This window comes from Physcomitrium patens, chromosome 14, assembly GCF_059467195.1.
Source record: "Physcomitrium patens ecotype Gransden chromosome 14, ASM5946719v1, whole genome shotgun sequence".
In the NCBI taxonomy this organism is placed as follows: domain Eukaryota; kingdom Viridiplantae; phylum Streptophyta; class Bryopsida; order Funariales; family Funariaceae; genus Physcomitrium; species Physcomitrium patens.
This window is the reverse complement of record NC_143423.1, coordinates 7,831,745-7,903,833: the sequence shown is the minus strand read 5'-3', so window position 1 is coordinate 7,903,833 and position 72,089 is coordinate 7,831,745. Positions and strand designations below refer to the sequence as shown.

The 72,089-nt window shown below is 33.5% G+C and overlaps 4 protein-coding genes across 5 annotated transcripts; 2 read left to right on the top strand and 2 right to left on the bottom strand.

Annotated features, from left to right (window-relative positions):
- Nucleotides 1–31,284: 31,284 nt before the first annotated feature.
- On the top strand, nt 31,285–33,671 carry LOC112291761 (transcription termination factor MTERF4, chloroplastic). Its single transcript, XM_024539625.3, has one exon. The coding sequence runs from the start codon at nt 31,805–31,807 to the stop codon at nt 33,566–33,568; it is 1,764 nt and encodes a 587-aa protein (XP_024395393.1). The 5' UTR covers nt 31,285–31,804; the 3' UTR covers nt 33,569–33,671.
- Nucleotides 33,672–35,691: 2,020 nt separating this feature from the next.
- Nucleotides 35,692–38,733, top strand: LOC112291943 (uncharacterized). The gene is made up of 2 exons (XM_024539971.3): nt 35,692–36,400; nt 37,026–38,733. The coding sequence occupies exon 2, from the start codon at nt 37,156–37,158 to the stop codon at nt 38,524–38,526; it is 1,371 nt and encodes a 456-aa protein (XP_024395739.1). The 5' UTR covers nt 35,692–36,400; nt 37,026–37,155; the 3' UTR covers nt 38,527–38,733.
- A 9,173-nt stretch (nt 38,734–47,906) lies between these two features.
- Nucleotides 47,907–50,392, bottom strand: LOC112291957 (D-amino-acid oxidase). The gene is made up of 4 exons (XM_024539998.3): nt 50,041–50,392; nt 49,058–49,487; nt 48,626–48,959; nt 47,907–48,527 (listed from the first exon to the last, which is right to left on the bottom strand). The coding sequence occupies exons 1-4, from the start codon at nt 50,377–50,379 to the stop codon at nt 48,098–48,100; spliced, it is 1,533 nt and encodes a 510-aa protein (XP_024395766.1). The 5' UTR covers nt 50,380–50,392; the 3' UTR covers nt 47,907–48,097.
- A 12,688-nt stretch (nt 50,393–63,080) lies between these two features.
- Nucleotides 63,081–67,917, bottom strand: LOC112291620 (vacuolar-processing enzyme alpha-isozyme). 2 transcript variants are annotated; one of them, XM_073538748.2, is made up of 11 exons: nt 67,773–67,917; nt 66,911–67,596; nt 66,244–66,408; nt 65,861–66,017; nt 65,496–65,581; nt 65,111–65,310; nt 64,735–64,783; nt 64,265–64,498; nt 63,892–64,098; nt 63,580–63,754; nt 63,081–63,460 (listed from the first exon to the last, which is right to left on the bottom strand). In XM_073538748.2, exons 2-11 carry the CDS (start codon nt 67,106–67,108, stop codon nt 63,429–63,431), a joined length of 1,503 nt encoding a protein of 500 aa, XP_073394849.1. In that variant the 5' UTR covers nt 67,109–67,596; nt 67,773–67,917; the 3' UTR covers nt 63,081–63,428. The 2 variants fall into 2 exon arrangements, with proteins under 2 accessions (XP_073394849.1, XP_073394851.1); XM_073538750.2 differs by lacking the exon at nt 67,773–67,917 and having other exon boundaries at nt 66,369–66,408; nt 66,911–67,689.
- Nucleotides 67,918–72,089: the final 4,172 nt, after the last annotated feature.

The window sequence follows — 72,089 nt, the reverse complement described above, 5'->3', positions numbered from 1 at the left end:
CCACCTTTAAAATCTTAAAAAGAGTTTTCCAAAATCTTGATACAAATTGAGTCTTCCTATCTAATATAATATCTTTTCCTAATTCATGTTATCGATAGATATTGTCAAGAAAAAGCTTGGTAGTTTCTTTACTTGTGATAGATTTTGTGCATAGTAAAAAATGTGCCATTTTGGTAAAACAATCTATTATCAAAAATATAGAATCACATGATCCTAAGACTAGAAGATCTATAATAAAATCCATAGAAATAGAAGACCATGATTATTTTGGAATAGGTAATAGTTGAAGAAGTATATAAGATCAATGCTGAGGAGTTTTTGACCTTAAACAAATGTCACACTATTGAACAAAGTCTTTTATATCTTTCTACATTTTTCGCCACCAAAAATCTCTAAATATTAGCTCGAGAGTCTTGTTGTATCCAAAATATCATGCTATTGGAAAGTCGTGACATGCTTCTCTTTCTGGCACATGTAGGCATCCTTCAAAATAAAGTAGGTTGTTCTTGAATTCAAACTTAGAAGTATTATGAGACTTAAAAAAAGTATTTTTGATATTATAAACAAGAGGATCAAAGGGCATACTTGATTGAATTTGTTTGAGTAAAATTGAATCAACAGTCAATATTGATTTTAGTGCTTGAAGATGAAATTATTCTGGCTTCAATAAGATTGTCCTTTGTTGATCAAAAGTTACATCACCTTCTTTAAGTGCAAGATAAGAACATCTAGAAAGGGCATCAAACAAACCTTATTGTTTTCCTAGTCATTAAGTAATATTGAAGTCAAATTTTGATAAAGACATGCTCCAACGAGCCTAGCAACAATTCAAAATACAAATTGACATGAAATACTTGAGGTTCTTGTGATCTATATAAATGGTGACTTGACAAGAAGTACCTTCTAGATAATGATGCCATTCTTGGAAAGAATCCACAATTGCAAGAAGCTCTTTGTCATGGATGTCATAGTTAATCTCGACTGTTAAAAATTTCTTGGAATGAAATGCTACTAGATGAAATTTATCATCTATTCCCATTTTTGATAATACAACACCCAAATTAAAGTTTGATGCACATGTTTCTATAAAGAATGCCTTAGAAAAGTCAACATGATAGAAGATTGGTGCAGAAACAAAGGTTGTCTTTAAAACTTCAAATGTTGCTTCTGCTTCTTAATTCCATTGAAGTTTGACTTTACAAATCAAATATGTAAGTGGAGTTGCAGTTCAAGAGAAGTCCTTAATGAAGATGCAATAGTAATTAGTAAATCTCAAAAAATATTCGACAGCTTGAACCATTTTTGAGATCTTCCAATACATAATAGTTTGAACTTTCTTAGTATCTATTATAAGTCTATTGTTTGAAATAATGTAATATAAGAAGTCAACTTGAATAGTATAGAATACACACTTTTTTATCTTGGCATAAAGTCCTATATCTCTTAGTTTTTATATCATTTGACGAACATGAAGTTCATATTTTTTTATATTCTTAAAATAGATCAAGATATTTTTTAGATAATAGATAATAAAATCATCCAAAAACTCTAAAAAAAAAATCATTTATAAGATATTAAAAAGTTGTTGGTGTATTTGTAAGTCTAAAAGACATGATATTATATTCAAAATGTGTGTACCTCGTTCAAAATGCAGTCTTTCATTCATCTTGTTTTTTGATCTGTACCAAATTATATGCTCCTTATAGATCTATTTTTGTATAGATCTTAACTTGATTCAACTAATCAAGAAGTCAAAATATTAAAGGTAGTATATACTTATTCTTGATGGTGATCTTATTGAGTCCTTGATAATCAACTCTTATTTGCAATGATCCATATTTTTTCTTCACAAATAGAATTGAGGCTCTTGCTGGAGATTTGGAATGATGTATGAAGTTCTTGGCTAGATTTTCTTCAATATATTCTTTGAATTTGGCCAACTCATTTTGTGATAAATTGTAGATTGGTCCAAATAACGGTTGTAGTCCTTCTTAAAAGTCAATTGAATAGTCATAGGGATGATATTTTAGAAGAGTATCTGCATTTTTTTTCTCAAATATATCTTGAAATTCCTAATATTGGCTTAGAATACTACTTGAAGTCTTTGCACCATTAGAAATGGATGTGAAATAATTGACTTAAGGTGATCTTTTTTTTGTAGCATATAAGAAAGCTCTTGTACCTATAAATATAGACTTAATTGTATTAGACTTGTGATTTTTTATTTAATTAACTATATTCTTAGTTATACTCTTAGAAAAATCAAGAATACAAGAAATTCAATCTATTCAAGGATTATATTTTTCTAATTACAATAAACCTAAAATTATTGGATAAGAGGGAGATCTAATGATGTTAAATACCACAAAGCTATTATGACCATTAGTTACTACTTCTATAGGAAGGATTTCATGAGTAATATCTCCAAAAGACAATGGGCAACCATCTATGATTTCTACGTGAATATGTTTCATTTTCTTTACTAAAGATATATTAAGTCTTTTGGTAAATTCTTCATCTAAAAAATATACTGAGGCTCTTGAATTTAACTAGGTAGAGGCTTTGTAATGTATAGATCTTAAAATAATGTTTAATATAAAATAAAGAGAGGACTCTAAGGAGAGAATAGGACATTCATTAGGTATTGGTGATGAGTCTTTTCTTGCTCAATAAGAGGTTTGAAATGTATTGCATCAATTTGCATATCCTCTACTTTTGAATATATGTATTGATGAGGCATTGGTATTGCCATTGAATTATAGTAACCTTGAGGCCTACTTGTCCTACTCTTAGATCAAAATTTGAAAAGTGGATCATCATATTTTATAGCAAAATCAATTGCTTGAGACAATGTTTGAGGATCAAGTAAGTTGAGCATCAATTTCTTTACCTCATATTGTAATCCATAGAAAAATTGGCTAATAAATGCAATATCATCCTACTTAATATCAGTTGCAAGTTGTCAAAATTGTGAAGCATATAATATTACGAATTAATTTCTTTGTTGTAAAATATAGATCTTATTGGTTGCAATATGAGTTGTATCATGTTTTCCATACATGGATCAAAACTCTGCTAAAAAAACTTCAAAATTATCTAATATTGGATCTTGTTGTTTAAGAAAAGACAAAAATCATGATAATATTGAACTTGAAAGAAGTATATCAATGAATCTAACTTGTGATCATGGAGTTGGCTAGCTTTGGGATTGAAGTTCAATTACAACTTGTACTTGATTAATAAATCCTCAAAACTTGGATCTTGTGCCATCAAACATTTCAGGCAAGGAAATTCTTGGTTTTCTAGTATTAGAAAGATGTTCGATTATAAGAGAAGAGACATGATTGGGTGCAGATGTTGAAGCAGCTCCAATCATATTTATATCATTACTTCTTGCTATTTTTGTTGCTCCTTGTGGTAGTAAACTGAGTTGATGCATCGCAAGCATTAATTCCCTGAATTGCTATTGCATTTGTGTCATTGTACTCTTCATTTCAACAAGCTTTGCCATGATAATACTTAAAAAATAAATATCTGATATTGCTCAAGACAAGCAGAAGAGGAGACTTGTGAACAAAGAAGATATTAAGAATAATATTAGTTTAGAAGAGGGTAATTCACAATTTCTAATTGTCACGGATACAAAATACAGACAAGAAAACTAGACAAGAAGTTCAAGAAGAACTGGATTAATCAGATGAGTACAAGAACAACACCAGAAAGGTGAGCTAGAACTCTAAGAGATGTGTTGTCAAGACTGAAGAACCCTTCAGCCTCGACTCCTATATATACTACTGAATAGGAAGCTTCTCGAGCTACTTCCGCTAACTAGGACGCTTCTCCAACAACTTCTACTAATTAAGAAACTTCTCGAGCAACTTCCTAGAATCTATCAGAATATTCTAGAACCTTCTAAGAGAATCTTTAGGGAATATTCTAAGAATCTTCTAGAACCTTCTAAAGGAATCTTTAGAGAATCTTTAGAGAATATTCTAGAAGAATATTCGAAGAATCTTCCAATGTATGTCCATGACATCACCTCCTCTTCTAACTTCGAGGTCTCCGAGAAGCAATGTTGTTATCAGTCAATACCAACGCAAGAAAATGAAAATCTGTCGCATCACATCCGCTATGAATTCCAATTGTTGTTCGCGAGGCAAATGATTCATCGGCCCTTGGAGCCAACGGTAGTGACCAACACCTTCAACCTCTGACCAAGCGTGGACTTCTGTGTCTTCATTGTGGAACTGTCCTCCAAACACACCTTCTGGCTGACCGTCGTAGGCAGGCTCGACCTCAAATACAATTACTAGCGATCTGTTGCTCGGTATCCTCCGACGTCGTCGTGGTGCAGGCGGTTCTTTATCTCGCGGTCGTCTTCGTGAGCTAGTCGCTTGAGATGACATAACAAGTGTAGTATCTTGACTATCCATGTCTAAAGGCTAAAATGATGAGAGCAAACTATAGTTGCTAACAAAGTTCTACACTATCGAACTATGGGTTTTGGAGGTGCCCTCCTCCCTTTTTATGCTACTTGATGAGCAAGTTTCAGCAAGAAGCTATCGTTGAATCGGCTTAGGTTTATGAGGATATCGTTGATGAAATTCTTGTACCTTTTTTGGCGCATTGGCAAGATTTTCAGCACGCTCCCACGTTCGTTCATTGATGTCGTATCCACTCCAATGCACTAAATACTCCAATTTTCTTCTATTACGCCGTGAATCTAGTACCTTTTCCACCTCGTATTCCTCATGGTTTTCAATTTCGATACTTGGTGGCGGACTTTGTACTCTTTGGGGAAAAGCTGACTCTCGATAAGGTTCCAACAAAGACACGTGAAAGACTGGATGTACCTTCATAGTAGCTGGTAACTCCAGACGATATGCCACCGGATTGATCTGCTTCCCGATAACAAATGGCCCTAATCTCCGATAGTCCAATTTGTCACATGGCCGCTTGGTCTTGATATTCCGTCGAAGAAGTCATACTTTACTTCCAACTTTAAAAGTAGGCGCCTCATTTCGATATTTATCTGCAGATGCCTTGTAACTCTCTTGGGCAGATTGCAATTGAAGCTTCAACGTCGCTTGAAGCTCCGATAGTTGCTTCACAAATCCTTCAGCTGCTGGGTTGTTATTTGCTGAAGAACTCAATAAATCGAGCTTGGGGTGGTATCTGTAGTTGGAGAAGAATGGTGTTTGTTGAGTTGACGCATGAAGAGTGTTGTTGTATGCGAACTCAGCAAGCGGTAGATATGCAGTCCAATCATCTTGTTGATAGTTGATGGTGCATCGTAAATATTGCTCCAAAACTTGATTCACCCGCTCCGTTTGACCGTCAGTTTGAGGATGAAAAGCCGAAGAGAGCTTAATATCCACCTTCAATATCTCAAAGAGGGACCTCCAAAACTTGGATACAAACTGAGTACCTCGATCCGACACGATATCATCTGGTAGGCCATGATAACGATATATGTTATCAAGAAAGAGTCTTGCGGTGTCTTCACTTGACGATGTTTTCTTGCAAGGCACGAAATGCGCCATCTTTGTAAATCGATCCACCACAACAAAGATGCTGTCAAATGAATTCGATGGCGGTAGGTCCGTAATGAAGTCCATAGAAACTGAAGACCATGGTCGGTGCGGAATAGGCAATGGCTGGAGAAGTCCATATGGACGATGTCCAGGGATCTTGGATCTTGAACAAACATCACAAGAAAGGACAAATTCCTTCACATCCTTCCACATTTGGGGCCACCAAAAATCTCGTGAAATGAGCTCCAAAGTCTTGTTGAATCCAAAATGTCCCGCAGCTGGAAAGTCGTGGCGAGATTGAAGTACTCGGAGTCGAGTTGGTCCTTTCGGGATATACAACCGCTCCTCAAAATACAGAAGATCTCCCTCCACCTTAAACTTGTCATTATCGACACGTTGTTTGATGTCAAGAGCTATAGAATCCTCAATGGTCGCAGTACGTACCTCGTTGAGGAAGTCGTCATCGATAGTTGCAACAGTAGCAAAAATCCTGAATTTTTCTGGTTTCAACAATGTTGTACATTGTTGATTAAACGCTGCTTCTCCAGCCTTTGGCGCAAGATACGATCTCCTCGATAATGCGTCAGATAATCCTTGCTGTTTTCCAGGGCGGTAGGTGATAATAAAGTCAAATCGTGATAGAGACATATTCCATCGAGCTTGACGATGATTCAAAATTCGAGCTGTCATGAAGTACTCCAAATTCTTGTGGTCCGTATAAACAGTCACTGGATGTGCAGCTCCTTCGAGGAAGTGACGCCACTCTTGGAAGGCATCCACTATAGCAAGCAACTCTTTGTCGTGGATCTCGTAGTTGATCTCAGCAGCAGAGAACTTTCGTGAATAGAACGCAACTGGGTGAAGCTTCTTGTCTATGCCCATCTGTGAAAGCACAGCTCTCAAAGCAAAATCTGAAGCATCGGTCTCTAAATAGAAAGCCTTTGTAATGTCAGGGTGTACCAAGATTGGAGCCGTAGTGAATGCCGTCTTGAGATCTTGAAATGCTTTTGCTGCTTGTGATCCCCATTCGAGCTTGTCTTTGCTTGTTAGACGCGTGAGTGGTGCAGCAACTTGAGAATAATTCTTGATGAAGATCCGATAGAAGTTAGCAAATCCAAGAAAACACTGAACATCTCTAACCGTCTTCGGAACTTCCCAAGATATAATTGCTTCTACCTTTTTTGGATCCATCTTCAAGCCCTCTGTATTCGCAATGAAGCCCAAAAATTCCATCTCATTCTGGTGAAATTGACACTTCTCCAACTTGGCGTAGAGTCCTCGTTCGCGTAGTTTTTCAAGAACCAAACAAACGTGCTTCTCATGTTCTTCTTCATTCTTGGAAAATATCAAAATATCATCCAGATAGATGACCACAAAGTCATCGAGGTACTCCCGAAAGATGTCGTTCATCATATGCTGAAAGACCGCTGGAGCATTGGTAAGACCAAAAGGCATGACATTGTACTCAAAATGGCCATCCCTTGTACGAAAGGCTGTCTTCCATTCATCTCCTTCTTTGATTCGCACAAGGTTGTAGGCTCCTCTTAAATCAATCTTTGTAAAAATTCTTGCACGTCCAAGTTGATCTAAGAGGCCGGAGATCAAAGGTAAGGGATAGCGATTTTTCTTGGTCACCTTGTTGAGTCCTCGGTAGTCCACGCACATCCGCAGTGAGCCATCTTTTTTCTTCACGAATAGGATTGGTGCTCCAGCTGGCGACTTTGAATGTCGAATAAAATTCTTGGCTAGATTCTCATCGATGTACTTTCGCAATTCTGCCAACTCCGTCTGCGATAGGTTGTATATTGGACCAAAAGGTGGTTGCGCTCCTTCCTCTAAGTCTATGGCGCAATCATATGGTCGATGTTCCGGCAGTATATCGGCGTTCTTCTTCTGAAACACATCTTCAAAATCCCTATATTGCTCTGGTATATGCGATGTTGAGATATTCTCGCCGCTAGTTGGAGCTGCATAAATGACAAATGGTGCGCCTTCCTTGGACGATCTTAGGAACGCTCTCGCTCCAATAAACATGGATTTCTTCATGTAGGTTCTACCAACAGGTTTATTATTATTTTTTTCAGGAAATGTTATCCTTCGTAGCTTCCAATCAATGGACGGATTATGATCTTCTAACCAAGAAAGACCAAGGATAACAGGGCTTGATGGGGTTCTAATAATATTAAAAATAACGTGACTACTATGGTCCTTAAACACCACTTCTATAGGTTCTGATTCGTGGGTAACGTTGCCTGACAATAAGGGTCGTCCATCTATCACCTCTACGTGAACAGGTTTGGACTTCTGTACTAAACGGATCTTGTGGCGTTTAGCAAACTCTTCATCTAAAAAACAAGTAGATGCCCCCGAATCCAATAAAGCTAAAGTTTTTTGTTTTTGAGGGCCTAAAAACAAAGGAATTGTAAAACAACGGGCAGGTTGGACAGAGAAGGAGGAACCTGATTGTTGTCGTGATATTAGATTGTCCAGCCGCACGGTTCCTACTGTAGCTGGGCGTCGTCGTTTTCCAGAATCATCGCACTTCTAGTCTTGACAGGGTGCCAATTTTGCTTCTTTGGGCAATTTCCAACCTTGTGACCTTCTTCTCCACAGTACAAACATAACCCTTCCTCCATACGCCGTTTCTTCTCTGTTGGAGTAAGAGATCGGACATGCGCCGTGTCGATTTGCATGTCTGTTGCCTCCGAATGTGAGTTTAAGCTATTTGCAGACATAGTCACGTCGTAACGAGTCATTTGGTGTCTTGGACGTTGGTCTTGGCGATGCTGGAATAGGCGGTTGTCACACTTTACAGCTTGGCTAATAGCTTCGTTGAGCGTTTGAGGATCATGAAGAGATAACAGCAAGTCCTTCACATCATCCTTCAAGCCCCAATAAAACTGACTCACCAACTCCTCTTCACCCCAATTAATGTCACTTGCCAATTGTCTGAAATCCGAGGCATAGACTGATGCAGAGCGTGTTCTTTGTCGTAGCGATCGGATCTTTGTTGTAGCCCATCGAACTTTATCATGCTCGCCAAATGCTTCTGCAAACGCCTCCAAGAACGTTTCAAAGTTGCTCAGGATTGGCGATCGCTTCTCAAACAAGGGAGTAAACCAAGACAGAGCTTGTGCTGTAAGCAAGGTTCCAACAAGCCCAACACGCGCTTCCTCTGTCGGATAACGTTCGGGCTGTAAAATTGTTATCAACCTGATTTGGTTGACAAAACCTCGAAACTTGGAACGAGTTCCATCAAACTTATCCGGAAGACTAACTCGAGGCTCCTTTCGTTGTAGGACTACTCGATCTTGTTGAAATGGAGGTAGAACTGCTTCTTCTGGCGCAGAAGTTTGAGGCTGATATGCTTTAGATGGCGCTATCCCAGATGCTCCATTATTATGGAGTCCTACCATGACTCCTTCGATCTCTGTTGTCCTATGTGACAACGAGGCAAGAGCATTTATGATGGCGTCTAGTTTGGATTCCAGACTTTCAGCCATTTTAACGTCTTAACCTTCGGCTAACCTTCAGAAAGAAGAAAAAAGAGTTTTGACAAGAGGACAATATTGGTTCAGAGGAGAGTACTCCGCAACCTCTAAAACGCCTTAAGACTCCAAGATGAGGGGTAATCCACTCTCTCCAAGAAGAATAAGGCTCCAATATTGAGAAAGAAGAGATATCAGTTTAGAGGAGGGTAATCCGCAACCTCTAAAACACTAGCACACCTTCAAGAAGAGGGGTAATCCACTCTCTAACAAGAAGGAACTAGCTCTGATACCAGTGAAAATGTAGTCTCGACAAACTGTCACGGATACAAAATACAGACAAGAAAACTAGACAAGAAGTTCAAAAAGAACTGGATTAATCAGATGAGTACAAGAACAACACCAGAAAGGTGAGCTAGAACTCCAAGAGATGTGTTGTCGAGACTGAAGAACCCTTCAGCCTCGACTCCTATATATACTACTGAATAGGAAGCTTCTCGAGCTACTTCCGCTAACTAGGACGCTTCTCCAACAACTTCTACTAATTAAGAAACTTCTCGAGCAACTTCTTAGAATCTATCAGAATATTCTAGAACCTTCTAAGAATATTCTAGAACCTTCTAAGAGAATCTTTAGGGAATATTCTAAGAATCTTCTAGAACCTTCTAAAGGAATCTTTAGAGAATATTCTAGAAGAATATTCGAAGAATCTTCCAATGTATGTCCATGACACTAATATGCTTACGTCTTATCAAGAAAAAGAGGTAATCCACTCTTAATGAAGAAAAGACAAAGCTGTAATATTATAAGTGGACTCTTGTTAATCTATCAAAGACATGAATTGGAAGAAGATGCATAAACTTTAAAAACCTGTGTTAAAAAAAAAGTGACAAAATAGTAATAAAATAATATGTATTTTAAAAAGAAACTAGAATGGCTATTGCCAAAAGACAAAGAAACTAGAGACTCTTAAATCTAGACTAAAAGCAAGAAAGGAGTTGACAAGAGTGAAGAGGGCTTCACTCTTGCCTATATATATACTATCTAATTAGGAGCTATATGGAGATGTTTTATACGACCTCTAATATGTGCTGACTTTGCAAGACACATGCCTTGGCTTATAAGGCAAGTTTTGTACGTGTGGGCCATATAGTTAGCTTGTTCTCTAAGCTACCAACATGTGTGGCACATGGCCAACTTGTTGACTATGTTTTTAACCTAAAAAATCAATTAAAGACACCTATAAAGTCAAAGCAGTGTCTATGAAGCTTCTAAGAAGCTTATATAGAAGATATTATGGAATTGACCTATTTTTATTGACTATCATCTAAATCATATAGGTAATTATTGGTTTACATGTGTATGTCCATGATAATAATTTCTTGGCACAAATTTTGAACTTTGTTTTTGACTTCTTTGATAGGTATAAGAATAATATTTTGATAATTTACATTAAAAATACATGAAATTTTTATCGTAAGAATATTGATAAGCTTTTAAAAATTTGTAATAATTGTAAATTTATTCTTATTTTTGCCAAGAGTAGCATCCATAATTTTTTTTTTTGTAGACAACTCAAATTTAAAAAATTAAATTAAAGGAAAATAATTTGCAATCTCAAATACAAATGAAAATTTCTACAAAGAGGAATAATCTACTCTCTTTAAGGAAAAAATCAGAGTTAAAAAATTAAATTATTTATTTAAAGGTGGATAATCTACAACCTCAAAAATATAATAATAGTAGTGGAATAATTCACTCATTTTTAAAAAAAGACAAGTATAATAAATTAGTATTTTTATCAAACTGTCAAGGACATAAATTTTAAAATAAGAGAATCTCAATACATTTTTGTATCATTCAAAAAGACTAAAAAATGACTCAAAGGTGGTAATATATTGAATTAGAATAGCTATTGCCAAAGACAAGAAGATTAGAAAGTCTTGAAACAAGAATAAGGACTTGAAAGGTATTGACAAGAGTGTAAAAGGTTTCACTCTTGCCTCTATATATACTATCTAATTAAGAACTATGTGGCGATATTTTGTAGGACCTCCAACATGTGTTGACTTTGCAAGACATATTTTAACTTGCAAGATAAGTTTTCTATATGTGTGCCATATAGTTAGCTTGTTCCTTAAGCTATCAACATGTATGACATAAGATTAACTTGTTGATCAAATTTTCAATCTACCAATCAACTATAAACATGTGTAAAGTCAAAGTAGCATCTATGCAGCTTCTAAGAAGGCTTTCTAGAAGATATTATGAAATTAATCTATTTTAATTTACTTCTAGTTAATCATAATTATTAGAGTAAATATGTATATCTATAAAATTTTGCTAGAATATTGTACTTATTTTCAACAAATAAAATAAATAATAAAAATTATTTTTATATTTTTAATTATTCTTATTTTATTCTCTTATTTATAAATTTTAATAAATTTTATTTATTTCAATTTTGAAATTAATTATATATATCATGAAGTCTAAATATTTTTAAAAAAATAAAGTAAGCTTATATTCTAAAAATTCATTACTTATTATCATATTTTATATATTAAATACCATTCATTATTTCTTTTTATGAATTAATTTCTATTCTTTAATGCTAAGATAATCACATTAATATAGATTCTTTATTTTTTCTAATTTATTATTATAAAAAATTCTATTTTTTTTAAAATTACAAACTTAAGCAATCATAAAATTTTAATATAAATTTTATTGAATAATTTAATTTTAAATTTTTTAATCTAATAATTTTTTATTTTTAAAAAATAACATTAGATATTTATAATATACTGAGTGATTTAATGAAAACATGTCTTAAATTTGGATTAAAAATAATAATATTTATTTTTATTTTTTTATTTTATCTTTTGTATTTTTGTATATATTTATATATATATAATTTCTTTTTATACATTCTTAACCTAAATGAAGTTATTTATAAAATATCTTTATAATTAATCTAATATCTAAGGATATACTTTAGTAAATATTCATTAAGTAAAAATTAGAAAATAATAATTTGTATTATAATACTCACAACAATGGTTGATCATAACAAAAATGGTAATTATTGCCTATTTACTTATGCTTACACTTGCAAATCTAAAATTGCTTTAGATAAGCAAACTTAACATTAAAGAGCTGTTAGTTTTTAATGTAGTTTTTACAAAGTCTTAAATAATTCAAATTGCTTAAAAATGGTGCAAGTAAGAATCATTTAAAGTTTTTTTTCTACTTTTTATTCTTCGATTAAACAAAAAAATTCACAAATTTTGCAAATATACTATTTTAATTTTTAAGGTCTCATTTCAACTTTGGTTTACAATTGATCTTCTTAGGTAGCAATCTAATAATTTTTTTATAATTTCTTGCTAAAATCTATACTTGATTTTTTTCTTAAGACATCTAAAGTATTATTTTTATTAATCTATTTCCCCTTGCTTTGTTTGTGGTCTTACAAAGTTAGTACAAGCCTTTTAAAAAAAAACAATATAAATTAATTTTTTTTTGTTTCTTCTTATTTTTTATTTATAATTTTTGAAGTTTTTTTATAATATATATATATATATATATATATATATATTTCTTCCAATAAATTAATTATAATATAATAATATTCAAAATTTACTTGAAAAGATTTATATGTTTATTTCTTGACAATTTCAACATTTACAACTTTATGGATATACTTCCAAAAATTAGAACTTTATTTTAGTAATATAATTTTTTTGAGTTAAGCCTCAATTCAAATAAACTTATGTTTTTGTTCTATTTCAAATTAATCTTCATGTATATTCTTTTAAAAGACAAAATATTCCAAATCCACAAAAAAATTAATTCCTAACAAATATGCATTCTCAACAAAATATTGAAGATATTCAAGTCTTTAAAAAATTTACGAAAATTAACTAAGCCTACATCTAAGACTGTATTTGAGTCATCGCATTGTTTATTTATCATACATAAAAAATATTTCTTTCAAATAGATAAAAGAGTGTCAAATGACTTTTGATATTATCAAATAATGATACAATAATAATCCAATAATTATCTATGTTCATTAGGACTTTGTGGCAATCATATATATTTGTCTAAATTAAAGGAGCTACATTGAAGTAAGTAAATTTAAAAACATCTTATCAAATAGCTTCTTAGAAGCTTCATAGATGCAGATTTGACTTAATACTTATTTGTAGGTGATTGTTGGATTGAAAACTAAATCAACAAGTTGGCCATGTGTTGCACACATTGGTGAATTATTATAGAAGTTGGTTATATGTTGTATGTATAAGAAATTTGTCTTATAAGTTGGACATATGTTAGAGGTCTTATAGAATGTCGCCATATAGCTCTTAGTTACATAGAATATATAGAGATAAGAGTGAGGCCTTTTATGATTTTTGTCAATGCCTTTTTTGTTCTTAATCTTGTTTTAAGAATTTCTAATATTCTTTTCTTTTTGTTTTATTTTAGAAGTAAATAGATTATTTTAATTTTTTTGTTTTATTTTAAAAATTTTAGATTATCTACCTTTAAATTAATATTTTTTGATTTTAACATTATTTATTTTAAAGATAATAAATTATTTATATTTATAGAAAATTTTATTTGATATTAGAGGTTATAGATTATTCTCCTCTAATTGAAATTATAAATTTATTAAAGCTCTTTGTTATAAAGATGGAAGAAAAAATTATCAATACTACAATTAATATAAATAAGAATAGATTTATAACTATTGTAAATCTTTATGAATTTGTTAATATTTGTACAATAGAAATTTCACATATTACCAACATCAACCATAGTAGTAGTATTTCTACACCTATGGAAGAAGTCAAATGTAAAATCTAATATCTATGCTAAGAAGTTGTGCTGTTAAGAGAAGCAAATAGATCAACCTCACAGTAAAAGCTAAAAAGTCTTGCTACTATATGTATGAAAGATGCAAGGATTAGTATGGAGAAGAAGTTTGATGGAACAAGATCCAAATTTAGAAGATTTCTACAATAAGTCAAACTCTATCTTAGGCTGTATTCTTTCCAATATTCTAATGAATTTATTTAAGTTGAATTCATAGTTATATTTTTATTTAAAAATACTTTTTTTATTTATATTTTTGATAAAAAATACTTTAAAATTTTTATATAGTCTAAATTCATTCTTAGAAGTGTTTATAGCCATATTTTAAAAAAATGATTAAAAATATAATAAAAATTAAACTTCTATTTTTGTAATAATTTTTTTTATTAGAAAAATATATTGCTTAAGCAATGGCATGCATCAATCAGTTTTTTAAAAAATTCCAAGAAAAAAAAGATTTGATTGGAAAAAAATAAGTCACATCAAGTCATAATAATAATTCCTAAGTTTTTAGAAACTTATTTATTAAGGCCAAAATATTTATAAGTTGATGTAGTACATTTTAAATCTCTTATTAAGCAAGAGAAAATTTGACATTATATTTATATTGTACAAAACCTAAGTACACTACTCAATATTATTCAAAAGAATAATATAATTAAAAAATAAAGAATATGGTTATTAAAGAGAACAATGTATAGAAAAACAAGTTTGTCTAGCTATATTAGAGTTGATGCATTTGAAATCTTATACAACAACTAATAAAGGCCCTATTCTCTCTTCAAATCTTTTATCTTGATTTACAACAGATGTTTTTTTAAGACCAAAAAATTATAAAGTCTTTACTTTAGTTTATTTTTATAGATAAATATTTTATTAAAAAATAAATATATTTTAAAAATATAATTAATTATATATATATAAGATTATTAAATATATTTATATTTATTTTAATAATTATTTATATAATATGAGTAAGTAGAAATAGATAAAAGTAGATAAATTTAACTTCTTATAAAATAGCTTTACAAACATGGCTTTGCTTTTATATATATTTTTAGGTAATTGATAGGTTGAAAATTTAATTAAAAACTTGACCACATATCTTACATATTAGCCACTTATCATATAAGTTAAACATGTAGCACATGTATAAGAATCATATCTTATAAGTTACACATGTATTAGAAATTGTATAGAATATTGCTACATATCTCCTAATTAGATAGTATATATAGATGTAAAAATTAGGCCTTCTTTACTTTTGTTAATTCTTTTATTGCTTCTAGTTTAGTTTCAAGAGTTTTTAATTTCTTAGTCTTTGGCAACAGCCATTTTAGTTTTTTTTTAATATACATATTTACTTATTTTATTTTTTATCATCTTTCTTTGAAAAAGATGTTACTTATTTACTTATATTTTTTGAGTTTTTGTCTTTGAAAAAAAATCATAGATGGTTGTTTGTTTTTTTTTTTGAAATACTATCCTTCAAATTATTTCCATGGAGGTAGAAATTAATGATCATAACAATTTAGTATTATAAAATATTATTAGATCTTCTATCAACTAAATCATATTAAGTTTATTATAACTAAAATAGTATAATCATCAAATAGATTGGATTCTTTAAAATGTTGATTTTTTTATAGAGTAAACCAAATTTATATTATTTAAATAAAAAGTTATAAGTCTAGTACATGCAAATCCTTATTGGTAGGTGCAAAAGTTTTTAAGCATGCCGCAAAAGAAGGATCATCTTTTATTATTTATACCACATTTATTTTTAATGGTAGAAAGACTACCAATAATATTCCAATCTAATAAAAAAATTATCAAGACATTTTTGAAAATAAGAATGTAAATATTCTCTTGAAGCATTATCTTTATGATTGCTTGATTGATCTTTAAGAAAGAGTTCAATCACCATTTGGATCAATTTACAATTTATCACAAAATAAGTTGATTGTGATCAAAGAGTATATTGATAAGAACCTTGGCAAGAATTTCATATGCCATTCAAAATTCTTACATGAATTCTTATCTTATTTTTTAAAAAAGAAGATAAATTACTAAAAATATGTATAGACTATGAAATACTCAATAAGATCTCCATCAAGAATATGTATCTTTGATCTTTGATATCAAGATTTTTTAATCAATTGAATCATGTAAAGATCTATAAAAAAATATATCTACAAAGAACATACAACTTGTTAGGCATAAAAAAAGAAGATAAACATAAATGCACCAATTTTATATTATGTTGAATTTTTTAAGGTATTTTTTGTAAAATAAATGTATTAAAATTTATTTAAGATGTAAAATTAGTAATACTAGGAACAGATGACAAACTTCATTCTATAGTTTTTTTTATTTAAGAAACTTTTTAGTAGCCAAGATTAACTATAAGATTTATAACAAAGAACTTCTTACAATAGTAGATTGATTTTAAGACTTGTTCCATTATCTAGAAGTTCGTTTTGTTTTAATGATTGTTTATATATATTACAAGAATTTTAATTATTCTATATCAATACATATTTTACATGGTTGCTAAGTCCATTAGATCAATTTTTTGTTAAGCTTTGAATTTGAAATAACTTATTATTCAGGAAAATAATAAGATTTGTTTGATAACTTTTTTTTAAATTCTTATCTTGCACCAATAAAACAATATATAACTTCTGATTAACAATAAATATTTTTTTTTGAAGCCATAGAATTTTCATCTTTGGAAATTAAAATTTATATTAATTTTTGATTCAACCTTTCTTAATCAAGTTCAATCAAGTATATTCTTAGATCTTCTTGTTCATAATATTAAAAATAAAATATTTAAATCTTATGATATTTATTTAAATTTGAATTTAAAAATAAATCAACTCTATTTTAAGAAATTCTTATATATTTGAGAAGGTGAAGTATAATTATGTATTCTTCATGTTTATTACTATTTTCAAACTATAGAATATTTTGGATACAAGAAGATTATGGAATTAATATCTAAAAGTTTTTGGTGGCTTCAAATATAAAAGGTAGTTAAAGACTTTGTACAATCATGTGATATTTATTTGAGATTGAAAGTTCTTTATTATTGTATTTATGGACTTTTTTAGCTATTACCTATATCAAAACTACTATAGTCTTTTTTTCAATAAATATTATGATAGATCTTTCAATCTCAAGTTCTTTTGAATTTGTATTTGTAATAGTAGATTTTTTCACTAATTTTTTGCATCTTAAACTTTCTTAACATGTGATCTTTGATCTTTGTGAAACACATTATAATATTATAATACAACTATATAGTAAAATAAATAAATATGGATTTTATTATAAAAGAGACTAATTAAAAAATATAATAGAAAAACATAAGTAAAAGATAGGAAGATATTAAAAACATTTAATTTTAATAATATCTTTTTATAAAAAAATTACTTCTATGTACTTTGTATAATCAAAAATAAAATAAAATAAAGTGTATTAAAAAAATAATATAGGCATCTTTAGAAAGAAATTAAGAGTAATTTGTAGCAAAAATTATCTTAAAAAATCAAAAAATAATACCTAGAGAAGATCAATTGTGAAATAGAATTAAAATTAGATTTCAATGCACAAAATTGCACTCCTATGGCAGTTCTAATATTTGTTTGCAAATAGAAAGTACAATTTGAGAGCAAAATAGAGCAAAGATCCTTGGGCACTGATTTTTAGTGATTTAAGTTTGTAATGACTTTGTTAAGGCTTTACAAGATTAATGTTGTTTTAAAGTGACTTTGAGTTTTGAAAAACATAAAATTTTTATATTTCATAGAATTTTGTGAAGATAATAGATGATTTGCAAGTAAAGTTTTGTGATTGTTTGATCATAGTTGTGCTTAATGTGTGTTGGAATTTTGAGCTTGATCAAATGGTTTATTTAAAGGTTATTAAAATTCAAAAGTATTAGAAACTTAAAAATTAGAATTTAAAGCACTAGCAAGAATTTCTAAGATTTGTAATTTTTTTTGGATTAAGTTAAGATAAACTTTTTTTCATTAGTATTAGACTTAATTTCCAACAATTGAGCAAAGTTTAAAAGAAGCTAGACAATGAAAACAAGAGATATTGATGCTAAGAGATTGGCTTCAAGGTTGGAAAAAAAAAGCCAATTAATACTATAGCAGATTATAAGATTTATCTTCTATTTAATAAATTTAATCTTTTTCAAATATTTTTTCTTATTAAATAATTGAAAGATCTACAAATTTTGAGTAAAAATCTATAATTAGATTATTAATTTTAGATATTTTAATTTGTTGTAGAATTTTACTTAGAATTTAGTATTTCATTAGGATTTGGTTTAGGATTTAGGATTTAAGCTTTTATTAAGATTTTATTGGATTTTATTTGCAATTTATTTGAAATTTATTTTAAATTTGGTTAGGATTTATGTAAAGTTTTTTAGAAATTAATTAAAATTTATTTAGGATTTATTTAAGATTTTATTTTTACTATTTTTTTAATATATTTATTTTTAATTTATTTAAGTTTTTTTTATAATTTCTTTAATTCTTCTTTTGGATTTTATTAATATTTTATTATAATTATTAAAATTTAATAAAAATTTATTTAAGATTTTACTAGAATTTTTAAGATCTTATTGTTGCAATTTCCAATTTGGATTCTACAATTAAATGATTGGTGCATTCTTAAGCAAAATTTCATGTAATACAAGAATATCTCCAAAAAAAGGATAATATTGTGGATATATATATATATTTGGTGAATTGGTTATCAAAGCTACATGCAACAATGAAGGCACAATTAAAAGAACCTCAAGAACAAAAAAAAATCAATATGGATGCTTATCGCAAAGAACAACCATAATTCAACATGAATGACTAGATATGGCTACTTTGTCGCAATATCAAGACTACTTCTCTTTGTGACAAGTTAGACTATTGTAGGCTAAGCTCTTTTCTTATTAGTGAATAAATCAACCATATTGCTTATTGATTATATCTAATAGAGTCCATAAAGATCCATCCTATATTTTACATATCTCTTTTTGAGCCATAAATGACAATAAATATATTAGAAAGAAGTTAAATACCACGTCTTCCTATAAAAGTGGATAATAATCAAGAATTTGAGGTAGAAGAAGTCTTAGATTTAAGGTGGTACCAAAATAGATTGGATTATCTTATTTATTGGCATGAATATGATATAAATAAACATACATGAGAACTAATGAAGAATCTTATAAATCTAAGAAAGAAGGTTGAGGTTTTTCATTGATGACATCTATAAAAATCAAGATGAAGAATAGTAAATTTTTGCTATAAAAAAAAAAAGATGTAGGAAAGATAGCATTCTACTTTTTATTTTCATTTGTAACTTTTGTATATAAGTGACATAAAAGATATAGAGAACCAACAACTAGTAAATTCAACTCAAAAACTATTACTTGCTGCCTTATTGGATGAGACATTATAATTATTATAACCTTCAAGTTGATGTAATCAAAATAAAGATCCTCAAAAATTATATGTTTATTTTAAATAGATGGTAAGATACAACATATTTGGTATCACAATCTTAGAAGAGACTTTCAATGTTTGATGATTTTATTAGAGGTAGAAACGACTTTTTTAAGATGTAATAAATTAAATTTATAACATACTCTGATTTTTGTTTCATTTGAAGGTAGTTAATAGGTCTTCTCAGCCATCAATAGTGTTTTATACTAGGGCAAGAAGACCACCTTATTATTTAATCATTACTTAGCTCTTTGTAACTTCTTTTAAATAAAACATTTGAAACATCATCAAAGATGGTTCTTACTTCTAATAATATCACCAAGCATCGAGAATCTCTTTCAAGGTCATGATATCAAACATGTTGTATTTTACTATCTATTCAAAGAATAACATATCATTCTTGAGGAACTTCATTTTTATTGTGTCATCTTGAGGGTTGTAATAGACATAATGTCTAGTCTAATAACTTAACAAATAATAGCTCTTAAGTTAAATCTGTTGATCATTGGTTTTGCAACTCTTCAATACTATAAATATACAAAAATTACAAATAAAGATAGAAGGTAGAATGTAATCTTTCCTAGATCTTATTTCTTTTATAGCAAATATTTGTTAACCTTCATTTTAATTTAGATGGATGTTATTAATGAAAAGTATCAATCTTCTTTATTTTATTAGCTAGATTCTTGATTAGCTCCCATATACATTCACTAATATCATATTTGTGCTAATGAATAAGATATTTTAATCTATTTTGGTGCTGCCTTTAGTCTAAGACTTCTTCAACCTTAAACTGTTGATTAATATCCATTTTTATAAAAAAAAGTCGCATTTGTCTTTTTTTTTATATATCCATTATTTTGTATGACTTAAGAAGAGACATATAAAATATAGAATGAATCTTCATAGACTCCAATAGATATAATCAATAAGTAATTAGATGAACCTACTCATATATAAAAAATGATCTAAATCTATGGTAATTCAATTTGTTATAAGGGCAAATTATCTTGATATTATAATAAAATAATCATACTTTGTTGCTAACATAAAATTGATGTTGTTCTTTGCAATAAGCATTTACATTGATCTTTTATCATTCTTGAGCTTCTTTTAGTTATACCTTCATTATTGCATGTAGCTCTAACAAATGATTTGTTAAATCTTTTGACACAAGATTATTAACTTTTGAAAAGTCAAAAATATCAAGTCATGGATGATAACCATAATTAATAAAGAAATATGTTTTTTGAATAGAAGAATGTATCATATTATTATAATCAAATGTGACCAATGATAAAAGAATTGTCCAATCATCTTATTTATAGTTGATGGTATACTTCAAATACTATTTCAAAACTTGATTTACTTGTTCTATTTATCCATCAATTTAAGAATAAAAAGCCAAAGATAGTTTTATATTGATTTTTTAAATGTTAAAAATTATTTTTTAAAATCTTAATATAAATTAAGTCCTTTTATCCAATATAATATTTCTTGGCAATCCATGATAGGAATAGATATTGCTAAAGAAAAGCTTAGTTGTTTCTTTATTTGTAATAGATTTTGTACAAGGTGTCAAGGACAAAGACTCGATGAGGGAAAATATACACAAAAAGGCAATCTCGATATAATAAGTCAAAATATAAACAAGTAGGTATATTAAAAGGAAACTGGAATGGCTATTGTCACAAGACAAGAAACTAAAGACTCTTGAACCTGGACTAGAAGCAAGAAAGGAGTTGACAAGAGTGAAGAAGCCTTCACTCTTGTCTCTATATATACTATCTAACTAGGGGCTACATGGCGACGTTCTATAGGACCTCCAATATGTGTTGACTTTGTAGGACACATGCCTTGACTTACAAGGCAAGTTTTTCTACGTGTGGGCCACATAGTTAGCTTGATCTTCAAGCTAACAATATGTGTGGCACATGGCCAAGTTGTTGACCACGTTTCTAATCCAAAAAGTCAATTAAAGACACCTATGAAGTCAAAGTAGCGTCTAGGAAGTTTCTAGGAAGCTTCTATATTAAATATTATAGAATTAGCTTACTTTTATCTACTTTTACTTACTTCTACCTATTTCTATATGTAATTATTAGCTTACATGATTATGGCCATGACATTACCCCCCCTTCTAGAGACGAGTTCCACGAAGAGCGGTCATCATATGTTGAGGAAATCTATGATGCGACGAATTGTATTCGCCACATACTCTGATCTCTGTTCTCTTCGAAGATGATTGATAGGGCCTCTCAACCATCGGTAGTGTCCCATACCAGGGCGGGAAGACCACCCAGTTATTTGATCATTGTTGAGGCCTTCGTAACTTCCTTCGAATAGAATATTCGGAACACCATCAGGAGTTGTTCCTACCTCTAACAAAATCACCAAACATCGAGAGTCCCTTCCCAAATCGTGATACCAAATGCGTTGTATCTCACCATCTATTCGAGGAAGAACATGTCGTTCTTGAAGATCTTCATCTCGATTGCGTCGTCTTGAAGGTTGTGACAATCGTAATGTCTCGTCCGGCAGGTCAGTAAACGAAGGTTCTTGAGTTGAATCCGCTGGTTGTTGGCTCTCCATCTAATTAGCGTCACAAATGCAAAGAAGTTACAAACAAGGATAGGAAATTGAATGTTATCTTGCCTCAATCTTGTCTCTTTTATAAGAGAGATTTTCATCTTGGTTTTGATGGATGTCATTGATGAAAAACTTTGACTTTAGCTGATGCATTTGTTAGATTCCTGGATGGCTCCCATGTGCGTTCACTAATATCATATCCGCGCCAATGAACAAGATATTCCAGCTTATTTCGGCGCCACCTTGAGTCTAATATCTCTTCCACCTAAAATTCTTCATTATTATCTACTTCTATAGGAGGCGGTGGCATTTGTCTTCTTCCTTGTATATCCACTGTCTTATATGGTTCAAGAAGAGACACGTGGAATACAGGATGGATCTTCATTGACTCCGGTAGATGTAACCGATATGCAACTGGGTTGATCTGTTCAGAAACAGAAAAGGGGCCAAGCCTACGATAGTCCAACTTGTCACAAGATCGAGTAGTCTTGATATTGCGACGAAGTAGCCATACCTTATCACCCACATTGAGTTGTGGTTGCTCCTTACGATATAGATCTGCGTTTATCTTTTGTCGTTCTTGAGCTTTCTTCAATTGCGTCTTCATTATTGCATGTAACTCTGACAACCGATTTGCCATATCTTCTGCTGCAGGATTATCAACTTTTGAAAAATCAAAAGTATCAAGTCGTGGATGATAGCCATAATTGGCAAAGAAAGGTGTTTGTTGCGTGGAAGAATGTACCGTATTATTATAAGCAAACTCTGCCAATGGCAGAAGGGTTGTCCAATCATCTTGTTGGTAGTTGATAGTACACCTTAAATATTGCTCCAAGACTTGGTTTATGCGCTCTGTTTGTCCATCAGTTTGAGGATGGAAACCCGAAGATAGCTTTATGTCCACTTTCAAAATCTTGAAAAGGGTCCTCCAAAATCTTGACACAAATTGAGTTCCCCTATCCGATATGATATCTTTAGGTAATCCATGATAGCGATAGATATTATCAATGAAAAGCTTAGCTGTTTCTTCACCTGTGATAGATTTTGTACATGGCATAAAATGTGCCATCTTGGTGAAACGATCTACTATCACAAATATAGAATCATAAGATCTTGAGCTTGGAAGATCTGTGATGAAATCCATAGAAACAGAAGACCATGGTTGTTCTGGTATAGGTAATGGCTGAAGAAGTCCGTAAGGTCGATGACGAGGAATTTTTGATCTTGAACAAATATCACATGATTGTACAAAGTCTTTGACTGACTTCCACATTTGTGGCCACCAAAAATCTCTTGATATGAGTTCCAAAGTCTTATTATATCTAAAGTGCACTGCTGCTGAAAAGTCATGACGTGCTTGAAGAACACGTAAACGTGCTTCTCCTTCTGGAACATATAGGCGTCCTTCAAAATATAATAGATTATTCTTAAACTCGAACTTAGAAGAATCATGAGACTTGGAAGAATTATTCTCGATATCATGAACAAGAAGGTCTGAGGACATACTGGATTGGATTTGCTTGAGAAAAGTTGAATCAACAGTCAATGTTGATTTCATTGCTCGGAGATGAAATTTCTCCGATTTCAAGAGGACCGTTCTTTGTTGCTCAAAAGCTGCATCTCCTTCTTTTGGTGCAAAATAAGAATGTCTAGATAGGGCATCGGACAAACCTTGTTGTTTTTCTGGCCGATAAGTGATAATGAACTCGAATCTTGACAAAGACATACTCCAACGAGCTTGACGACGATTCAACACGCGTGCTGATATGAAATACTCGAGGTTCTTGTGATCTGTATACACAGTGACTGGACTAGAAGCGCCTTCTAGATAATGACGCCATTCTTGAAAGGAATCCACGATCGCAAGAAGTTCTTTATCGTAGATCTCATAATTGATCTCGGCTGCTGAGAATTTTCTTGAATGAAAAGCTATCGGATGAAGTTTGTCATCTGTTCCCATTTGTGATAAAACTGCATCCAAGGCAAAATCTGATGCATCTGTTTCCATAAAAAATGCCTTGGAAAAGTCAACACGATATAAGACTGGTGCAGAGACAAACGATGTCTTCAAGGCTTCAAATGCTGCTTCCGCTTCTTGATTCCATTGGAATTTATCTTTACTAGTCAAGCGTGTAAGTGGAGCTGCAACTCGTGAGAAATCTTTTATGAAGATCCGATAGTAATTGGCAAATCCCAAGAAACATTGAACATCTCTTACTGTCCTTGGAATCTTCCAATCCACGATTGTTTGGACTTTCTTAGAATCCATCATGAGACAATCATTTGAAATGATGTATCCTAAAAAGTCAACTTGAGTAGTGTGAAATACACACTTTTCCATCTTGGCGTACAATCCTGCATCTCTAAGTTTTTGTAATACTTGACGAACATGTATTTCATGTTCTTCGACGTTCTTGGAATAGATCAGGATATCGTCTAGATAGCAGACGACAAAATTGTCTAAGAATTCACGAAATACATCATTCATGAGATGTTGAAAAGCAGCTGGTGCATTCGTGAGTCCAAAGGGCATGACATTATATTCGAAATGTCCATACCTGGTTCGAAACGCAGTCTTCCATTCATCTCCTTCTTTGATCCGTACTAGATTATATGCTCCTCTTAGATCTATTTTTGTATAGATCTTAGCTTGATTCAACTGGTCAAGGAGTCCTGATATCAAAGGTAATGGATACCTGTTCTTGATTGTGATCTTGTTGAGTCCTCGATAATCAACACACATTCGTAAAGATCCATCTTTTTTCTTTACGAATAGAATTGGAGCTCCTGCTGGAGATTTTGAATGGCGTATGAAATTCTTCGCTAAATTCTCGTCAATATATGTCTTGAGTTCAGCCATCTCATCTTGCGATAAACTGTAAATTGGTCCAAATGGTGGCTGAGTTCCTTCCTTGAGGTCGATTGAACAATCATATGGACGATGCTCAGGAAGAATATCTGCATTCTTTTTCTCAAAAACGTCTTGATACTCCTGATATTGACTTGGAATGCCACTTGAAGTCTTTACGTTTTCAGAAATAGGTGCAGCATAAATAGCAAAAGTTGATCCTTCTTTTGCTGCGTGTATAAATGCTTTTGCACCTATCAGTACGGGTTTTATTGTACTAGACTTATAATTTTTTACTTGGTTAGTAGAACTATTAATAACGCTCTGAGAAAAGTCAAGTTTACGCGAATTCCAATCTATTCGAGGGTTATATTTTTCTAGCCAGGATAAACCTAAAATAACTAGATTGGACGGGGATTTAATTATGTTAAAAGCTATGTAGCTATCATGACCGTCTATTGTTACTTTTATAGGATGAGTTTCATGAGTGACATCTCCAGAAGACAAGGGACGACCATCTATGACTTCTACATGTACTAGTTTAGGTTTCTGTACAAAGGGTATTTTACGACTTTTAACAAATTGTTCATCTAAAAAACATGTTGAGGCTCCCGAATCTAATAAAGCAGAGGCTTTGTAATTCTTAGGTCTTAAATATAAGTCTATTATAAAACAAGGAGAGGGTTTTGAGGAGAAGATAGGACCTTCATTAGGAATTGTACAAGGTTCCAGCTGCATAGTCCCTATTGTAGCTGGACGAATCCGTTTTCCGACATGTTGTCTTCTTTGACCGTCGTACCCCTCATTTTATAGTTGCGTCATTTCTTTGGACAATGTTGAGCAGTGTGCTTAGGTTCTCCGCAATATAAACATAATCCTTCTTGACGACGACAAATCTTTTCTTGCTCAGTTAGGGGTTTAAAACGTACCGCGTCAATTTGCATGTCTTCTACTTCTGAATGTACGTTTGGCAAAGATGTTGATGTTGCCATTGAGTAATAACATTGAGGTTCCCATGAATGATTCTCGGATCGAAATTCGAAAAGTCGATTATCACATTTTATCGCAAAATCGATTGCTTGACTCAAAGTTTGAGGATCAGGTAAGTTGAGCATCAATTTCTTTACTTCGTATTGCAATCCATAAAGAAATTGATTGATGAGTGCAGCATCATCCCACTTGATGTCAATTGCAAGTTGTCAAAATTGTGAAGCATATACTGTTATTGATCGATTTTCTTGTCGCAGAATTCGGATCTTATTTGTTGCAACACGAGTTGCATCGTGTTCACCATACATAGATCGAAATTCCGCCAAAAAAGCTTTCAAATTGTCCAATATTGGATTTCGTTGTTCAAGAAAAGACAAAAACCACGATAATGCAGAACCAGAAAGTAGAGTGCCAATAAACCTGACTTGTGATCCTGGAGTTGGATAGCTTTGCGGTTGAAGTTCAATTGCCAATTGTACTTGATTGATGAACCTTCGAAACTTAGATCTCGTACCATCAAATTTCTCGGGTAAGGCAATTCTTGGTTCTCTAGTGCTTACAGGGTGTTGTACAATTGGAGAAGGAACGTGATTTGTTGTAGATGTTGAAGCAGCTCCGATCATCTCTATATCCCCACTTTCTGCTATTCTTGTTCTTTCATGTGTTGGTGAATTGAGTTGATGCATCGCAAGCATTAACTCCCTCATTTGCTCTTGCATTTGTGCCATTGCACTCTTCATTTCAACAAGCTCTGCCATAATGACACTAAGAAGAAAAATTTGTTTGATACTGCTCAAGACAAAAGAAAAGAAAGACTTGATAACAAAGAAGATACTAAGAACAATATCAGTTTAGAAGTGGGTAATCCGCAAACTTCTAATATGCTTATGTCTTGTCAAGAGAAAGGGGTAATCACTCTCATTCAAGAAAAACAAAGCTTTGATATTGTAAGTGTACTCTTGACAATCTGTCAAGGACAAAGACTCGATGAGGGAAAATATATACAAAAAGGCTATCTCGATATAATAAGTCAAAATATAAACAAGTAGGTATATTAAAAGGAAACTGGAATGGCTATTGTCACAAGACAAGAAACTAAAGATTCTTGAACCTGGACTAGAAGCAAGAAAAGAGTTGACAAGAGTGAAGAAGCCTTCACTCTTGTCTCTATATATACTATCTAACTAGGGGCTACGTGGCGACGTTCTATAGGACCTCCTATATGTGTTGACTTTGTAGGACACATGCCTTGACTTACAAGGCAAGTTTTTCTACGTGTGGGCCACATAATTAGCTTGATCTTCAAGCTAACAACATGTGTGGCACATGGCCAACTTGTTGACCACGTTTCTAATCCAAAAAGTCAATTAAAGACACCTATGAAGTCAAAGCAGCGTCTAGGAAGTTTCTAGGAAGCTTCTACATTAAATATTATAGAATTAGCTTACTTTTATCTACTTTTACTTACTTCTACCTATTTCTATATGTAATTATTAGCTTACATGATTATGGCCGTGACACAAGGTAAAAAACATGTCATCTTAATGAATCAATCTAATATCATTAATATAGACTTATAAGGACCTAATATTGGAATATTTTTAATAAAAACTATAGAAAAAAAATACCATTGTTGTTTTAAAATAGGTAATAGTTAAAGAAGTCTATAAGCCTAATAATGAAGAATTTTTGATCTTGAATAAATATCACACATCTATACAAAGTCTTTGACTACCTTTCATATTTGAGGCCATTAAAAATCTCTAGATATTAACTCCAAAGTCTTGTTGTATCTAAAACATCTTGATATTAGAAAGTTGTGACAAGCTTGAATAATATGTAATCATGCTTCATCTTTTAAAATATATAAGTAATTCTTGAAATAGAATAGATTATTCTTGAATTCAAACTTGAAAGTATCATAAGACTTAAAATATATATATTCAATATATATATATATATTGAATAAGAAGATGAAAGGATATACTTACTTGAACTTCCTTGAAGAAGGTTGAATCAATAATCAATATTGATTTTGTTGCTTGAAAAAGAAGATGCTTTGGCTTCAATAAAATTATTCTTTGTTAATCAAAAGCTATATTTTTTCTTTTGGTACAAGCTAAAAACATCCAAAAAGAATATCTGACAAAGTTTGTTGCTTTCTTGGTTGATATGTGATCTTAAAATCAAATCTTGATAAAAACATATTCTAGCATGAAATATTTGATATTCTTGTGATCCGTATATATAATAATTAGATATAATGTGCCTTTAAATAATGATGCCATGCTTAAAATGAATCTGCAATTATATATATATTTTTCTACCATCAAAAATGGATGTAGTATATATAACAAAAGATGACCATTCTTTTGTAGCATGCATAAAAGTTCTTACATCTATCAATAAGGATTTAGTTGTATTGGACTTATGTATAATTAAATCATGTATAATTAAATCTACTAATCTAATGCACCTATAATAATTACACTTTAGATAATGTTTTGTTAATATGCTTCTATAGATTCCATTCATTGGCAATATACTTTTAAGAAGATTGCATAAAGCATCTTTGAAACTTTGCTTCAACAACCTCATGTCAATCTCTCAAATTTCACCAAGCACCTTCACTTTTTTTAGCTTTAGAATAGTGCCTTAAATTTGACAATATCCAATAATACTTCAAACCTCAAAAGACACCTTAAATTTTGATAATAACTTCAAAATATTGCTCCAAACTTCAATTATTCATCTTTAGTTTTGGCAACATTGCACCTTTAATATCTTATAATATTATACCAAGTCTTAATGAATACCCTCACTTTTGGCAATATTCTAATAGTGCTTCAAATCTCATTAATTACTTTAAATGTTGAAGACATCATAAGAATGCTTTAAACCTTAAAACACATCCTATGCTTTGATAACATTCCAACAATGCCTTAAGATTTAAAAAGACTTAAGATAATAAATTTGACTTTGTTCTTTAAAAAGTTTAGTTTTGAAATTAGATAAATTGTAGTAATTGGTCATCTATGTAGAAATTTTAGAAGAAGTCATATTCTAAGAGAATTCATACTTTTACAAAGATAAAGACTCACTAAAGTATTATTGAGGTAAAACAAATACTTAGAAGATTTTAATTCTCATTAAATTTGGATTTGTTTTAATATTCAAGTATTTATTCAATTCTTTGGAAAACAAAATGTCGAATTTAGTTTAAAATAAGAGCATAAATTGACTGTTGAAGATTTAAAAGATTTTTTTTTTTTTTTTTTTTTTTTTTTTTCTTTAGTAATAAAATGAGTTGATTATTTATATAGAAGATTGATAATCATTATAGTTGATACTACTCTAATGGCTAGTAAAATGGTTATTGGCTAAGAAAATAGTAAATATAAGTATTTTTTTTATTTCATTTGTGATTACTATTAGTACAAATTATAAAAGAATTTTTTGTATGTTAAAAAATAACATTAGAACATATTTTTAAGTTTAAATGTTGAAAGAAACTTATTAAAATTACTAATATATATTAAGAGTTGATTATATAATTTTCTTTAATGATTTTTAATTTTTTTAATATTAAATATTAATATATTATAGTAAAATGTATAAATCCAATTACTAAATATTTTTAGTATATATTAAATATATATATATATATATATATATATATTCTTATAAAGATAAAAATATCTTCATTTAAAGAATATAAAGATTATAAAATGATGATCCAAAGCTATGTATTTGTTCATCAAATAGTGGTGAAGAAAAAAAAAACTAATAAAAATAAATAAATAAATAAATAAAACACATACACATACACACAAGTCAATTTAGAAGCACATATTGAATCAAAATTATGTAATGTGTAGATGAAACAATAAAAAAATATTTGGAAGAACAAAAAACTAGAATGACATGGTATAATGACCAAATTCTTGAAAATGTGGATAACAAGAACCTTGTTGAAGACACAAAAGTTTGCACATCTGCCTGACATCATCAAAAATTGTAAACTAAGCTCGGTGTTTCATCAGAATGGTGATTCTGAAAGGTTGTTGACTCCGCAGTAGCCCACGTCTTGCAAGGTCTTGCAGTCAGTCCTGAATTCAGGAGTTAAAATGTAGGATCAATGTACATGTCTTAGGGTCTTTCTTCTCACTCATCACCAAAGACATGAAGACGTGCAAGAGGTATGAATAAAGAGATAGCAAGAGACTGTACTGCAGCAGACAAGTGCCATGGCTAGGAATTGAACATGATTCATCAACATCATCCAACAAAAGAACAGATTACACCCCACATTAAAAACACACTCTTCTTACGTGAGCGGACTAATATAGGACATTATAATTTTGGGGTTTTCTTCCAGGATCTAAAACCTTGCACCTTACACAACAGAAGAACAAATGATCTGCCTCATAGCATCCACTGGGACCTTGAAAAGTGCGTGTCTACCATCAATCCTAAGCGCGGAGCCTCAAGTAGGAAAGCGTATGTGCTACTGCATCAAGTAATCTTCTGGGACTTAGTATTTCTAAACTTACGATGGAGGCATTGAATTTGATACTGTGAACCAAGTCACACCAACTCCCTTTCTGATAATTAGCTTGCAGCAACTGCACATCACTTCGAATGTTTTTCGATGGCTGAAAACAGAATCCAAGTTTTCAAATCTATCGAATAACCTGTGTCAACCCTAACCCTCACACAACATGACTGCTAATGAGCTGCGCAGTTCGTCGTCTGTACTATGCTATGATATGCTGTTTTGCACAAGAAGGTTCTAATGACGTCGAGACTGCATCAGAGTTTTCAAGTTCGGCTACTATTGAATCTCACTGTGGCGGAGACAAACAAAAAGAAAAACGTATGGATGCATCAGAATAGTCTGAAACCTACAACTGCTTCTGTATTCCCACAGGGCGTGAATTTCTCACTGGAATGACAATTCACGTCGCTCTGCTTCGAACACAGAATCGTATCCGAGAAAAATTTAGTTGCGAAACTGGAAACCAAAACCGCGGCATCGACGAGAAAGTTGGAAAACGCCAATTACCACCAATCCCCACCGGTTCCTACCAAACCTGACTACGTGACCAGTTGTCCAACCTCTCTTAAATCCAGCAGCTCAGAATTTTATCCATTTAGTGGACTCCCCGGTAATCAAACTCAACGAAGAAAATCTGAAAGACCCAACTACCCTTTGAAATTAGTTCTCCTTGCGATGTGGGTACGCTCAGAAAAGCCAAATAAACTGTCTGGGCTCCACTCCCATTCTTCCCCAAAACCACCCTTCTTGGGATGCGCAACCCATCATCCTCATCTTAATTGATATAGATTCCAAGTTCATCCATTAAAATAGAACTCCTGCTAAAATTTCCATTTACATAATTTCATCCAGGAACGTGGATATGGCTACCGAACCTCGTGGAGGATTCCTTCGATAAGGGCTAGAGATCGAGGGTTGAGGGAATGTTTCGGAAGCGCCACAGCTGGTGGCTTCCAGGATTTACATGAAGTGGTTGTGTTTGTGTGGGAGCGAGGGTTTATGAGACCAGGGTTGTCAGACCCAGCAATGGAGTGGAAGAGGTTTTGGTAGGGTGGTATTTTGGATTTTAATCAAAGCGGTACCCGTTTCGGTGGTTTCATAACTTTCGTGTTTTCCACAGCCATGAGAAGATTGCAGTGTTCAATTTGTAGGAAGGTTTTGGATGTGCTAGCTACAGGGTTGCTTCTCGAGGGTTAGCGTGATCTCTGCGAGAATCTGAAAATGTCATGCGTGGAATTGAGTTCTTTCGGAGCTTAAGAAGTTTCAGTAGGACTGGCTCACATTCATTAACGAGAAGCTAGTAATTCTGAAGCTTAAGAAATTTCAACAAGACTGACTCACGCTCATCCACGAGAATTTTGTTCTTTGGGTCGCAGGAGGTAGGGCTTTTTCCAATGGCGATAGGAATATCGAAAACGATAGGTACTGCAAGTCACTCCCCCGCCTTGCCTCTCGCGCAGTTCTCGTTGAATGAGAATGCTACAAATTCAGCTTCAGCTACAGTTTTGTCCAAAATCTCTTCGCCAAGAGAGGTTTGCAGTAAAGCTGTAAGAGCAACATGTAAGGGATTAGGGTTTATGAAGTGGAGAGATGAAATCGAGGGCAATTTTGAAGGTATGGGTAGTTCATGGTCGAACAGGCTTGGGTTTTGCAATTCGCCGGTCCTCGTAGCGGAAGCTTCATTACGACCAGGTCAGTTTGCTGAACCGAGTGTCACAGCGGAAGAAATGGAGATTTATGAGAAGCAGCTGACAGAGGAGGAAGGTGTTATAGTATATCTCAATTCCATAGGAGTAGACACGGCCAGCCTCGACGAACTTGAAGTCGACCTTCCTACTTCCCTGGCAATTGTGCGTGAGCGGGTGGAATTTTTGCTGAAGATTGGTCTTACTGTGGAAGACATTAACGATTACCCTCTTATCCTGGGGTATAGTGTAAGGAGAAATCTCATACCTGTGCTGACATTTCTGGAAGAACTTGGTGTTACGTCGCAGTCGCTTCCAATTCTTGTGCGCAAGTATCCGCAAGTCCTGCACTCTAGTGTCGTAGTTGACTTGCTCCCGCACGTTGAGTACCTTGAGGGGTTGGGCATTCGACGAGCTGATATGGGGAGTGTTCTCACTCGGTATCCTAATTTACTTGGTTTCAAGATTGAAGGAACCATCAGCACTTCAACTGCGTATCTCGTAATGCTCGGTGTAAACCCTCGCAGACTAGGTTTTGTTTTTACGCAAATGCCTGAGATTTTAGGTATGCGTGTAGGGAACAATATCAAGAGAAAAGTAGACTTTCTCAAAAGTTTTGGGCTGACACAATCCAGCATAGCAAAGATAATTGAAACTCGACCGCATTTCTTAGGGTTGGATTTGACAAATCAAATGCGACCCGTAGTAGACAGCCTCATAGAAGTAGGAGTGGCACAGGATGCAATTAGTCGAGTCATTACGCAGTTTCCAGACATATTGAGTCTTGACGTTAAAGGGAAACTGGCCGAAAGGCTAACATGGCTAACCGAGGACGTCGGAGTAAGTGCGGACGCCATTGGAGGGATCATCGCCAGGCTTCCTCAAATTCTTGCCATCAACACTACGAAAGCCAGTGCAAGGGTCGAGTTTTTGAGACAGGCGGAATTTTCAGCTGCAGACATAGCGTCGATGGTGACTAATTGTCCGCAACTCCTGGCAGCCAGCATTGAAAAGAGTCTCAAGCCCAATTTGGATTATTTAGTGGAGAAGATGGAAAGGGAACTTACAGAAGTAATCGAGTTTCCAGCTTATTTGCTGTACAACTTAGAGGAAGTCGTGCAACCACGTCATGAGGAGATTACGAAGAGCGGTGTAGAATGCAGCTTGGCCTGGATGTTGAACTGTGCCGATGATATCTTCCGACAACGGTTGAGCCTAGAATATGCAGAACAAAGCAACCATAACGAAGAGCCAGATCTCCCGTATATTGTTACACGTCGAGCGCGGCTCATTGATGAATCGGAGGCCCTAAGTCCTCTTGACAGAGAAGACGAAGATGAGAGCAAATCTTTCGTAGAACCAGAAGGCCTGGAAGACTCATCAGATGTTCCCTATGTTGTCACTCGGAGATTGCGTCCAGTGGAGGAACCCCTGGATGATGATGATGATGCACAGAGCAGATTTTTCGAATAGTGTTTTGGTTGCCCAATTCACTCCTCTTGCATCCATCACTACGTAGTATCCCCAATTTTGTGTTTCAACAAGTCTGGTATGACATTCATTGCTTACTAACTCATCTCTCGATTCAGTCATGGTATGTGTGCGTCTAGTCAACACCCTCTTTCCCCTTGCCCCCAAACAAGCATATATTCAGCATGCCTCCGTTTCCTAACAGATCACGACCTTTTTCAGTCGTGACGAGTTTTTCAGAAGATAAATTCTTCTATCAACTGTTAGCAAATGGACTCTGCTCACAAGCAGATATCACTATCTTCAAGTTGCCCACTGTGACATGGACAAGGCGTATATCTCGTGCGAGTGCTACACCCTGGTCGTCCTCGTGATCCCCTGCCTAAGCTACGTTACATCATAATGGAGGGCCTACACAAACCAGAATGTGAGTTTTTTTTTCGTGAAGTAAAACGCGTGGTGAACAGTGAAAAGAGCCACTATTCCGACGTTTACGTTGCAAGCAGTTCAGACACTTTCAATGCCCGGTATCCAGCAGATTCCTCAATTCCTCTTTACCTTCACACTGGTAACCAGCACCTTCAGCAGATATGGGCACTGATTCCAGTTACCACTGGATCGGAGGTCCATGTTCTAGCAAGAATTTAAGATTGGTCACCAATTTCATGGAAGACTCCAACACCTCATCTGTTAATTAGGGGTGGTGAAGAGCTGGGGAATGTCTTCTGGATGATATCTTCTTAGAAAAATGCAAGTCTAGTGGGAACTTAGAATGAGGTAATCTATCAAAAGAACAAAACTATGTGGATGAGGAGAAAGATATTTTTAATAAAACAAATGTTTTAGGAGGGGATGCAAATCTGGTTTAAGTTGGTTCACTAAATGCACATATGTAGAAGGTTTTTCCTATGTTGATTGTTAGAGATATATATATATACATATATATCCACTCATGGTGGTTGAAGTGTTAAGGATATTATAATAATTATAGTTTCATTTGTCTACATCAATTATTTGATTTTCATTTTTTTTTTTTTTTTTTTTTGCAATGTTGTCATATTTTGTTTAATACATGTTTTGATTGAAGTAATGTGTAATTCAAATCAAAAAATTCTGTAAAGTTTTATCATTCAATGGTTTAGTCACCACAATTATTTGTCTAAGTTTTGTTACAAATCTTAACATTAATGTAATATTTGTATTTATGGAAGTTAATATTATGTCTTTGAGCAATGAAACAAGTGTTATACCATGCCAAAAATAGTTGTCTATAATTGTTTTAGTCATATTACTATATATATCTCTATCTATTTAAAAATAATATAATATTAAATAGTTTATTATACTTTGTTGTTTTTCAATTTTATAATCTACAAAAAGAATTTAGTGAAAATTTTGACTAAAGATAAATATCCCTCAAAATTGCATGTAAGTAGTATGAATTATCAATAAACATATGTAGTGAAATTTTAATTAGTTTAAGAATTCATGTAAGTACAAAAATCCTTCAACATGTATAATTGCCTCATCAATTTAAGAAATTATAAATTTTGAAGTGATGAATCTATGTGGATATTTTATTGTTTGAAGGAAGAAGAAGAAGAAAAAAAAAAAAAAAAAAAAAAAATGATTTGCCCCTGAGGTATTTACTTATTACATGTACTATAGTCTCTATGTCATATTCTTTTTACCAAAATTTAAGTGAGGTAATATCAGGTGCCATATCATGTCAAGCAAGGTATAGCTTATGCAACATTATTTTATTTTGGGGTTTTATTCTTCCCTTTGATTAACTTTGACTTCTAGTTCAGTTAGAGTTTGGGGGTATATAAGTGAAGACTCCATAGACATGGCATATTTGCCATTGCCAAATTAAGCCTTGTGAATGTTTTAAGAGAAAAAGAGCTTGTTTTGAAGGTTTCAGCTATGGTGGTTTGCTGCTTTACGTAAAACATCTTGCTTTCTACTTACTACTTATAAACTTGCATTCTTAGATTCTCCCATTGTGGAGTGAGAGTTAGACAATTGAGACAAGTGAGATGGCGAAATTGTCTAAACCGACTGGATTATCGAGAATTGACATCATGGAAAAGCTTCGAATTGGACCGTTTGATGTGGCCGTGAATATGAAATTCTGGAAGACTCTTCTTATTATTCTCCTAGATGCGTGTGATTTCAACGATATAAAATTGCGTCCGGAGCTGTGTGGTCCTTTCCCTAGTGTACGGTCCTTTGCATATATAGAAATCTAGTGCAACAGTTTCATAACAGCCTACGTGTGACCGGCGTTGTTCAGTGGATCCTGGATCCAGCCCTAAGACTCGCAGCAATTATAGGGGATAACACAGCGCACGATACTTTATTAGGCGCCATACCGACAAAGGTGGAAGAGGCTCAACATTTTGTACCGATTAGTTTCGGATGACCTTCACCTTCTACTGTGTCCTTGCTATCCATTGGAGTCAACCTCAGCAGAACCCACTTCGTTGATGTCGCTGATTTGCGTCGTCTACACTGCAGTGACAGGATCGGATGGTAGTGCTTTCGTAGGTCGCCACGAACGTCTCGGTGGAGCTTCTTCGGATGCTGCTGGTTCCGTCGAGGTTTCTCCCTGGCATTGTCGGTAGCCGTGAGTTGCGAGGAGTGGCATTAGGGTGTAGGAGGAGAGTTGTGAGGGTTTCGACACGGTGTGGACAGTTGACTCGCGGCGTCGAGGTGTTGTGGAGCCAGCGGAGAAGGGTTGTATGAGTGTTGCGGATTTTTGACCTCCATTTTTGATGGTCAGTGGGGTTTTTCTTGGAGCTGCATCGGAGATCTTGGTTTGGGGCTTAATAGGTACGTACGCTAAGGTTTTCAGTCATTGTCCTGGGCGTCGGTATTTTTCCGACGAAAACTGTGGTGCTTTTATTTGGAAGCTTAGCACGCATGTAGGTGCTGTAGAAGAAAATGTATCTTTTGAGTTGGCATATTCCACTATGAGCATTTTTTCAATGCGATAGTATTGTGGCAACGCTGTGATTTTCGCCCCATCTTTGCTGTAAAGAATGCTATCACCTGGAAAAATGTACTAGAGTTCATATTGCTCCAGTCTATAGAACCAGATCTGCACATAAGAAATACTTGTAGCTATGTTTCGGACCTCTCCACCACTTGTGGTAGAAGACTCGTACGCATAGAGAGTTGAATGATTTGAAAGCATGAATCCTTTTCTTCTTCATCAATATAGTTTCTTGAGCAGGTGATTAAAGTCTGTTCGCGAACCCTTAACTGTGAAGAATTTTTACAGAGGAACGTCTATATTCGTGGTTCATGTTCAATTTTCAACCCTACCGACGGGTTGCCAAGTTAAGCAACAGTTATTCCATAATTTTGTTAACTTGAACTGGTGAGAGATTCTCAGTTCTTACCGGATATTTGCACTAAGAGGATATAACTCACGTCACGAATGTCGTTTTTGCAGATGCCTGTCGAAGTGAAGGGTCTGAGCCAGAAACGTTCGCGGCATAGGTATCTAAAAAGTCTGTCTATTAAACCAGATCCCGTCACGCACTCTTCACATCTTGAGCTTTCGGTGTCTGAAGCATCGGGGTATGAGCGGAGAACAGATTGGTTGGCCTCTTCGAAGGAATCCTCCACAGTATGCTTCGGGAGTGAATAGTAGTATCGACTCGATGCCCCCAGAGATGACCAATGCAGGAGCTCAGAGACGTCCGGAGACTGCTAGGGCGATGCTCTGTCCAGAACAAATTGTCCAACGATCTTCTCGGGGCGCATACATCGACGATGGGACAGCACCATCACCCGCCATTCTTACAACCACCCAGTCTGCAGCACGGGAAGCGCTTAATCAGTTCTGTAAAGATTTTTTGGCACCATTTAAGACAGCTAATGTTGAAGTGCAAACGGCCATGAAAGTGCAGATGATGCAACGCTTGAGCGTGCCGATTGATGCACCAATAGTCGACCTAAGACACTTGGTTCAGGCTTGCCTTTGCCAACTGTTGTTTGCTGACTTCGAAAATTCCTCTTTTGGCATCAGACGTGCAGGACAGTCCTCGTGGCAGCAAGAACATTCGAGAGATTGCTTTCAACAGTTTCTGAAGTACAAAGTCAAGGGTGAAACAGTAGCCAAATTGTTGAGAAACGAGTTAAATGAAACGCATATCTCAGACTTCTGTACGAAGAAGTTCGAGATGCTCCTAACTCTGGACGCGGGGGGTGGATTCTTTGAAGGAGCTTTGTCTACCAATGAAATAAGTAAAAAGCACCTCAATCACCCCTTCTACAGGAGTTTTTTAGGCGCAGCAGTGTCTTTCTGGCTGCTCCAGAGGTTGGCGTCTTCGTTTGAGGACAGAGTCATGCCGATCTACCCCGAGCGAGAGCATAGATTTGACAGGAATTACATGATATCTTCCGTGCCTGGAATGGGTGACGACGAGGAGGACAACGACTACAACCTTGCGGTTCTATTAACTGTCTTTCCTGGTTTTCGAGTGAACATGAGCGTTGTGAAAACCTGGGTGTACCTTGTTGAAAGTCCCTATCTTCCATACATCTCTCGTCCTCCCGACAATGAGAAACCACTATACGTGAAGCGTGCTGATAGGTACAGGAATTCACAATTAGTAACGTCGACAACGAACTCTGCCCAGCCTAGTCATCAAGGCTCAGGACAACCACCGACGAGGTCGCCTCCGTCTGCTCATTCAGGCTCATGGCAACAACCGACAACCTCGCCTCCGTGTGCCACTTTTTCGGGCTCAGGGCAACTACCGACGAGGTCGCCTCCGTCTGCTAGTTCATGCTCAGGGCAACAACCGACAACCTCGCCTCCGTGTGCTACTTTTTCGGGCTCAGGGCAACTACCGATGAGCTCGCCTCGGTCTGCTCGTTCAGGCTCAGGGTATTCACAGGGGACGCCGAACCGACCTCCAAATCAGCGATCTGCCTGGAAAAATTAGACTGTAAACATGTACATTTCCTCTCTCTCTTCACTCTGCATGTTGTTGCAACATGCCTGCTTATCGCTAAAGTTAGTGTTATCGATATCTGTCTCGCTCAGTTTTTAGTAGAAAGTTAAGCCATGAATACTCTGCATGTGGGAGCAAGTGGCAGGATGCTTTGTTGATTGTACGTTGGTTGAAAATGTCGGATTCAGTGTTGCTCAACTTTCAGCTCCTCGCTCTCTCTCCCCTCAGTCGTAGTCTTCAAGCCAAGTCCCGGTCTCCGGGTCCAAGCTATGTTGCTTGATTCACAATGGTCCTCACACACTCCTATAAATCACCCTCAGCCAGGAGACACCTTCGCCCAAAGATCCAGATCCCTAACAAATTAGCAGTCCACCAAGTTTCACTCTGCAGCTTCATTATTACCATGTGGGTTCTCCTCCCAACTGTGATCGTCTTATCCTACAAGAGCGCACATTATTTATCTATAATTCCTCAGAATTAACCAGTCATTTCTTACCGGTAATTATCACCCTAATTAATGAGGTTATAATATCAACTCAAATGTGTAAACTTATCCTTCTCTCCACATCATTAACCTATAGTAATTTCAGTAGTTTATTTATTTCTTTAGATTCACTTTTTGCAACCTATCATCTCGGATTGTGTGATGGAATTCCAGTGACAAGATTGGATGGCAAAACTTTTGGTGTTCACAAGTGTCCGATGGAAAGTATCATATCGTGAAAGAATCATACAGCCTATTTAACTTGCTGGCATGGATTTTCAAACGTGGCTAGAATATAGTCAAATTACTAAATTACAAATTGTTGGTATGCAGTAAATTTATTGTTAGTTTCAACTCAAAAACCACCTCAAGCTCAGAGAATGATTCATTCCAAGTTGTGTGAAATATTCATGGTACAATTGGAATGGAGACATAAAAAATCTAACAGGATTTGATGACTTCTGTATCTCAATTTTTTTCTTATCCTAAGTAATGATCTAATACAACGTAAAAAGGAAAAATAATGTTTCAAATTTTCTATATGTTTACTTGATATCAGTTTTACACTATAACCTAAAAAAGTCTTATACATATGTATATATATATATATATATATTCCACTATGGACATGATCTGTTGATAGATTATAGTCCTACTTCAAGATCAACAACAAAAGATTTCATTAAGTTTTGTAATATTTAGTATATAACTCAATAATAGCCATAAATTTTAGATTTTATTTTTATTTTTTATGATAAACTAATTTTTCTTTATTAGATCATTGATAAAGATAAATCTAAATAATACCTTAGTTGAAAAGAAAATTATATATTAAAATGGATTGAACAAAGATATTGTCAAAAGTATGAATCTACATGAATTTATTAAAAAATAAAGATTATATGTACAATTAAGAAAAATTATTATTATATATTAAATTATTAGAATTTATATTGCCATGTATGAAGAAACCAAATAGACTTAAACTAAAATAAGAATACAAGACATTAATGTAGTCTTAGTCTTACTTCTATATATAACAGCTATATAAGGCAATGAAGAAGCTCCTAAAGATTGTAAGACTTATAGGACACTTTTTTTGGTTTCAAAAGAAAAACTTTTCTACAAGAAGTTTATATAGCCACATGGTGCATTCAATGACACTTATAAGTCCAACCCTCAAATAAAAAACTTCTTGAATATTCTTTTAGGAATTCATGTCAACTTAGTCAATTTCTACTTATTACATGATTTTTTTTTTTTTTTTTTTTTTTTTTTATCTTTATTAAGTTATAATTTATCTAATAGGTATAGGTATTTGCAACAAGTATTTTTTAATTCCATATATATTTATTTTGGTAGCCAAAATATCTAATAATTAAATCTACAAAATAATAATCTTAAATTTAATAATAAGCCTAATTTTTTTAAATATGCATATATATATATATATATATATATATACATATTTTATAATATACAAGTAATATCATATTATTATTTATAAATTTATTGCTTATATATTATTATATATACATACATATATAAACACATATACACACATATATATATTAAAATAAAAATTTAAAATATAATCATAAAATGATTAGATATAATTTTAAAAAATATTATAATATCAATAAATAACAATTAAGAACTACAAAAATTAAACATAAGAAAATATATCTATATATTTGTCTCTTCTATAAAAGAACTTAGTAGAAAGATAAATACATGGGACAAAGAAGGAAGACAAAACAACTTATTGATTGTATCAAAAGACTACATTGACATGCATGATAACAATGCAAGATCGAAGCACAATCCTACATTGCATTAATGATTTCTAGAGCACTATTAGAACATTGTTCATTTAAATCTCTAGCTATGTTTTTGACTTTTAGAGCATTATCAAGATCCACCTATTTCTTTGTTTTCTCCAAGAATGTTGCAATATAGATATCAAATGATTTTTAGTTGGAAAATTGGAGAGTTGATTGGAATAGAGAGCACCTAAGAAGTACAACTTAGCTTGTGAGAGGGTCATAAATTTGGATTTGGTTTTAATTTGCAAATCATATCTAACACTTTGTTCTTATTTTGGTTAAGCCAATTGGTTACAAATTATATTTACTACTCTATTATCTTAATTTGAGGAGACTTGAGATCTCATTAATTTGAGGAGACTTGAGATCTCATTAATTTGAGGAGACTTGAGATCTCATTAATTTGAGGAGACTTGAGATCTCATTAATATATATATATATATATATATATATATATAAAGAATCTTGTTGCATAGACTAAAAATTGATACTAGTAAGCTTGAATAATCATATAATTCAATTAAAGAAGATTAATGAAGATTATTTATTGGCAAGAGCTATAATTTTATTGGGATTGTTGTTGAATTTTATATAAAAACTAAGAATTCAAAGAATGCTAGGTAATTGCTAAAAATGTTGCATTAATGGGATGAGTGAAACAACATACATCATTGACATATGGTAGTTAAACATAACTTTATAAATAGAAGTTTCACATAGATTTCCAAATTGATGAGATATTGGTGCAGAGAACCAATTGAGTGGAATACAATTTAAAAATAAATAAACAAGTATGATCCACCAATGATCTTTCTTTCCTTAGATCTTAAGGTTACAAATCACTAGAATGTAAATGATGCAAGAAGAATACTATTTGATGTTATAGCCATCTTTTCGAGCATTTATTAATTAATAGCATGTATTTTTTCTTGCTCTATATTGGAATTGTTAAGGATGACAAATTTACAAGCATTACATTCAAAATTTGAGTTTGAAATTGTGAGAGCAAATTAGTATAGATAGGTTGACTAGTGAAAGTTAATTGGCTTTAATATATAAGTCTAACTTTCAAGTTGATTTTGTTAATTTTGATTGAGAGTTTAGATATACAAATGTTTGGTGGATAAGTTGTTCGAAGATACAACATCACATCTTAAATCAATTCAAAGTTGAAATGGGCATATAGTTTTTCTTTTGTTACTAATCTTCAGCTATTAAATAGAAAATTTATGACGTTTATGTACAAACAAAAGTAATTCAATATTTTCTTTTTTATTCTATTATTGATAATTATTTTAGGATAGAATATTTTTTTGAATTTTTAATTCTTTTGAAGATATATCTATTATTTTATTTTAGTATATTATCAAAAATAGTAATATAAGTATTCTTTTTATACAAAGATAATATTAACTGTGTATTTTTAATCTTTGCATGTAGCCTAAAACTTTGAAGGCTTTGTACACGTGTTTTAATTTTTGTCTTACTCATACATCAAATTTGATTATTATTACTATATAAATTATTCAAATACATAGCTTTTTAAATATTATAGTCATGTGACTATAGTATTAAAACTTTGATGTATTAGTAGATGCAGTGGAATGTGGATTAGAGGTTTGCAGATCGAAAAGACAATAGAGATTGATAAGAATAATAGGATTCTAAAAGACTTGAAGAAACTAAGGACAAATCTGCTAAAGACAATACTTATTGTAAATAGAGAGATTTATGGTCATGTACATGGTAAAAATAAAAGCAAGTCTTTTGTGAGAGTTTATACTCATATAAGCTTGCTTAAACTAGAAATTGATGATCTCTTAACTTTAGTATTTTGAATACTAAGATTTACTAATTGTAAAGCTTTAAAAAACTTGCCAAAACAGTTTGTTCTCAATATTGTTGAATATATGTATTCTTGGTGTATCTATGGTAATCTACTGGAAGGACGTGCCCTCTAATTATTTTTATCTCTAATTGAATTAATTCCGTGAAAATAACAAGGATTCAACTTAAATATATATATATATATATATATTTCAAATAAGTTTTTGATATTTTGAATTAAAAAAGATTAAATAAGATTAATAATAAATCTCAAAGTAATTTTAAATACCACCATTAATTATATATATATATATATATAGACCATAAGATTTCAATAAGGACAATAAAACACCAAAGATAAGAATTGTCTCTACTTAGATTTGTTGTATAGTATATTAATTTTAATTAATCATGGCAACAAGTTATTTTGTTTAAGTCACTACATTACTACTATATTTTAATATAATTTGTTCTACCTCAAGTATTTAGTTTTTAATTGGGTTTGACATATCCAATCCACTATAGGTTCTTATTTAGACCATCTTGATTTAGATTTGTCTACTATTTATATCCTACTACTTTGGATTTATCTATTATCTAAATCCTATTGATTTAAGTCTAATTACTAATTAATCAAGAAAATTAATACTATTCTAAAATTTATATCCTTAATAAGGTATTATAATTTTTTCAAATTATAATTTTATAGAATAATTATTCCATTAAATCTTTTTATTGTTTATTTTTTGAATGATTTATCTTTAAATATTTTTAAAATAATAATATTAATAATTTGAATATAAATAAGATCTTATTTTTTAAAAAAATTTAAAAGCTATTGATGTTAGAGCATTATACTAGAAAATAAATTCATAAAAATTAAACTATAGATGTAAGGTCAATAGCTCGTCTATGGATCTAATAACATTATTTCCTTGTCAAATCAAATTTCTTTGTAGTTGTAATACAAAATTTCAAAGAATGTTATCATCTGTAGAAATATTTTAAAAAAATGCTTAAAAGAAGCTTCATACACTATATTCAATCATTTTCTTCTTCTTAATATTTTCCTCTTTTTTTTATATATACAAGAAGAATAAGAAGAAAAACTAATCAATATAGGCAATATTAATTGGTGGTGCCAAAAACTAATAATTGGATAATTTTTATATCAACTTTGGCATATTATTCTTTATCAAGGTATATGGTTAATACTTTTTTATTATAATTAATCATTATATTCTTATGAAGTCTGATCTTTTCACTCTTTAAAACCTTTTTTAATCAGTTCAAGTTATATCTATTGGTAGTAAGTATTAAATATATGAATCTAGTGAAACTTGTTATAAAATAAGATTCTTAAATAAAATAAGAAAGAAGAAAAAATTACTAAAAATTTGTAATTGTGTTAATTCGATTATATAACTTTCAACAATATTTGTAGTTTTTTGCTTTAAATATTATTAATTACACTTTAAACAATAATTGCATATATAATTATTATAAATGGTAATCTTATATGAATAATTGATAGAAAGTATTACTATAATAATATATTAATATTGTTATACAAGACCTTTCAATTTATAAGTTAATTTTTACTTTAAATTTGTAGGCATGTGAAAGACTTGAGGCAATAATAGCTTACAAAATTTTATACCAATCTAATAATTCAATTAGAGAATTTTATTTATTCAAGTTCATTGATCATGATTAGAATTATAATTAGGATATTTTAATAGGTCTTAAAATAAATTATTATATAATAAAAATAAACAATTGATATTTATATATAAATGAGGTGGTTGAAAATTGTTTTATTTTTTATTTTTTATTATAGTCTTATATATTAAAATTATAATTTCCTATTATCCATGGATGTTAAAATTAAAATATGTATATTAGAAAATTGTGGCTACATAGGATATTTTCCATCTACAACCACATATCTATGCATTTTCAAATAAGACTTTATTTAATATGACATCCTAAATATTAAATATTAAAAAACAATAATAGAAATAGTTATTGAAAGTTTTATACTTCTTCAATACAAATACCTTTATTTAAATATTTTATTATAGCTAATTATTAAGCTATAGTAGCTTGACTTGTATACATCAACAATAGATGTTGATTTGTTATTTGTTTTGGCTTCTTATCTTATTACTCGTGACACAATGACATCAAATGATACTTTATAAATGCATCTCTAATTTCTTTATTAAACCACCAAATCATATTCGTATAATTATTTAAATTATTTTAAAACTCTTTTCTATTACAAATATATAACAGATTTTATCTTCTAGATGTCACCAAATTTGACTTCTAAATGATTAAAAGAATAATCTGAATATATAAAAGATTTAAAGTTTACCAATTAAATCTATGACGGTGGTAGATCCTTGTGATATTTAAAAAATGGATGTAGCCACTCTATCAATAATTTCAACTTAACCATGTATATAATAATATATTTTTTTTCTTTTTTCATTTTTATTACTGCTATGATGATTAATAATACTTATCAGAAAATTGAAAGATTATCTAACTAAAGAATTGTAAAATTTTGACCTTTTGTCTTATTTCCTAAATAAAAAGTTATATTTACTATGATATAATATTGTATCTAACATTTATACTTTATTTAAAATCTTATAATCAATAGTACAATTTACTTGGCTAATAAGGTAACCTCTCACCTTATGATTTCTTACCTTATTTAGTATATTTTTTATTTGAAAAAAATAAAAAAAATAAACAAAATTAAGGTTATGCAACAAAGTATTCTTATGATATTTACAATTTAAAAGCCTGTTTTATAATATTTATAAGTCAATAGCAATAATATTTATAGAACGTATAGTGGTTTTTTTTTAACTCTAATAGATATAATATAACATAAAAATTATATTATTAAATTTAATTATGACTCTTTAATCTCTAATAAAATAAAATTTCTAATTTTCTAATATTATATATTAGTAAATTTATCTCTCATTTGATCAATCTACAACCTTAATATTTTTTTTTATCATCATTATCAATTTTTTCTCCTCAATATTTTATATGATAGATTCTTAATTATTTTAGTTCAATTAAATATACATATTTAGTAACTATTTAAAACAAAATTGTAGTAAATTATTATAATTATGAAGTCAAACAAAAAATTTAAGGTTATAGGTATTTTACAATTTTATATCTATATATATATATATATATATATACATGTTTGTGTGTGTGTGTGTTATCTGCCCAAGATAACTATACTTGCATGCAATGGTGTTACCTTTTTGAAGAACCTATGGTCGCCTATGGATGATATCTTCCAAAGTACCCCAACGGCACAATGTCCAAGGAGCAGTAAGGAAGGAGATAAGGTGCTATTACACGGCTGCCAAAATTAATAAGTATACTGTAAGTTAAAAGGATATTTAAAGGTTGGAAAAAGCACAATGGGGTAGTTGAAAATTAATACAATACTAAGTGAGTCCCAAGCACCAGCACCACAAATTAGATAGTGTTGGGCTAGAGGCAATGTGATTCCAACTAAGTAATAAATTATGTCTTTCTTCTTTTCCAATCATTGTGTGTATTGTATTTGGTCTTGCAAGGTCTTGTCCCATGCTTGCCAATAACCCCAAAAGCTTGAATAACAATATATCAATTTAAACCATTTATATTTTAGTCTTGAATTTTTTTCAAATTTTATCTTAATCAATTAAAATGTAGCAACAAAGCTCTTTTGATAAAATATCCAACCAACTTTAGGTGAATTGTTTTATGTTTTATATTTCTAAAGCTTCAACTTGCTAACAATAATAGATTAGATATTTTGTTATTATATTTTATTTTCAAATAAGGATAAGTTTTAAAACAACATAAATTTTTTAAAAAAGTATTTTTACTTCAAGAGATTAATTTTTTAAAAATCCAATAAATTTATGATATAAAAAAATATTCTAAAAAAATAATTTTATTTCTTTGTTAATATTTTTATTTGATTATTTTAAAAATAGTAACACTTTTTTACTTGAAAAAAGTGTTAATATGTTTTACTTGATTATTTTTACATGATCATTTATTTGTAGATTTTAGTAAAAAATTAATACCTTTTTTCTTACATTGATGCTACAATCTCTTTCTAAGTTAAGTGAATTATTCAAATTTTAATTATGTTGATAAGAGGTATTTTTATTAAGATAATCTATTTTAGTATTATCCTACTTAAAAATACATTCTAAGATATATTAAAAAATAAAAAATGAAATTATAAAAAAATTAATTGAATTAAATTTTATAGGATAGTTTTATTATTATCTATCATATAGAATATTTTCTACTAGTATTAAACAAAATTCAAATAAACGAATTTATATTTAAAAAATAAGTAAATGATGTGAAAAGCTTATTAATTTAAACTTAATAGTAATTGGGAGATATAAATTTCCAATTAGCTTAATTTAGTTTGATTCAATTAGTCATGCATGAAAATAATTTATATGTGTATTTTAAATATATAAATAAATATATAAATGCATTTATTTATATTTATATTCATATGTACATTTATTTAAAGATATCTTTTAAGATAAAGTATTTTTGCTGCACTCACAACATAACGTATTTTTTTTAAAGAAAAGAACCAGTTTTTCTCAAACACCAAAATATTTAATTCAAGATTGTTTGAGTTTGACAACACATTTTTAAACTAGTCCAAAACTTTGAGTTTCTAATTATTCATTCATTTTAATCTTATAAATGTATGATAAGAGTTTTACTAAATTTTTAGGTGGTTTAAAAAAAAAAAAAAAAAATCTAATTAGGGTTTACAAAAAACATACAATAAATGTAGAAGTGTATTTGTATGTGTAATCAATAATTGTGGTTAAAGTTGATATATATAATTAACTTTGTAAAAACGTCAAAAATTACTTTTATATATGAATATATGTATAATCGCTTGTTGATTATTGTGTGAGATACTTTTGGTCAAAACGTCAATTGATACATATACATTTGCATGAAAGACCGAAGATTCCAGGTACGGAAGCTTTCATCTGCCTGTGCATTGTTCAGATCGTGTGTTGCACTTTCAGTAAGAGCTTGCAATTCGTTTTAGTACAAGATTAAGTGCATTTATAGCACAATTATCATGTATTCGTCAGTCAATACTCTAGAATATTTTCCGCAGGCTCAATACTTTGAAAGATAGACCGAGATCATAATGATAAATAAAACAAGTATAATGGTTGTATTTAACAAAAAGGGAAGACTTGACAAGATCAGTTACAAAGTCATTTCACAAAAGAAAATGACATGGAAATGGGATCAGCTAAATGATGATGTACACGTTCATTGCACTACTCAGGCATAAATTTACAGACACGTTACTTAGATCAGTGATACGGAATACATGCTACCGACGAGACCTGAGCCTTGAAAATCTAGAAGGATCAAAAGCCTTGAGACTGCAGGTTTTGGGAACACCGTCCACAATGAGCTCAGCCAATGCAGCCCCAGTCGCTGGAGCGTTGAGAATACCCCAACAGCTGTGCCCAGTAGCCACATATGCGTTTTCCAAGCAGGGCAGTTTCCCAATCACAGGCACATTGTCTTCGGAGCAAGGCAAGAAACACGCCTGCGCAACTGACAGCTCCGCATCGACTAAATGGCTGGATACTGTGGCTGCCACTCTTCGCAGCATCGCCGTAGACTCGGTTCTAGGTAAGATCTCCCGGGCGTCTTCAGGCACCTCCACTTCCTCTGACATCCCACACACGTAGACTTCTCCTGTGCCTCGCGGGTAAATCTCAGGGTCTATTGATTTCCCCTCCCTCGTCTTATACCTGAATGGTAACACAAACTTCTTCAGTCTCTGATAATAGGACTGGTCCTAACATCAATTAATAGAATCGAGAAATGTTTTAATGTTTCAATGACTTACTTGAGAAACAGGGTATGAGGCGAGATTGCATTGGGGTCCTTCGGCAGGAGCACAATACTGTGAGCTTTCAAGCCACTGACGGTGGTGAGGGAGGAGATCAGCGGGTTGCGGCTTGACCATGGTCCCATGGCCAACACAACGGCATCTCCAGTGATAAGCTTCCCGTCAACAACCACTCCCGTCACTCTCTTGCCTTCTACTTTCACTTCCTGCACTCCACCTATCAGCAAAGAAGCCCCATATTTCTCTTGAGCTTCCGAGAAGACTGCCCTGGTGAAGAGCTGAGGATGCACCTGAGCGTTGGTTAAGGTAGTGCCAATGGTGGAAGGAGACCCTGCAGAAATTAATCTTCGTGTGAATCGATGAGCTAACAGAATTAAATCCCAGAATCTGAGCGTGTTGGACAGCACAAGGTTGCGTGATTTGGAGCACCTTTGATGGAGCCATCGATCCAGCCAGGCGTGCCGAGCTTCGGAGCTGGCTCAGATACTTGCTTTGGGTTACGTGGCTCCTCCACGCTCACACTGAGAGCCCCAACCCGCCGGTAGCCATAGCTCTCGCCATCGAGCTCTTTTGCCAACTGTTCATGCAGTGCAAAACTCGCGCGCGCAAGATCTTGAACTGCACTACCATCACACCAATCCAAAGCCAAGAATCCGCCGGCCTTGCCCGAAGCTGCACAAGCAATTTCTGTTTTTTCTACCACGGTCACCTTAGCCCCTAGCTTTCCCAGGAAGTACGCCGTGCAGCATCCGATCACACCACCTCCAACAACAATGACATGTTGCGGGTTCCAGCCATAGCTTGATGCCGTGGCTTGAGGAACTGTGGTTCCTGAAGCACCCGAACCCGACATTGAACCCTAGAGAAAACGCAGATTCTGAGTAAGAGGGCGGAGTAAAGCAAACAAGCACCAAAAAAAACATCCAGTTTATCAGGCATACAAGTTTGGGGGTGCGAATTTAATCTTCCCAAGATCAGATTGAATTAATCGTGGGTGATTCCGGCTGAAACAGCTGTAACCTAGAATTCTGCTGTGAGATCAAAGTTCACATGCCGCTTCCAAAACCACTTCAAACACGCTTGACAGTGCAAAACTCTCTTGTGACGTGCGAGTCTAATTCGATTGAAACGAAGAACTATCCTTCAGTGTGTGTTCATGAAAACACATTCAGAGTGAATAAAACAATTACTGATTGTGCATTTGTAGGCACAAGGCGGTTGGAGGGAACAGAGAGTGACTTTCACATTCTACAGACTCATGCCTCGTCTAAAACCAATCTATTCACATTAATATCATGTTCACCAACTTATTCCTTTACACCCCCAATTACAACCACGAAAAATCCCACCACAGCAGCCATTGAAAAACAAAATTTTAATTTTTTTCAAAAGTAGAGAAATGGCTCGAGTACCTCTCTCCGCGCTCGCCCAAATCCGAACCCTACACTCCTCTCCAACCCTGAGCTCCCCCCTGAGGATGCTCCAACATCACCCGCACACCCAAGCGCCGAAAATCGACCCGAAATTCCGAACCTAGATGAAGAAAAGGTCAAAGAAATCCCAACCCTGTTGCCACTTGTGTAAAACCCGCCAGCACCACGGTGTACGTCCAAAAGAGAGACTTCCAGTCCGGAGTAGCTGGAGCGGCAATGTGCGAAGGGGGCAATGTAACTACTGAGGGAGCAGCGAGGACGAAGAAGAGGAAGAAGCGGGCGGTGCTGCTGCAGCAACAACACTGGCATGGAATCCATTGTTGGCCTCGCAACAGCAGCAATGTCCTCTCTCACTGTAGCCTTGCCCACTTCTGTATGTATCGGCCACGTCAGCCCCGCCGACGTAGCGGCTCTGCCTCGCCCTCTATCCTACGTGGCCCCTCTCATGCGCCATGTGTCACTGGTCCTCCAATCGGCTCCCGCTGCTCCCTCAGTAGCTTCAATGAATTGTCTAAGAGTCACACTCACCTGGGGAATCAAAACAAATGATTATGGTTGAATTCATTCATTTATATTTACCAATAGTTTAACTATGCCTTGCTAGAAGATGAAGGCAATAAATTAAAGACTGCATCCAATCTACCACAATTGCAAAAGCAACGCTGCTTTTTGTTGACAATGTTTAGAAAGACACAAGAGTAATAGTAAGTCATACACACACACAAGAGTAGTAGTAAGTCATACACACAAGTTTATATTATGTAAATATTATGATGAGTGAGGAGGAGTGTTGAGATCATTAAATGTAGCCGGCGCTCTCCATAATATGTACTGTAGACTATTGCTTTTCTGTGATCTTGCAAGATCAACAATTGTTGCCTCATTAAAACCTTATCTAGGAAAACCTTATTTTATTTAAGGACAAAACTATAGATGAAGGAAAAAGAGTACAACATCATTTTCTTTAATTATTTAAAGAACTCATTAACTTTCTTATTAAAGAGAAGCAAGTCGCCGCATACCAATGCCATAAGTAAGTCGACGATGGTTGCTTGATGGGAGAGCTTTGGTGAAGAGATCAACAATGTTATTTGTAGATTCAATTTTCTTAATTATAAGTGCTTTATCAGTAAATAAGTCATGGATATAACTAAAATATTTTTGATCAGTAATCAAGTCATGAGTATAACTAAAATACTTTGGATCAATATGCTTTGTCTTGTCGCCTTTAATGAAACCAATTTGCATTTGTGCAATACAAGCACTATTATCTTCATGCAAGATAGTTGGAGAATCATCATATGAAAATCCACACGTTGTTTGAATGAATTTTTCAATTGATCGCAACCAAATACATTCTCGAGATACTTCATGTAAGGCAATAATTTCTGCATGGTTGGATGAAGTTGCAGTTATTGTTTGTTTCACTGATTTCCATGATATTGCAGCTCCATGTCTTAAGAATACATATCATGTTTGAGATTTAGCTGTTGCAATATCAGATTTATATCCTGCATCACAATATCCAACCAATTTTGGATCTGCAGATTGTGTGTAGTATAATCCCAAGTCTTCAATACCTTTTAAATAACATAATAAGTATTTGATGCCATTCCAATGTCGTAGTGTTGTACGTGCACTATGTCTTGCAAGAATACTAACTGCAAATGCAATATCTGGTCTTGTAGATGTAGCTAAATACAAAAGTATTCCAACCGCTGCAAGGTATGGATATTGGTCTCCCAATATTTCCTCCTCCTCCTCCTCGCATGGACGGTATGCATTATGACCATCACGACCATGTCCAACCATTGGTGTAGACAATGGATAAGCATCAATCATATTAAATCTTCACAAAATTCGTCTAATATACGTTAGTTGGTAGAGAAAAATGCTACCATCTGTTAGATGCATAATCTGAAGACCAATGCAGAAAGTTATTTTTCTTAGCATTTTCATCTCAAATTCACGTATAAGTAGGTTTGTAGCTGTAACACATGTAGATGTAGTGCCCACTAGGTTAAGATCATCAACATATACAACAATGATCACAAAACCAATTTTATCTCGTTTGATAAACAAACAAGGGATTAGTGGACTACTTATAAAATTATTTGTAATTAAATAATCTCAAAAACATTGATACCACATTCGTTCTGATTGTTTTAAACCATACAAGGCCTTACATAATTTAATACCATGATATTTTCCTGGAGCGGGTTGATTTGGAGTTCTTGTTTTTAAGCCAAGTAGAACTTTCATTTAAATATTTGCATCAAGAGAACCATATAAATATGCAGTTATTACATCCATCAAATGTATCTTAAGGGTGGCATGAATTGTCATTCCAATAATATATCGAAATGTAATTGAATCCATGACTGGAGAATATGTGGATTCATAATCAATGCCAAATCGTTGAGTAAATCCTTGAGCAACAAGACAAGCTTTATAGCGGGTTATTTAGCCTTGAGCATCTCGCTTGCATATTAATATCATTTTATATCCCACAGGGTGAGATGTAAGAGTGTCTACAATTAGACCAAAGACTTTCTTCTTACGCAAAGAGGCATACTCCTCTTCAATAGCAGTTTTTTATTTTGACCAATCTGAGCGACACATCGCCTCTTCGATGATTTGAGGTTCAAGATCATCTTCCTCACAAGAAAGAGCTTCTATAATCATATATGCAAATGATTCATCTATTGTAATAGATGGTCTATCTCAAATATCATTTGTAGCATAATACAGAATAAATAATTCTTTACTCAACTTGTTCTTATTCTTTCCAATTCCAAGGTTGTTTTTCATAGGAATTGAAGGTACATTATGCATGGATATATCATCATGAATTGATAGTCTTGCAAGATGAGTGGCAATTTCTTGAGAAATAATAACAGGATTAATTAATTTTATAGCTTTCTTCTTACGTAGTTGCTTATTTGGTCCACGAGTTCTTTTAGTTGTTGTTGTTATAACTTGAGGTATTGTAGTGAATGGCACTGCAATCTCAGCAGGTGCATTCTGAGCCTCATTAATAGAAACTCTTCTAATTCTAGGTGCATCATTGAAGCCATCAGGTGTTTCATCCGCGATCCGTTATAAATGCAAAATCTTACCTTCAGTTTCTGCCAAAGATGTCCTAGGATTGGGATTCATTGTAAACGTTTCTAGTGCTTCAAATATGAGTACTTTATTTCTTTGTTGATTGGATATTCCTCCTTGAAAAGATGGAAATACAGTTTCTTCAAAACGACAATTTTGTAAATGTGCACGTAATAATGTGCCAATTGATGGATCAACAATACAAATAATGCTTGGTGAATCAAAACCAACATATATGCCTTCTTGTCGATGAGCTCCAATGGTACACCGTTGTGGTTCTGGTACTTAAAATATAAAGTCAAATAAAATGATAAACTTGAACTTGAAAAAACATTATATATATATATATATATATATATGTTAAGGAGAGAGTTGTAGATTAAGGCAACAGAACAACAATAAGATGGCGGCAGTAGGCAGTGGTAGGGTGGCAGGGCGATAGGGTAGCAGCGGCGGTAGTGGTGGATTCGGTGGGTGTTCGGCGGCAGGCGCGAGGTGCACTAGGAAGCAAGCTGGGATGGAGTTGGACTGGATCAAGTATTCTAAGCAAGCAAGGCAGAGAGTGGAACAAGTGCTTTAAGCAAGCAGCTAATGTCTGAGAGGCTAGTAAGAAGAACAAGATCATGAGGTAGACACTGAGTAAGGGTAGCTACAGGTTTGAAGAGTCAAAGACATGAGCAAAAAAAATTGTGATAGTATGTAGAAGAGAGTCGTGCTAATAACATGTTGAGAATGTTTAGAAAGACACAAGAGTAATAGTAAGTCATACTGTCAAGGACAAGAACTCGATGAAAGCTAAAGAGTAAGTGAGACTTTTCTCAAAGAAATAGGACAAAATAGAAATATGTATATTAAGAAAGAAATTAGAATGGCTATTGCCAAAATACAAGAAAACTAGAGACCCTTGAAACTAGACTAGAAGCAAGAAAGGAGTTGACAAGAGTGAAGAGGGCTTCACTCTTGCCTCTATATATACTATCTAACTAGAAGCCACGTGGCGATGTTCTATAAGACCTCCAATATATGTTGACTTTCTAGGCCACATGCCTTTGCTTGCAAGGCAAGTTTTCTATGGATGGACCACGTAGTTAGCTTGTTCTTTAAGCTTCCAACATGTGTGGTACTTGGCTAACTTGTTGACCAAGTTTCTAACCTAAAAGTCAACTATAGACTCCTATAAAGTCAAAGCAGCGTCTATGAAGCTTCTAAGAAGCTTCTCTAGAAGATATTACACAATTAACCTACTTTTATCTACTTTTACATACTTTTATCTATTCATGTAGGTAATTATATGTATGTCCGTGACATTACCCCCCCTTCTAGGGACGAGTTCCACGAGGAGCGGTGATTATATATTGAGAAAATCTAATATGCGGCGAATTGTATTTGCTACATACTCTGATCTTTGTTCTCTTCGAAGATAGTTGATGGGTCCTCTTAGCCATCGATAGTGTCCCATTCCAGGGCGAGAAGACCACCCTGTTATTTGATCACTGTTGAGGCCTTCATAACTTCCTTCAAATAATACATTTGAAACACCATCAGGAGTCGTTCCTATCTCCAATAATATCACCAAACATCGAGAATCTCTTCCAAGGTCGTGATACCAAATGCGTTGTATCTCACCATCTATTCGAGGAAGAACATGTCGTTCTTGAGGATCTTCATCTCGATTGCGTCGTCTTGAAGGTTGTGACAATCGCAATGTCTCATCCGGTAAGTCAGCAAACGAAGGTTCTTGAGTTGAATCCGTTGGTTGTTGGCTCTCCATCTAATTAGCGTCACAAATGTAAAGAAGTTACAAATAAGGATAGGAAATTGAATGTTATCTTGCCTCAATCTTGTCTCTTTTATAAGAGAGGTTTTCATCTTGGTTTTGATGGATGTCGTTGATGAAAAACTTTGACTTTAGCTGATGCATTTCCTAGATTCCTGGATGGCTCCCATGTGCGCTCACTAATATCATATCCGCGCCAATGAACAAGATATTCCAGCTTATTTCGGCGCCGCCTTGAGTCTAATATCTCTTCCACCTAAAATTCTTCATTATTATCTACTTCTATAGGAGGCGGTGGCATTTGTCTTCTTCCTTGTATATCCACTGTCTTATATGGTTCAAGAAGAGACACGTGGAATACAGGATGGATCTTCATTGACTCCGGTAGATGTAACCGATATGCAACTGGGTTGATCTGTTCAGAAACAGAAAAGGGGCCAAGCCTACGATAGTCCAATTTGTCACAAGGTCGAGTGGTCTTGATATTGCGACGAAGTAGCCATACCTTATCACCCACGTTGAGTTGTGGTTGCTCTTTACGATATACATCTGCATTTATCTTTTGTCGTTCTTGAGCTTTCTTCAACTGCGCCTTCATTATTGCATGTAACTCTGACAACCGATTTGCCATATCTTCTGCTGCAGGATTATCAACTTTTGAAAAATCAAAAGTATCAAGTCGTGGATGATAGCCATAATTGGCAAAGAAAGGTGTTTGTTGCGTGGAAGAATGTATTGTATTATTATAAGCAAACTCTGCCAATGGCAGAAGGATTGTCCAATCATCTTGTTGGTAGTTGATGGTACACCTTAAATACTGTTCCAAGACTTGGTTTACGCGCTCTGTTTGTCCATCAGTTTGAGGATGGAAAGCTGAAGATAGCTTTATGTCCACTTTTAAAATCTTGAAAAGAGTCCTCCAGAATCTCGACACAAATTGAGTTCCCCTATCCGATATGATATCTTTAGGTAATCCATGATAGCGATAGATATTATCAATGAAAAGCTTAGCTGTTTCTTCACCTGTGATAGATTTTGTACATGGCATAAAATGTGCCATCTTGGTGAAACGATCTACTATCACAAATATAGAATCATAAGATCTTGAGTTTGGAAGATCTGTGATGAAATCCATAGAAACAGAAGACCATGGTTGTTCTGGTATAGGTAATGGCTGAAGAAGTCCGTAAGGTCGATGTCGAGGAATTTTTGATCTTGAACAAATATCACATGATTGTACAAAGTCTTTGACTGACTTCCACATTTGTGGCCACCAAAAATCTCTTGATATGAGTTCCAGAGTCTTATTATATCCAAAGTGACCTGCTGCTGGAAAGTCATGACGTGCTTGAAGAACACGCAAACGTGTTTTTTCTTCTGGAACATATAGGCGTCCTTCAAAATATAATAGATTATTCTTGAACTCGAACTTAGAAGAATCATGAGACTTGGAAGAATTATTCTCGATATCATGAACAAGAGGGTCTGAGGACATACTGGACTGGATTTGCTTGAGAAAAGTTGAATCAACAGTCAGTGTTGATTTCACTGCTCTTAGATGAAATTGCTCCGGTTTCAAGAGGACCGTTTTTTGTTGCTCAAAAGCTGCATCTCCTTCTTTTGGTGCAAAATAAGAACGTCTAGACAGGGCATCAGACAAACCTTGTTGTTTTCCTGGCCGATAAGTGATAATGAAGTCGAATCTTGACAAAGACATACTCCAACGAGCTTGACGACGATTCAACACGCGTGCTGACATGAAATACTCGAGGTTCTTGTGATCTGTATACACAGTGACTGGACTAGAAGCACCTTCTAGATAATGACGCCATTCTTGAAAAGAATCCACGATTGCAAGAAGTTCTTTATCGTGGATCTCATAATTGATCTCGGCTGCTCAGAATTTTCTTGAATGAAAAGCTATCGGATGAAGTTTGTCATCTGTTCCCATTTGTGATAAAACTGCACCCAAGGCAAAATCCGATGCGTCTGTTTCCATAAAAAATACCTTGGAAAAGTCAACACGATATAAGACTGGTGCAGAGACAAACGATGTCTTCAAGGCTTCAAATGCTACTTCCGCTTCTTGATTCCATTGGAATTTATCTTTACTAGTCAAGCGTGTAAGTGGAGCTGCAACTCGTGAGAAGTCTTTGATGAAGATCCGATAGTAATTGGCAAATCCCAAGAAACATTGGACATCTCTTACAGTTTTTGGAATCTTCCAATCCATGATTGTTTGGACTTTCTTAGAATCCATCATAAGACCATCATTTGAAATGATGTATCCTAAAAAGTCAACTTGAGTAGTGTGAAATACACACTTTTCTATCTTGGCATACAATCCTGCATCTCTAAGTTTTTGTAATACTTGACGAACATGTATTTCATGTTCTTCAACATTCTTAGAATAAATCAGGATATCGTCTAGGTAGCAGACGACAAAATTGTCTAAGAATTCACGAAATACATCATTCATGAGATGTTGAAAAGCAGCTGGTGCATTCGTGAGTCCAAAAGGCATGACATTGTATTCAAAGTGTCCGTACCTGGTTCGAAACGCAGTCTTCCATTCATCTCCTTCTTTGATCCGTACTAGATTATATGCTCCTCTTAGATCTATTTTTGTATAGATCTTAGCTTGATTTAACTGGTCAAGGAGTCCTGATATCAAAGGTAATGGATACCTGTTCTTGATTGTGATCTTGTTGAGTCCTCGATAGTCAACACACATTCGTAAAGATCCATCTTTTTTCTTTACGAATAAAATTGGAGCTCCTGCTGGAGATTTTGAATGGCGTATGAAATTCTTCGCTAAATTCTCGTCAATATATGTCTTGAGTTCAGCCAACTCATCTTGCGATAAACTGTAAATTGGTCCAAATGGTGGCTGAGTTCCTTCCTTGAGATCGATTGAACAATCGTATGGGCGATGCTTAGGAAGAATATCTGCATTCTTTTTCTCAAAAACGTCTTGATAATCCTGATATTGACTTGGAATGCCACTTGAAGTCTTTACGCTTTCAGAAATAGGTGCAGCATAAATAGCAAAAGTTGATCCTTCTTTTGCTGCGTGTATAAATGCTTTTGCACCTATAAGTGCGGGTTTTACTATACTAGACTCATGGTTTTTTACTTGATTAATAGAACTGTTACTAATGCTCCGAGGAAAATCAAGTTTACGAGAAATCCAATCTATTCGAGGATTATACTTTTCTAACCATGATAAGCCTAAAATTACTGGATTAGAGGGAGATCTAATTATATTAAAAATTACACAACTACTATGACCATTTATTACTACATCTATAGGAAGTGTTTCGTGAGTTACATCTCCAGAAGACAACGGACGACCATCTATGACTTCTACATGTACAGGTTTAGTTTTTTGTATTAATGATATTCTATGACATCTAGCAAATTCTTCATCTAAAAAACAAGCTGAGGCTCCTGAATCTATCAAGGCAGAGGCTTTGTAATTATTAGGTCCTAAACACACATCTATTATAAAACAAGGAGATGGTTCTGAGAAGAGGATAGGACCTTCATTAGAAGTTGTACAAGATTCCAGCCGCACGGTCCCTATTGTAGCTGGACGTACTCGTTTTCCGACATACTGTCTTCTTTGACAGCCGTACTCCTCATTTTGTAGTTACGTCGCTTCTTTGGACAATGTTGAGCAGTGTGCTTAGGTTCTCCACAATATAAGCACAATCCTTCTTGTCGACGACGAGACTTTTCTTGCTCAGTAAGAGGTTTGAAACGTACCGCATCAATTTGCATATCCTCTACTTCTGAAGGTATGTGTTGAGGAGACGTCGGTGTTGCCATTGAATTGTAGTAACGTTGAGGCCTACTTGTGCGACTCTCGGATCGAAATTCAAAAAGTCGATTATCGCACTTCACAGCAAAGTCAATTGCTTGACTCAATGTTTGAGGATCAGGTAAATTAAGCATCAATTTCTTTACCTCATATTGTAATCCGTAGAGAAATTGACTCACAAGTGCGGCATCATCCCACTTGATATCAGTTGCAAGTTGTCGAAATTGCGAAGCATATAATGTTACTGATCGATTGCCTTGTCGCAAAATACGGATCTTGTTGGTTGCAACACGAATTGCATCATGTTCTCCAAACATGGATCGAAACTCCGCCAAAAAAGCCTCCATATTATCCAATATTGGATCTCGTCGTTCAAGAAAAGATGAAAACCATGACAATGCTGAACCTGAAAGAAGTGTACCAATGAATCTAACTTGTGACCCTGGAGTTGGATAGCTCTGGGGTTGAAGTTCAATCACTAATTGGACCTGATTGATGAATCCTCGAAACTTGGATCTGGTACCATCAAACTTCTCGGGCAAGGCCACTCTCGGTTCTCTAACACTCGAAGGGTGTTCCATTTTGGGAGAAGGGACATGGTTTGGTGCAGATGTTGAAGCAGCCCCAATCATCTCTATATCTTCACTTCCTACCATTCTTGTTGCTCCTTGTGGTGGTAAATTGAGTTGATGCATCGCAAGCATTAACTCCCTCAATTGTTCTTGCATCTGTGCCATTGCACTCTTCATTTCAACAAGCTCTGCCATAGTAGCACTTAGAAAAGAGAAGATGTCTAATAACGCTCAAAACAAATAGAAGAGAGGAATTGATAACAAAGAAAATACTAAGAACAATATCAGTTTAAAAGAGGGTAATCCGCAACTTCTAATGCGCTTATGTCTTATCAAGAAAAAGGGGTAATCCACTCTTAATCAAGAAAAGACAAAGCTCTCATATTGTAAGTGTACTCTTGTCAATCTGTCAAGGACAAGAACTCGATGAAAGCTAAAGAATAAGTGAGACTTTTCTCAAAGAAATAGGACAAAATAGAAATATGTATATTAAGAAAGAAATTAGAATGGCTATTGCCAAAATACAAGAAAACTAGAGACCCTTGAAACTAGACTAGAAGCAAGAAAGGAGTTGACAAGAGTGAAGAGGGCTTCACTCTTGCCTCTATATATACTATCTAACTAGAAGCCACGTGGCGATGTTCTATAAGACCTCCAATATATGTTGACTTTCTAGGCCACATGCCTTTGCTTGCAAGGCAAGTTTTCTATGGATGGACCACGTAGTTAGCTTGTTCTTTAAGCTTCCAACATGTGTGGTACTTGGCTAACTTGTTGACCAAGTTTCTAACCTAAAAGTCAACTATAGACTCCTATAAAGTCAAAGCAGCGTCTATGAAGCTTCTAAGAAGCTTCTCTAGAAGATATTATACAATTAACCTACTTTTATCTACTTTTACATACTTTTATCTATTCATATAGGTAATTATATGTATGTCCGTGACACATACACACATACAAGAGTAGTAGTAAGTCATACACACAAGAGGGTTTCTAAGGAGAGAGACCTTTACACACACAAAAATCTATTCATCTGGTTCTGTCTCGTATACAAGAAGAGAAAAGAAGAGAAGATCAACAGTACTTCTCTACTAGACTCTAAATACTGTAGCTATTGTAATTACTATAGTCTACAGTACATATTATGGAGAGCGCCGGCTACATTTAATGATCTCAACACTTTTCACAGCTTCAACTGGGAGCTTTTGAGCTCTACGCCTAGTGAACTTGCAATGCTACTCTTGGCAATCTACAACAATAGCATGAAGATTTTGATCTATGATTGATCAAAAGTTGAGCTATTGCTTCACTTTTATATAGCGAATCAAAGATGGTTTTTGTCTCTTTTAGTTTATCTTGTTGATTTTTCCCATGAGCTGTTTTATATAAGAGATATGTGAAATAATTATGGAATGTAAAGCTTATTTTAATAAAGGAGGAGGTTGGTTTTCTATGAGGATACTTGAAATTTTATTTGGATGTACTATTGTTAAATCCATACATAGGTTGATTTTGTAGAAGAGGATTTAGATTAAGTTTATTATGTATTTCTTTTCATTTTCTATTTTTGATTTAGTGGAAGAAGATTGGATTCTTTCTTTATCATGTCATGTAAGGAAGAAAAGCACAAGGATGTTTATCTTTTCATGGCAATGTTGTGTTTTGTAGTGAATAATTGTATTTCTTTTTTCTTTATTTAGATAGATTTTTTCTAAAACAATATTTTTGTAATACAACTCTAAAAGTATTTTTAATTTTGGTTTTGAAGTATTTTTTGTAATCTTCTTTAATACCTCATGATTGAAATGTTTTAGATTTAAATGTATTGATGATGGATTTACCACTACAAAAGTTTAGAAATGAGTGTTCAATTAATAATTGTATTAAAATTGAAAATGCATAAAATAAGAATTTTTGACAATGTTTAAAAATCATTGAAAGCATTCAAAAAAAAGTAGATGTAAAATTGCATAAGTAATATATATATATATATATATATATATATATATATATATATATATATATATATATATATATATGATTTTCATCTCTATTTATTTTCATATAGCTAGTTATTCATTTACCATATATGTAATGATGATTTTTTAAAGATAATTAAAGAATATTTTTAAAATAAATTATATATATATATATATATATATATATATATAATATTTGATTTTTTATTTTATAAGTTTATAACCACTAAAAGATATCACATAGTTCCTTAGTTAGTATCTATGGAGGCAAGAGTGAGGTCTTCTTCACTCTTGTCAATGTTTTTCTTGCTTCTAGTCTAGTTTTAAGAATCTTTGGTCTTCTTATCTTTTGCAACAATCATTCTAGTTCTTTCTTGAATATACATCTTTTTCATTTCTATTTTGTCATCTTTCTTTGATATACATCTTATTCTATTTATTTACATTCCTTAAATTTTTGTTCTTGATAAAGATATATCATGTTTGTAAATGATTTCTTGAACTAGTTTTATATATAATATTATATTTGGAGACATTAATAAAATTATAATGACATTAAAAATTACAAAAAATAGAGTTTACCTAAATAATCAAGATGAATGTTTTTAATGTATATTGAAAAATAAAAATAAAAATAAAAATTTAAAAATTGAATTATTTTTCTAAAGATAATATTATATGATCTTTCATAAGTTTTATTTAAGCAAGATATTAGGTTGATTTCTATTCTTATATTTATATGTGTGTGTATATATATAGAATTGCTAAATGGACACTTTCTTTTTACTCCATGGATACCCTCATATTATACATTCTTACATATGAGCAATAAAACTTTTATTTAGACTAAAAAGTTTTCGAGTAGATTTACAATAAATGATTTTCTACATGAAATGAATAAGATTTTCAAAATGAATGAAAAATTTACATAAAATGCAACATGAATTTCTAAAAAAAATAATTGAAAAAAAATAAAACAAAACAAAAACAGAAAACAGAAAATGCCATAATCCATTGCACACAAATCTTTTAGTATAAATTTATCTGGAGACTTTTTAATGTAAAGAAGAGTTTTACTGAGATGTCCACCTAGTGGTTATATATATATATATATATATATTCTCACACACTGTTATCATCAAATTTTAAAGAAATGTTATTATAATAATATGATTAAAGCAAATAATCCATTCACCAAGTAAAATTCAATACAAGGTTGCTACAATCGACCAGCAAATCAATTTTAGTTTGTAGATTGTTTTTTTAGCTATGTAAGACTAAATCTTGGATTAAATTGTAAATGTTCACTTTCTGACATCATGTTGTACATCTCAGAACACTCGTCAAAACGGATTCATGTAGATAACGGATTCATGTAGATATGCAATGTCCATAAACTACTAGAGAATGGCATGTTATTCTTGGATATACTAAAACTGTATATAAAAAGTTGATGATTCAAAGTGCAGTTGTAAAATCACACCTGCCCTTGACAAAAATTGTCAAGTATTTATCCTTGCAATGTCGAAAGAAAGTAAAAAGTAAAAACTACATGCGTGTGGATTTGCATCGGTCTTACTTAAGTAATGCAGACAGTGACAGATTTTCAGATCACAAGTCCTTTAATGGATTTGAATACTTCAACGGCTGAAATTAGTAAAATCGGAAGCAGGACTGTATTCAGGTAGGAACATTTCCACCCTCAGCAGGAAGCCAGTGGGTAGTCCAGGAGGTAGTGGAGAAACTTCTGAATTGAAACCATGTTGAACAAGTATTTTGAACCACCTATTATTTCTGCCGCATGGCTCTTATGCATAAATGACCAAGATGGCACGTACATCAGATAAAACAATAAAATTTGGAATACACACAAGAGCACTACCGCGATAACTTCAGCCGAGAGTTGACTACACTGGTCTCAGAAATTGCAGAACCCCATTCACTTCACTAATTATTCCATGGATCTTGGAAACATATGCTCGAGTAGCAGACTGGGCAGCATTGAAATAGCATCTAGTCGCTTCAAATAGCATCACTTTAGTGCCTGTAAAGCTAATAATATAAAAAATCGGGTCAAATACAGCCGACCAATATGGCTGAAGGACATATCTTCAACCTACGTTGCTCCACACATTTCCTCCACCTGTTGCACCTTCAGAATTACACATATTTACAGAAAACAAGTGGATTTTTACACCTGTGTAAGACAGAAATATATTTGTAAAATACTTCAGGGTCCGATATTTTCTTAGGCACTAAAACCTGTTGTTGGGATTTGCAAAGTCCCAGATCCAAAGGCACTAACAGCACAGGCTTCAGCTGCCACGCCGCTCATTTTGGAGGGCTCGACTCCGGCATTACAAATGTTTGCGAAGGCGCGCATGTGCTTCATCCCGTACTCAGACAACTCGCCGCAGCTCAACTCAAATGCACTTACCTGAATATAGATAATCAAATCATTTCTATTGTAAAATACATATTATTAGAAAACAGGCTATACAAAGTTAGATCATATACAAAATTGTACTCAATAATCATAGCTCATTGTCTCTCAAAATTTGTGATGTCACTTACCATGCTCTTAAGACACGCCCAGTCATCAGTAAGAGGAAGCCCGTCTGGACGCACAGCTGATAACGTAGTAGGACCAGCTTCTACTCCAAAGAGCAGTCTTCCCACAAGATCCACGCTCTTGTCGATATACATGCGATGGCTCAAGATCCTCATCAAATCCAGTTCGGCTTCGGCCTTAGCTGTGGATCCTACTTTTGACTTGTGATACTATAAAAATGCAAGAAGTCGATTGTAAATAGTCAGAGTTCACATCATCACCCCAAGACCCAGAACACTGCGAACTTACCTCACAAGGTCCATATTATAATCCAATGAAAAGTTTTACACTCTTTTGCATTGCTGTTGAATGTTGAGCAAGATCATAAGGGAGTACCCTGTGCCAGTAGTGAACCAGGTCAGCATCCCGCTGGTTAATATGGCGTTCTTCAACTCCTCCCAATCTGATGGCAAGATATTCCCGAAGAAATATTGGTCCCGTCACATTTTCATTTGCAGGATCGTATCCTAGATACTGATCTAGTTCCTCAGGCTTCATTTTGAGATCGCCAAACTCCAGCACATGTGACCCAGATTTATATGTGTTGTGATTTGAGGTCCTAGATTTAACCTGCAAAAATCATATAATTTTCTCATCAATAAAATTTCAAAATGGGAAGGGAACTAATCGTTTAAACATAAATGTTCCATATGAAAGCAAGATGAAAACTAAGTATAAAACGTTAAACCAAATTCAGTTTACAAAGATTTCAAAAAACAAATTACTAAAAGTTAATAAAATACATGAACAATCAACTTATTTGTATACAGAATTAGAGAAAGACAAAAGAGGGATTTAGGACTCACTATCATATATTGGTCACGCAAAGTTTCTTTCTTCAGATTTTCAACCTCACTGCCACAAACCAAAGACTTAGTGATCTGCATAAAGTCGAATGTTTGCATAAAATTCGAATTAAACGGAAATAATAGTTGAGTCAATTCAACCAAAACGAAGTGTTTCTCATACAACTCGCGATTCCAAGCATAACAAGACAATGCTATCGATGCGATATCATGACATCAAACAAGGCATCCAACTTGCAACAAATGAGATTGGTGATTCATTGACAATGTCGTCAAAAAAACAAAAAACAAAAAAACACACGAGATCATGCTCTGCTAAGATGTGTCGCAATTAGAAAATGGTGACTTAACGGACAAAAAAGAGAACAGAACTTACGTGTCCTCCATCCAGGCAACACTGTAAAGATCGCCGAGACAAGTGTCGAACTCTTCGAGTGGAGCTGGAAACATACCCGGGCAATATGTTCCCCAGCTACTCTCCTCAGCATTAGCTGCAGTGGTGGCATAAATATTCAAGTCCTTCGGCAGAAGCCCTTGGAAAATACTGCCGCTTTCACAAGCTTCAATATATACCACCTACATCACGAGAGAGTAAATACACTGTTGACTTGAGGACGTACTCTAACATCTTACGCATGATTTCAAATCTATCTTTCAATTTCTTCCCGCAAAAAGAAAGTTGAAAAATTATCTCGAAGTCCATTAATAAAACGATAACTATCCACTTGATTTAAATGGAACATAAAGATTCAGACAAATACCATTTCTTTATAAGTCTTCGCTTCATGCATCTTCTTAAATGTCTTCAGGAGGTCGTCAGCGTATAAATTTGGATTTGTAGGCATACCTGTCATGCATCGATTCAATTCTTCAAGAGAAGTCTACGATGGGTACATAAGAAGATACACAGGATCCAGCTTATTCTTGGTAAGCTTAAGAAATGACTGGTTAACAATTAATGATTGGAACAATCAAATTTGCAAACACCGAGAGCATCAACAAAAGGAACAACATAGAATAAATAGAAGAGAGAATGCACTCCTGAGTCCCTGAGATAGAGGGAACTTGTCTAAAACACTCACTTTAAAGAGAACGAAAGTAAGGAAAGTTGGACAAAGTAGCCCACCTAAAACACCCGGACCTCCATGGTCACTGTAATAGATGAAAATATGGTCATTTGGACCACTGTTAACCACTTTTCCACTACCGCCCTTGAGAGTCTTCTTATCCCCCAAGAGCACCGCTAATAAATTGTTCACGGTCACATTCTTACCAGTGTAATCCTGAAATTATGCAGCCAATTGCTCCCATAAGATACGCATATCAAGAATCTGCGGTTCCATGAATTCCTACCACCAGAGCACAACAAATCTAAAAGGACTAACAAGGCCAACATGGGAAGCTACATCTCCCGCCATCAACTAGCGAAGATGGTTGAAAAGCAAGGCATGCAAAGAATAGAAAAAAAGGGGAAAATGGCAGGCAAATTTATCAATAACAGAAAAAGACCTTGGGAACTCCGTGGTAAACATCTTCACCGTTTGGATGGTTAAGGATGACGCCTGGTCTGGGATTATGGCGGTTGTGTGCAATGTCATCAAACATAAAAACAACAATATTCTCGTCTTTCATACCTCCTTTCTTGAGAATTTGATACGCATGACAAACATCAGCCTGCACATCAGTCGATTAAGAACAATTCATTATATTGAGCGATTGTAACCAGGACATGTTATAGTTGGTTACGACGCTTCTACATTCATGGATTTAACTTGCAGTACATAAATTACATTCTACCTGTTCGGTCATTACCAGGTTGATAAAACAACTCGAGAGCAAAATTGACCTCGCATGCCGACACCCATACCTAGTTGTAACACTGCCGAACTAAACCTAACATAGCAACATGATTTCGTGCGACAGCAGCAAAAAAATTCAACTATTCATGACACTCTTCACAGGAATATAAATTGCTGCATTTTCCTACTTCATGGACATCAAAAAGCAATGGTACTAGAGATGCACATGCATTCCAGAATGAAGATTCAAGCGTTGCGTTGCAACGAAGAACTACGAGAGCAGGCAGACATGCAAGCACGATGCGTAACTCTCCTCTTACATACATCAAAATCCCGCAGGTTACATGACATATCAAATTAAGATTGAGTTCACAAACCTGATGACGATAATTGCCGTAGCCAGATGATCCAGCAACGAGGACCGCCCACCTCTGCCCATCCTCGGTCGGCTGCGGGTCCTTCGACCCCTCTTCCGTCGGCATTACGATCTTCCCATCCCATTCCCTCGCAGCCACAGCCATGGCCCCCAAAGAGCACAACAGTATCAAGAAAATCCCTTCCACCGACAGCGCCATCTCGATAGCCCCAAACCTCTAGATCCTGTCCCTCACTTACAAACCCTAAACCTCATACATTCACCTCAACCCCATTCCACATGCTAAGCTCACCAAATTCACTTCGTCCACTTCAAACTCAAACGCCAAGGCAACTGTTTTTTCATTGCACAACCTTGTGTACGCCTCTGGTAGTCCCCAGTATGCAAAATTCACGCAAATTCACTGCAACGCCACCCTCACTTCACAACTACACACAACCCCCGGAATCACTCCGACTATTCCAATACAAACCTGGCTCTCAATTAAGACAACGAGCTGGGATGAAAGCACGAGTGTAGTAAGAAAGGGAGCAGTGTCTGGAGATGGTGTGGAAACCTCGGTACCACACTGATGATTGATCAACATCAGGGTTCAATTGCAACGGCCACTTCTGTGATTGAACGGATGCCTCCGAATCGCCGCAGTGCGGTGATTGAATTTAAAGTAACGCGTTCAATGCGATGGAGCTGGTGTGAGAAACGAAGAGTGTTAAGAACGTCACGGCTTCAAATCCAGTGGCGTAATAAGAAAGGATTTTATATTTTAAAAAGTAAAATCACTTCTGCTTGTGTTATATTTGGATTCTCAGGAGAGTATTTTTTTTATTTATGGCGGATTGGCCATCGTGACGCCAATTTACTACCGCGTGGTCGGAGAAGGAGCGTGCGTGTTTTCCACAAGCATCGATCGATGCCCTGCTCTCTCGCCATCTCCTTCTCCCGTTGGGTCCTCCGAAACCCTGCTCCAGAGTGCTCCCTCTGGATACATCTTATCCTCTTTCAGACCGCCTTCATCTGGATTCATCTCGTCCCCTTTCATAAGGCCTTCATCTAGATTCGTTTTATCCCCTTTCATACTGCCTTCATCTGGATTCATCTCGTCCCCTTTCATACTGCCTTCATCTAGATTCGTCTTATCCCCTTTCATACCTCCTTCAACTGGATTCATCTCGTCCTCTTTCATAAGGCCTTCATCTAGATTTCGTCTTATCCCCTTTCATACCTCCTTCATCTGGCCTCCTCCCTTCTTCGTAATGACACGCCTATGTCACACACCCCATGTAAATATTAATATTATTGTCATTTCATTATTATATATATTTTAATATGGGTATATTTACAAATTTTTATATATATATATATATAACCATACTTTCTAATTTTGACCTCTAAATTCAAAAGAATTACAAAACCAAACTAGCAAGCACTCATATAAGGAGAAATAAATAATGAAAGATAAAATAAAAACATGGCAATGATTTTTTTTGTATGTATGTGAAGGGGCATGGCACAGGGTGTGTCCACCTAGCAGTTCCTCTATCATATTGCAATTGCAGAATTAGAAGATAAGAAACATTTAATTTTCAAACTTTGTAGATGACTTTGGTTTTCTACTAGTTAAATTTTATAATTCATTGATTTGTGAAATGTGTAATAGTACTTTTGTTTATGTTGAGAATGTTTACAAAGACACAAGAGTAGTAGTAAGTAATACACACAGACACACATATAAGAGAGTTTTTAAGGAAAAAGAGAGCTTCACACAAAAGTCTATTGATCTGGTTGTGTCTCATATGCAAGAAGAGAAGGGGAGAGGATAAACAATTCCTCTCCATTACATTCCAAATATTGTAGCTATAGTATTTACTATAGACTACAATAAATAATATAGAGAGTGCCAACTACATTTAATGCTATCAATACTCTTCCTCGTTCATCATAATATTTATATAATATAAAATTTGTATAGAATTATGATCTATACTTTGTTGTAATTTTGCAAGATCAACAATTGTTGCCTCATTAAAACCTTATCTAGAAAAACCTTATTGTATTTAAGGACAAAACCGTAGATGAAAGAAAAAGAGTACAACATCATTTTTCTTAATTATTTAAAGAACTCATTAACTTTCTTATTCAAGAAAAGCAAGTTGTCATATATCAATGCCATAAGTAAGTCGACTATGGTTGCACAATAGGAGAGCTTTGGTGAAGAGATCAACAAGGTTATTTATAGATTCAATTTTCTTAATTATAAGTGCTTTATCAGTAATGAAGTCATGGATATAATTAAAATACTTTGGATCAATATGCTTTGTCTTATCATCTTTAATGAAACTAACTTGCATCTGTGTAATACAAACACTATTGTCTTTATGCAGGATAGTTAGAAAATCATCATATGAAAATCCATAAGTTGTTTGAATGAATTTATCAATTGATCACAACCAAATACATTCTTGAGATGCATCATATAAGGCAATAATTTCTACATGGTTGGATGCAGTTGCAATTATTATTTATTTCACTGATTTCCATGATATTGCAGCTCCATATCTTAAAAATACATATCTTGTTTGAGATTTAGCTGTTGCAGTATCACATTTATATCCTGTATTATAATATCCAACCAATTTTGGATTTACAAATTGTGTGTAGTATAATCCTAAGTCTTCAATACCTTTTAAATAATGTAATAAATATTTGATGCCATTCCAATATCATAATGTTGGATGTGCACTATATCTAGCAAGAACATTAATTACAAATGCAATATCTAGTCTTGTAGATATAGCCAAATATAAAAGTGTTCCAATCGCTACGAGGTATGGATATTGATCTTCCAATATTTCCTCCTCCTCCTCCTTGCATCGGCGGTATGGATCATGACCATCATGATCACATCCAACTATTGGTATAGAGAATAGATAAGCATCAATCATATTGAATCTCCACAAGATTTGCCTAATATACATTAATTGGCATAAAAAAATGCTACCATCTATAAGATGCATAATCTAAAGACCAATACAAAAAGTTATTTTTCTAAGCATTTTCATCTCAAATTCATGTATAAATAGGTTATTAGCTGCAATACATGCAGATTTTGTGCCTACTAAGTTAAGATCATTTACATATGTAACAATGATCACAAAACTAGTTTTATCTTGTTTGATAAACAAACAAGGGATTAGTGGATCACTTACAAACTTATGTGTAATTAAATGATTTCAAAGACATTGATATCACATGCATCCAAATTATTTTAAACCATATAAGGCCTTACATAATTTAATACCACAATATTATCCTAGAGTAGGTACATTTGGAGTTCCTGTTTCTAAGCTAAGTGGAACTTTCATATAAATATTTGCATCAAGAAAACCATATAGATATGCAGTTATCACATCCATCAAATGCATCTCAAGGGTGGCATGAACTGCCATTCTAATAACATATCAAAATGTAATTGAATCCATGACTGGAGAATATGTAGATTCATAATCAATGCAGAATAGTTGAGTAAATCCTTAAGCAATAAGAGGAGCTTTATAGCTGGTTATTTGACCCTGAGTATCTTGATTGTATATTAATACCATCTTATATCCCACAGGGCAAGATGTAAGAGTATCTATAATTGGACCAAAGACTTTCCTCTTACGCAAAGAGGCATACTCATCCTCAAAAGTAATTTTCTATTTTGACCAATCAGAGCGATGCATCACTTCCTCGATGGTTTGAGGTTCAAGTTTATCTTCCTCGCAAGAAACAACTTCTATAATCATACATGCAAATGATTCATCTACCATAAAAGATGGTCTATCCCAAATATCATTTATAGCACAATATAGAATAGATAATTCTTTATTCAACTTGTTCTTATTCCTTCCAATTCGAAGATTATTTTTCACAAGAATTGAAGGTACATTATGCATGGATATATCATCATGAATTGGTGGTTTCAAAGGAAGAGTGAAAATTTCTTGAGAAATAATACCAAGATTAGTTAATATTATAGCTTTCTTTTTACATGGTTGCTTATCTGGTCCATGAGTTCTTTTAGTTGTTGTTGTTATAACTTGAGGTATTGTAATCAGTAGGAATGCAATCTGAGTAGGTGCATTCTGAGTAGGTGCATTCTGAGCCTCATTAATAGGAATTTTTATAATTCTAGGTGCATCATTGAAGCCATCAGGTATTTCATCTCCAATCCGTTTTAGATGCAAAAACTTAGCAACTCCAGTTTTAGCAAAAGATGTCCTAAAATTGGGATTCATTGTCAACGTTTTTGGTACTTCAAATACAAGTACTTTATTTCTTTGTTGATTGGATACTCCTCTTTAAAGAGATGGGAATACATTTTCTTCAAAACAACAATTTTGCAAATATGCCCGTAATAATGTGCTAGTTGATGGATTAACAATACAAATAATGCTTGGTGAATCAAAACCAATATATGTGCCTTCTTGTCGATGAGCTCCAATGGTACGCCATTGAAGTTTTGATACTGGAATCCAAGTACAGCAATCAAATACTTATAAGTGAGATACATTTGGAACACAACCCGAAATGAGCTCATGTAGTAAACAATTTCAAGAGAAGAAGGACAAAGACATATTAATGCTACAGCATGTAAAATTGCATAATCCTACATAGATGCAGGTAAATTTACATGAAGGAGGAGTGGCCAAGTAATGAGTTGTATATGCTTTATAAATGACTCTACAAGTCCATTTTGAGTATGTTCATTTAGAACACAATATGTCAACTCAATTCTTCTCGCAGTAAAATAGTTTTCAAAAGACTTTGATGCAAATTCTTTTACATTATCTATATACAATTTTTTTATAGGATAATCAAGAAAAATATGTCCAAAAAAGAATAAGCATAGATATAAGATTGGCAAACACCATGTTTTGGATTGATAATAATAAAATACGTGATTATTTACCTGATGCATCAACAAGGATCAAAAAATAATGAAATGGTCCAAATATTGGATTAATAGGACCACAAATATTACTATACAACCTTTCAAGTATTAGTGGTAATTCTTGTAGGAGTTTCCAAATTGAAGGCAGAGTAATCATCTTGCCTTACATCCATGCATGACATAATTCCATAGAGTCTACATTCGTAGGCTTTAAATTATGTTTAGTTATATATGGAATGATCATTTA

Coding starts and splice junctions, on each gene's coding strand:
- LOC112291957 (XM_024539998.3), bottom strand. CDS start 50,379: ATGGATTCCATGCCAGTGTTGTTGCTGCAGCAGCACCGCCCGCTTCTT. Junction 48,960..49,057: donor GATCGATGGCTCCATCAAAG/GTGCTCCAAATC, acceptor TAATTTCTGCAG/GGTCTCCTTCCACCATTGGC. Junction 48,528..48,625: donor CCTCATACCCTGTTTCTCAA/GTAAGTCATTGA, acceptor GTTACCATTCAG/GTATAAGACGAGGGAGGGGA.
- LOC112291620 (XM_073538748.2), bottom strand. CDS start 67,108: ATGGCGCTGTCGGTGGAAGGGATTTTCTTGATACTGTTGTGCTCTTTG. Junction 66,018..66,243: donor TTTACCACGGAGTTCCCAAG/GTCTTTTTCTGT, acceptor GCATAATTTCAG/GATTACACTGGTAAGAATGT. Junction 65,582..65,860: donor TGGAGGTCCGGGTGTTTTAG/GTGGGCTACTTT, acceptor GATGCATGACAG/GTATGCCTACAAATCCAAAT.
- LOC112291943 (XM_024539971.3), top strand. CDS start 37,156: ATGAGCGGAGAACAGATTGGTTGGCCTCTTCGAAGGAATCCTCCACAG.
- LOC112291761 (XM_024539625.3), top strand. CDS start 31,805: ATGGCGATAGGAATATCGAAAACGATAGGTACTGCAAGTCACTCCCCC.